The sequence below is a fragment of the Ictalurus furcatus genome, chromosome 5 (genome assembly GCF_023375685.1).
Source record: "Ictalurus furcatus strain D&B chromosome 5, Billie_1.0, whole genome shotgun sequence".
Lineage (NCBI taxonomy): Eukaryota > Metazoa > Chordata > Actinopteri > Siluriformes > Ictaluridae > Ictalurus > Ictalurus furcatus.
Genome location: NC_071259.1, coordinates 20,704,933 through 20,777,021, shown reverse-complemented (window position 1 = coordinate 20,777,021; position 72,089 = coordinate 20,704,933). Strand labels below are relative to the sequence as shown.

At 39.2% G+C, this 72,089-nt stretch overlaps 2 protein-coding genes across 6 annotated transcripts; one reads left to right on the top strand and one right to left on the bottom strand.

Annotated features, from left to right (window-relative positions):
- The first annotated feature begins 26,697 nt into the window (after positions 1–26,697).
- On the top strand, positions 26,698–34,176 carry LOC128607887 (LHFPL tetraspan subfamily member 5 protein-like). Its single transcript, XM_053625133.1, has 2 exons — positions 26,698–27,109; positions 33,926–34,176. The coding sequence occupies exons 1-2, from the start codon at positions 26,698–26,700 to the stop codon at positions 34,174–34,176; spliced, it is 663 nt and encodes a 220-aa protein (XP_053481108.1).
- Positions 34,177–34,590: 414 nt separating this feature from the next.
- On the bottom strand, positions 34,591–55,915 carry LOC128607889 (SRSF protein kinase 1-like). 5 transcript variants are annotated; one of them, XM_053625138.1, is made up of 6 exons: positions 46,687–47,159; positions 45,385–45,550; positions 44,968–45,128; positions 41,998–42,067; positions 38,353–38,445; positions 34,591–35,778 (listed from the first exon to the last, which is right to left on the bottom strand). In XM_053625138.1, the coding sequence occupies exons 3-6, from the start codon at positions 45,028–45,030 to the stop codon at positions 35,594–35,596; spliced, it is 411 nt and encodes a 136-aa protein (XP_053481113.1). In that variant the 5' UTR covers positions 45,031–45,128; positions 45,385–45,550; positions 46,687–47,159; the 3' UTR covers positions 34,591–35,593. The 5 variants fall into 5 exon arrangements, with proteins under 5 accessions (XP_053481113.1, XP_053481115.1, XP_053481112.1 ...); XM_053625140.1 differs by lacking the exons at positions 45,385–45,550; positions 46,687–47,159 and adding an exon at positions 55,826–55,915; XM_053625137.1 differs by having other exon boundaries at positions 45,385–47,159.
- Positions 55,916–72,089: the final 16,174 nt, after the last annotated feature.

Sequence of the window (72,089 nt, the reverse complement as noted above, 5' to 3'; positions counted from 1 at the left end):
TAGAACAGAGGTAGATGAAGAACTAATTGATGTTTTGAAAAAATATGGTTCCATTGCTAGACAAATTATTATTAGTAAACCTGGTTCACCGTTTCACCGAGAAGAAATACTCGAGTTTCAAAGTGGATCAGCCCTAAAATCTCTTGAGCCCGAATTACCTTACATTCATCACTTGTCAAGTGATCCTAATGTAACTTATCATGTAAAATCACTGTCGAGCGTCTACTTAAAGCAGGTAGGACGCAGCGCCACCCAGAGTTACATTGCCGAATTGAAGGAAGTTGCAAAACTTAGTGGTAAAGACTTTGAAGTAGTGTTCAAGGAGATGCTCACTCAGATGAGTGAGGCTGTCACTCCTACTGAGTCCGAAGATAATGCTGGTTTACCTGAGGTGTTGTCGGGGCCATCATCAGTGGTTACATCCATGACACCTGCATCAGCTCCTAGAACATCTTATGTTGAGACCCAACTACCACAAACATCTTCAAATGTGAACGAAACCACTGTACTCACCACACATGTACTTACCCCGCCTGAAGTCCAAAAGGTGGTAGTAGAACATATAGTGAGAAGTGGAGAAACTCCTCAGTTAAGTGCAGCTATGAGGCTCAGAGCATTTTCAGGAAAATGTCCTCGATCAAGTAGTGAAGCAGACTATGACACATGGCGGTCTAACGTTGAACTGATTCTAAAAGACCCAGCAGTGTCCGACCTACACAGATCTAGAAGGATACTTGATAGCCTCCTGCCACCAGCAGCCGATGTAATCAAGCATTTAAGTCCTGAAACTCCACCTTCAACATACATTCAGCTGTTAGATTCACATTTTGGCACCGTTGAGGACGGAGACAAACTGTTTGCCAAGTTCATGAGTACCTTACAAGACTCAGGTGAGAAACCATCTGCCTACTTGCACAGACTACAAGTAGCTTTGAGCATGACAATAAAACGAGGTGGTATTAATCCTGAGAAAGCAGACCAACACCTTCTCAAGTAATTTTGCAGAGGTTGTTGGGATAATAACCTGATTGCAGATCTACAGTTAGAACAAAAAAATCAATCCTCCATCCTTTGCTGAGCTACTGCTACTCCTTCGTACTGAAGAAGACAAGTACAATGCGAAAGCTACCCGCATGAAGCAACATTTAGGTGCTTCCAAACGTGTGCTCTCACACACACAAAGGGTGTGGATGGTCAGTGAAAGGGAATCAGATGTAGTGTCTCTTACCACTGAAACACAAAAGCTGAAGAAGCAGATCGGCGAGCTTCAGAGTCAACTGACAACTCTGACTGCTAAGCGGCAGAAGTCAAAGAGAGAATTCCAGAAGGAAACAAATGAAACCACACCAGTACAAGAGAAAGGAAAGCCAAGCAATGTTGTTTCTCAACCTCGAACAACCACCAGCAAAACACAAACAGGCAAACCTAAGCCTTGGTATTGTTTTACTTGCGGTGAGGATGGTCACATTGCATCCACTTGTGATAATGAACCAAACTCTGTACTCATTGCCACCAAGCGCAAGCAGTTAAAAGATAAACAACGCCTGTGGGAAACCCAAAATAGACACTCATCTGCAGCTTTAAACTAGAACCAGTTCCCGTCATGGGACAGCCGGGGACTGAAGCGAATTTGAAATGTCCCAAACTAAGACATGTCGCATTAAAGTGTCAAAAAGCTACAAAACGAACAAGACTACCTAAAGGGTTAATAGGTACAAAATGTACTGCACAAGTCAATATAGCAGGTAAACCATGTAGTTGCTTATTAGACACTGGTTCACAGGTCACTACAGTTTCCCGGTCTTTTTATGAGCAACACTTATCAGAACAGCCTTGATGATTTACTAGAAGTCGAAGGTGCAAACGGTCAATCTGTGCCTTACGAGGGCTACACTGAAATCAATGTTACCTTCCCAGAAGAGTTTTTTGAGAACGATATTGAAGTGCCAACTCTTGCACTGGTTGTGCCAGATGTTAAGGTACACACAGAATCCCTAGTTTTAATAGGAACAAATACTCTTGATGTGCTCTATGAGCAGTACTCAAAGTCTAAATCCTCTAACCATCAGCCTTCTCCTTTTGGTTACAGGGCAGTTTTAAAAACCTTAGAACTAAGACAAAAACAAACCACTGATGGTCATCTTGGGTTGGTGAGATCTCAAAGCAAAGAACATGCGGTTATTCCTGCAGGGCAATCAGTAGTGTTAGAAGGGTCAGTTACCTCACATGGGCTTCATTCAGATAAATGGGTTGTAGTGCAGCATCCAGCTATGTCATACTTACCTGGTGGGATAGTAGTTAAAAGCTGTCTATTTACCTTACCAACACATCAGCCCTGCCATCTACCAGTTGTGCTTACAAATACCACCCAAATGTGTAATTGCTGAATTACATGCTGTACAGAGCGTAGATTCAAAAGAACAAAGTGCATCAAGTTCTGGTTCAACAATAAGTGAGCACTTACCTGATCGAGAGTCAAATCCTGTTTTCAACTTTAGTGATTCTCCACTACCCCAAGTGTGGAAGGAACGCATCACAGAAAAGCTTGAGAGCATGCCAGAGGTCTTTGCTCAACATGAATTACAGTATATGTATTGTACATGTTTAATTTCACTCACTCTAAATTGTATATAAATCATTCTATATTTACCTTATCAGTTGTTCTTTCACTGTTATTGTTTCAATCCACTACCTCCTACGTACCCTTTAGTCTTCTGAAATCTGGTCTACATATCATCTATATAGTACATATTTAATATATGCTACAACTGCCTATTGGACACACAGTGTAGTACATAGCGTGTACAAGTCATTATTTCATACCAGATTCAACCTTCCATCATATCACTTTCTGACTGAGCAGCCGCTCTGGGATAAGGAGTTTTTATAATAAGTCACACCTTTAAAAACTGAAGCCATCTTACTTTTACAATATTTGTATTTTCATTTATTCAATATCTTGTGTCAAAATGATCATTTCTTACAGGCCATCTATCGTGTTGTGAAAAATGTAAAGTAATTAATTAAAACTTTAGCTACAGCCACAGGAACCTGAACATGGTGATGACTTATACTATATTAATTTCTTTCATCCATGGAATGACGCATAAAGACATATAGTGGTTGGTGGTGTTGCCATAGCTATGTCTAATCTTCATGCTATTGTGGCATGTACATACTCAGGAGCTTTTATGAATTATACTTGATGACAAAGTCAAAATTACAATCATTATCCCCATTATCACTTCCTCTCGTTATCATTAGATACATAGTATCCAACAATATTATTTCCCATCTGTTACTATGGTCAATTTGTCAGCACTCTTCTACCCCATTCATCACTGGAAATGGACCACTGACCAGATATCCATCCATCCTGTAGGTGTACAGTTACAGAATATAGGTCATTTCCAGGCATAATTAGTGTTAATGATTCTCGAGCCCTTTGTCACTGTGAGTTTCTGGTGTTTTGCTGGATTTATCAACCCAGCAGTGACAGTTGTTTAGCAGTGGCAGGTGTTTAAAAATCCCAGCAGCACAGATACACTCTGTAACACCCACTAAAATAAAAATACAATGGAGGAAAGGTAAAGGGGGCTAAGAGACAATGCAACACATTGCAACCCAGGTTTGACCATGAACTCAGGTCTATTTGGAATTTTGCATGATTTCCTATGTGTTCTCCAGTTTCCTCTCACTGTCTAAAAACATGACACTAGGTGAACTGTCTACTCTAAAACTACCCTAGGTGTGAATTAGTATGTGAATGTGTATGTGCTTGATGGACATTCCTTCTAGGGTGTATTCCTATCTCACACCCAATGTTACCAATAGACTCCAAACCCTGAAGAAGATAAAGCAGGTGCTGAAAATTAATGAACATCTGTATGATAGCCATGATATCCAGTAAAAAATATCTACTAGGTAACTTCCTGTCATCTACACTTAATCATTTTTAATGTAATTAAGCTGCATGCAAAATCTCTTGTCATTTAAATGGCCATCAGTTGATTGCGCATAGTATTTGAGGCCATCCTGAAACCAGGGAAGAAATGCTTTAAAAGACAGAAGGAATGAGACATTGTTTACTAGTTGGTTCTGACAGAGAATGCGAAAGACATACTACAACCATGTAACCTCTCACTATTACTCCTCAGCTTCATTAACATGGCTTGTGCGGCTTGAAAAGCAAGATAGCATTAGAACAACATGGAATCATTTTTCATAATGCAACTGAATATCATTTATATTGTTTTCTGGATTTTTAACTCCTTTAAAAGGAATATAGATGGAACTGTCAGCCAAAATGTTATTGGAGGCCATTTGTTTTGATTAATCAAAGAGCAGTTTAGCTTCAACACTGCTTAGAAATTCAGCAGGGGGAAGCTCAATATCCAAGGAATGGAGGTAGTCTCATTTCTCATTTTTAGTGACAGCGATATTGTGATAAATGCTTGAGAGCACGGGGGATTCAATTATGAGTCTGAAGAAGGCTGATTGGCAAGGAATTATTCATGGAACAGCAGTGGTGTCTCCTTCCATACTGTGCCGATTCAATTCTATTTTATTTAAAGTCTATAGGTGACCTGAAGGAGATGGCATAAATTACAAAGCAAAACATGGTGGGAAAGGTCTTTGAAAGCTGTGTAATAGGGCCAGAGTTTCTTCTAATTAACAAAGACAGTACTAAACTCTGTCAAGAGGTAGAAATCCCTTGAATAGACTTTTTTTTTAATTCTGCTCTTTTCCCAGGTTTTGAGAAATGTGATTATTGTGCATGCCACTAAATCAATGACTTTGAATTTCCAGCCCAGTTAGGCTAGTTAGTCTGTGACATTAGGGGCCTGAGAAGCATAGCTTCTAAGAGAGATAGAAGAAATGGACCAGGTAGCACTAAATCGAATCTATACAGCAAAGGTGTAAACCACACATAGTATCTGTTACACATAGCATATTCAGGAAAAGTATAGGAATAACCTTCCACTAGGTAATCTGGTGAAGTATTTCAGAATGCCTTTATGAAGCATCTATGAAAAAATGCAAAAGAACTTGGTTATTGTGTTATATGGCTAAAAGTTTGTGGACACCTGACTATCACCCCCATATGAGCTATTTGAACATCCCATTGCAGACTTAGCCCCCTTGGCTCTTCTAGGAAGGTATTCCATTATATTTTGTAGCGTGGCTGTGGGAATTTGTCCATTCAAAAAAAAAAAACAAAAAAAAAAACAATGGTGAGGTCAGGCACTGATATTGGGTTAGGAGGCCTGGGATGCAGTCAGAATTCCAATTCATCCCAAAGGTGTTCAGTGGGGTTGAGGTCAGGGTTCTGTGCAGGCCAAATTTGGGGTCTTCCACTCCAACCTTGGCAAACAATGTCTTCATGGAGCTTGTTTATGTACAGGGGCATTGTCATGCTGGAACAGCTTTGGGCCTCTTAATTCTAGTGAAGGGCAATTGTAATGCTACAGCATACAAAGACATCCTAGAAAATAGTGCACTGGCAGCAGTGTTGGGGAGGGTAGCATTTGGGTGTCATGCTCAGGTATATTTTTGGCCATTTATTGTACTGTATATCAAAGAATGAATTGATCACTTTATTCCATGTTAACAGTGCATTCCTCAATGATACCATGTAAATTCAGAGTTGCACCACATGGACCACAACAATTTTCTAAAATATCCAGGATGTACAAACAGTATGTGGACATGCAGTGACTGATTAACAGGCATGCAGTGACTAATTAAGCACTTTCCCTTCTGGGATCTATAGAAACAAGAAATAAGTAAGTTTAGTCTCATTTAGTGCCTTAGGGAAGACAAAATAAAATCCTCCATTAGTAATTCACACAGATACAGATTTAACACATAAGAGCAACATTAACAGGGAACCCCTGTTAGCAATTGCTTTTTTCTTTTTCAGATTACCAACCCCAGTCCTTGGCCCAGAAGAGGTTAAAGGCAACAGATTTCTTCATCCATTTCTTTATCTAGACAGCAAATTTAAGGCTCAGTGGGAATTCAACCATTAGGTAATAGACATGTTCAATACATCTACAGAGAGATGGTCTTCATTAACAACAAAGACACCCCATTCACCTGCAACAACTACAGATTATTGGCACCCTCCTAAACGTGTTAACATTACATGGATTTTAACTGGGTCTCTCAACAAAACAATGGCATGATGATTAGGTTAAACATCCATCCAAATCAACATTAAAATACTTCCTGGACACAAACTCAAATTTTCACCATCCCCTGATTTAAACCCTATTGAAAATCTGTCTGAATTTAAAAAGTGCAAACCGAAAAATAGGAAAGGGATTCAAATGTTCTGCATGGTGTTTCAAACTCCATCTACAAGTATCTCCAATCTTGTTAACCATTACAAAAAGTCACTCAGTGCTGTTTTTCTCTCCAGGAGTGGCCTCCATCATGACCAGTATGAAGTTGTTACTGAAGATAAATGAATCAATGAATGACATTTTTTATTGCTCATTCTTATCAGGTCCAGACTGGCCATCGGGAGCACCAGGAGAATTCCCATTGGCCTGATGACCCACTTGGCCCGCTGCCCTGCTGTTTTTATTTATTTATTTACTTACATACTTACTTACTTAATTGTTATAATTTTATATTATTGCATGTCCACTGTACTCAAGTGATCCTTTCTGAATTCTGCATTCGATAATAAATCAATAATAAATCGGGAATCTGTTCATCTTGACTTGCAATGCTACCATTTTCCCCAGCTCTGGCTCTGGTTTGGAGTCATCACTGCACAGAGGATGGAGAGGAAGTGGCCTGGTGGAGCAGAGAGGGAAAGGGCACGCAAGAGGAAAGCCCTCTAAAAAGAAGCAGCGAAATGTAGCAAAAATACTGACCTGTTCAGTTCTTCAAGTGCAGGTCAGTCTCATCTATAAATACTGTAGCTCTGTGTTCGCTAATCAAGTATTAACCACAGTTTCACTACTAGGAATCTTTAGCACTTGATGTTGAAATTACTTGAGCACAAATGTTGAAATTACAAATACAGCCAGGGTAAACAACAACAACAACAAACACTTTTCCGAGCAATACTAGAATTTTTCTAAATAGATATTGTCATGATGTAGTTAGTATCGTACTAACAGATATTTAGGCAATTTAGAAAATTTTGTCTGCCCATATGTGAGGTTGAGAAAAAACTTTTTTGTCCTATTTGTCACAATACGATGGAGAGAGTCAGCCTGGCACTAGCTCTGGTGCAGTAGTCACACTTCAGGATCAACCTGAGATGACAGGTGGAGGTCAAATAAGAGAAATTAAATATAATTTTTAAAAAATATATTTGTATGAAATATAGTATGGTTAAATCGCAGGTATTTCAAGTATTGTTAAGTCTAAAAAAACACCCTAATGCACACAAATTAGGGAAAAATTTGTTGCTTTCCAACAATGTGAAGACAGTTCTGTTCATAGCAGTAGACCTGGTAAAGAAGTGACAGGTACATGAAAAATGCCAAAAATAAAGTGTCTTTTGTCCACCTCTATTCTGCATTTAATGTACTTTTGTGAGTGAAAAGAAGAGAGTTACTGGCAGCTTTGCACTTCTGTTGTTTGTTAAATGCTTGGCAGACCCAAGCAAGCTGATAGAAATTAGGACTGCTTCACTACCTCTGGTTGCTTGTTTATGTTTTCATGAGATGACCATACTGTGTGTAATAAATTGAATTTAGGAAAGAAAAAATACGTTGTCAGTGGTTTCAAAATTTGTTCTGGGTGTATGGGGTGGCCTGGATGAGTGTGAGACTCCCGGCCTGAAATTATGTCCCAGTCCGGCCCTGATTCTTATTAAGGGTGCTAATGTTTTTGAATACATTAGAATACATTCATTTACATTAGAATAGAATGTATTCCTATTATATCATTCATATTTTAAAACGAAAATCGGATGACAATTTTTTATTCTAGCTGAAGATAGACACCAAAATGACTTAGTTATGTGAATTAATTCTGCTCTTTCTTTTTGTGGCAGTGAATATTTTCAGATTGACCTAATTTTAAGCACAAATGCATACTTATGCATTTTTGAAACAAATTATTAATTAACATGAGTGAAGAACCATTTCAAAACATTTTAAATTAGTCAACAAGCCTGGTGTGCTGTGTGCTGTCCTGCTGCTTCATTAACTATTGCATTTGGTAAGGTTAATTAATATCACATTTTAGAGTACATGTGAACTGCTCTAGTATGTTTGTGCTTTGTGGAACAAATAAGGATCAAAGTTCCATAAAATGGAAAATGGATATTATTGAATAAGCATATTTTAAGTAGGAAAAATGTATGATGGCCCAGAAGTGCAAAACAAATTAACAAACCCAACACACAGCAGCAAAACCAAAACCACAAAAAACAATTCAGAAACACAACAGCATTAATTGAAAACCAAAAACTTAAGTCCTTATTGGGCATCGCAGCTGATTAGACTTGTTGCTTGACTCTGACTATGAAAATTGTATTGTTTCAGTCTGATATCTACTTTACTTATGCAAAATTACTTGTGCTAAATTTGAGGAGGTAATTATTTTTTCTGAATAGTCCAGCTTCCTTTAGGCAAGTGTTTAGTGTTCTCATACTCATATTAATGCATTGTTGACAGCATATCTATAATAACATCAGATGAATGACCCTGATAAAAAAAATATATATATCATGAATAAAAACATCATCAGATTCATTTGAGCTCATATTTCCTTACTGTAAAAATCCACCAGCTGTCTGTTTTCTTAAGACTCTCAGACTGGTGTATGCCATATGAGCAAAGAGCATGTGATGTTCAAAACCCTACCCTACCTTTCTGTTGTGAATTAATACTGATGTGTTTCTGAATTTTCTGTTGTGTTTTTTTGGTTTTGTTATTGTGTTTTCTGATTTGCTGTTGTATTTTGTGCTTTGTGAATATGTTTTGCACATATGGGCCACCATAAAACCGAGTCACTGCATGTGTTCATTCATTTCACAAACAGAATTCAGCCAAAATGGTAGCAATAAAATAATAAAGGCCAAGAGCTGGGGTCAAGAGCAAGTTGGGGTCTTTAAGATGATCTGTTCTTTCAGAGGTTTCTCAAGAGCTACTACATGTCAAAATAATGTCAGACATATCAGGTGTGGACTTGTGCCTTAAAAAAACAAGTCAAATATGAAATACAAAACAGTTATACTGAAAGTTTTTTTTTACTCAAACTGTCACTAATATTATAAGTATTACCCTTTTAATCAGCAGCCTATTTATATGGAATAACTTAAACTCAAGTACAACACCATGACATTTTTAATATATTTATATTAAAAATGTCATAGTGTTGTACTTACGTTTGTAGAAAAATATCAAGTTATTCCATATGACAAAATACATTAAAATATTCACACAAAAAAAAGAAAGAAAAAAAACAACAACAGTTAAGTCACAATGGTGTAATATCCACTGTTAACATTCCACTGTGACTAAGGAGTAAGCATGAAACTGGATAGATTATTGGATTCTAATCCTGTTACCGATGTATGCTGACCAATGCTAATAAGGTTTGGAGTGTATACAGGAGAGGCTTCTCTTCACAGATTAAATTAAAAGAATTTGTCAGAAGAATGAAAAAAGACCACATTTGTGCTGGTTTATTTACATATACGTGATGAATTATTCATGAAAAAGTTCTGAGGAGAAGGTATTGAAAAAATCCAGCAATAATCTACTTTATTCGATTGGGAATTGATAAGCTTCAACTAAATAGTCCAAAAGGTCGGTGAAAACTGCGTTATCCCAAGTAAATAGTACTAGACCTGAAAAAATATTGTAAGAAAGAGACTAGACTGAGAAAGATGCCACAATCCCATGAGATGATTACGCAAGAACACGGTGTGCTGCAGGCTGTAAGTGAGGAATCAATTTTATTAGAGGTGAACAGAAAGAAAAGAGATAGATTTTTCAAAAGCATGGTGAGCATTTGCAGACAATAACACAATAAAATAATATATACAGTGCCCTCCACTAATATTGGCACCCTTAGTAAATATGAGCAAAAAAGGCTGTGAAAAATTGCCTTTATTGTTTAACCTTTTCATCTTTTGCTAAAAAAAAGTTCACAAAAATACTCTGCTCTCATGGATATCAAAACAACTGCAAACATAAGACAGGTTTATCAAAAAAAAAAAAAATTCTTATGCAACAGTTATTGGCACCTCTATGAATTCATATGAGAAAAATATATTTGAAGTATATTCCTATTGATATTTTACATTTTCTTTGTACACCTGGGTGACTAAGAACAGGAAATTGTTCAGCCATGACTTCCTGTTTCACAGGGGTATAAATATAAGGTAACAAATAAGCCAAATTCCCTTAGTCATTCATAACAATGGGTAAGACTAAGGAATATAGCAGTGATGTGTGGAAAAACTTTGATGTGCTTCACAAAATGGGAAGTGGCTATAAGAAAATAGCACAAGCATTGAAAATGCCCATTTCCACCATCAGGGTGGAATTAAGAAGTTCCAGACAACTGGAAATGTTATGAAGCAACCTGGAATGAGACATGTGTCTATATTGTCTCAACACACTGTGAAGAGGATGGTTTGAGTGGCGAAAAAAAATCACAAACATCCAAGGATCACAGCTGGAGAATTACAGAATTTAGTTGCATCTTGGGGTCAGAAAGTCTCCAAAACTACAATCCAAAGTCACCTACATCACCACAAGTTGTTTGGAAGGTTTTCAAGAAAAAAGCCTCTACGCTCATCCCTGAGATTTAAATTGTTTAACACATCTAGATGAGGAATCAAGGAAATAAATATGAGGAAATGAAAGCTGAAATTCTGATCTAATGTCTCAATCTTTTGTTCTCAAAAGATGTATTACATATATATGTATATGTAATACATATATATATATATATATATATATATATATATATATATCCATCCATCCATCCATCTTTTATACCGCTTATCCTTCCTTCAGGGTCACAGGGAAACCTGGCACCTATCCCAGGGAGCATCGGGCACAAGGCGGGGTACACCCTGGACAGGGTGCTAATCCATTGCAGGGCACAATCACATACACATTCACACACCCATTCATACACTAGGGACACTTTGGCCATGCCAATCAGCCTACCATGCATGTCTTTGGACTGGGGGAGGAAACCGGAGTACCCGGAGGAAACCCCAGCAGCACAGGGAGAACATGCAAACTCCGCACACACAGGGCCACGGTGGGAATCGAACCCCCGACCCTGGAGGTGTGAGGTGAACGTGCTAACATATTTACATATATATGTGTGTGTGTGTGTGTGTGTGTGTGTGTGTGTGTGTGTGTGTGTGTATGTATGTATGTATGTATGTATGTATGTATGTATGTATAACAGACATCAAACCCAATGTCTAGCAAAACAATAAAATGGTCTTTGCTGTTCCAATACTTTTGGAGAGGACTGTAGTTCATTTCAAAGCCAGATTCAAGTGCTTCCATGCTGTCCCCATCTACTGGCTACATTATACACACATTGGCTACCCCATTCAAGCCCTATAATTCAACCAATAAAGTGAGAAAGGTTCATAAATTTGGCCTCTGATTTTTATGTATACATATAAATTCACAGAGTAATACACATATACACACAGAGAAACAACTAACCTTAACCCAGATAATCACATGGTATTATCATTGAACCCACTAGCAAACCATCTGCTCTTAAATACAACAGTCCCTGCAGGTGTTGTCAAAACCTAGCCAGACAGTATGGATGAAGTGGGCATATTCTACAGTTTAAGCAACTACATGTGTGCCTCCAGGCAGCGCAGATTATACATACAACATCAGAGACTCAGAACACAATAATCCACACAATATTTCATCATATGAGGAAAAACAGAAGTGTTTTGCCATGAGTACCTCTTCATTTTAGACATAGAAATTTGTTGGGCAAGGTTGAGCGGTTGGCTTCCTGAAGCAGTGTTGATTCGTGATCATTGGTATAATGGGAAAATAACAAACCCAGGTCTTTTCAGCACATGGCATGGATCTATTCAGCCTGATAGATGAATCTGGAAAGGAACCAACAGTAAAGGTTTTTTAAATCACAAGAACTATTATTTTTTTATTGTCTCCATCCTCAACTAAATTGATTCTCTTATAGCTATTGCTCACTACCAGGACCAATCAACTGTAGCACTGCAGTGAAAGAACAAAACCTTAATGAGCCTTCCATGTGGAATTTTCTACACATGATGATTATTTCATCTCAGCTAACAGTAACTGTTACATTATGAGCATTATGGTCCTAGGTTCAACCTATGTTCTGAGAACATTTTTATATAACATTTTTATTTAACATTTATTCAGCATTGTTCCTATAACACTGAGACAACATGTTTAGTTGTAGGAATGTTAATGCTAATATTTTCGTAATGTTAGTTACGAATCTGGAAACATTTGTTTGAGAAACATTCTAATGAAGCAAAGCATTATTAGAGCAGATCTTTTTTGAACATTTGTAATGTTGCAGCCTAAACGTGTTGGAATCATTTAAATACTTTCTGAACATTTTAATAATGTTCTCTGTTAACTGGGATAGTACTTGATGTAAATCTTTTCTGTATGATCGAAATGCTTCAGCTTCACCAGAAGTAAGATGCTTGAAGAATTAGGAGACCAAAAGCCAGGGTATAGTCAAAGAGATGGTTTATTATGCACGCAAAGATACCCTGGGCACTACGTCATTTCGTAGTCTTAGTCTTAGTCTAAACATAAATTGGATAGAGTTGGCTTTTTTACTCATATGTACGTGCAAGCAACATACCCAAGGCTAGTAAGGAAAAACATAAAAGAAAAAAATGAGAGAAAAACATCAGGCAAAAAACAAAACACCTTGACAAAAACATAATCAAGGCCAGAAACCCAAAAACATGAGACCATTAGTAAACAAAAATCGCACTGAACTGATCTTAAATGACTGAAGCATAATCATGGAAAATAAGGAAAATATTTCACATACTGATGCATTGATTATTCAAGAGTTTGATGTGTGGTATGGAAAAAGTTCACACTTGCCATCATTGCTGTTGACTATTAATTTGCCAGAGCCACTTTACATAAACAACCTTGTGTGAAAAGTAACACTCTTGAATTCTTAATTGTTGGAAAGTGTTGGTTAATTTTCTATAACAGCAGCTCTGACAGTAGTTCCATCTGCAATTCATATCACAATATGTAATTATTTCTATGGTAACAGATAATTCCCAGGGATTTGTATGGCAGATTTCAAATGGAGTTTAAAAATGCATTGGTATTTAACAAAGAAATATGTACAACTGCATATAGGAGCATCCCCACCATTTATATCAGCCATTCAACCATTCAAATGTCATAAAGTCATAAAGTCCTCATTGACAACTTCCTTCATTTTAAACTCCACTGACATACTAAGTGACTTCTGAGTGACCAATAATTTAACAAATGTAGTTATTTGACAGATAAGCAGAATATGTATTGATTTACTCACATTTCTAGATCTTGCAGAATCGTGGGGCACTGTGCCACTCACACACTTAGTTTCTATAGAGATATTATTTCACTTAGTGGTCAAAAATGGGAACTGCAACAAGAACTATTAGTCATCCATAGGGCCAAGACTTGCACTCCCCCATGCTCGCTCTATGAACATTTTCAGTACAGTAGGAGTGGACAGACAGTTAATGACAGGGTTGCTAGATTGGGCCCACTTATAATGATTAATAATGGCAGCCAGTATCTTTTTCATAACAAATAACTTGAATTAAATCAAATAAATTTAGTCAAATAAATTTAGTCATGGCAGCATGTGTAAAAATATCCCTACTACCCTACTACACAGTAGGCGTAAAGCAGTATGCAAAAGGAGTAGTATGTCAGAATTCTCAGTATTCATCAAACAGTAGGCAAGAAATATCCGGATGACCTACTGCTTCCGCTGAGATTCTGCTGTATGGAATGACTGAACTCAGGCAACAGGTCTGGCATGGAAGACCTGTCAGAATCCATGCTGTATAGTACGTCCGGATTGTATTAATGCTTACCACTTATACTGATCAATACATACTGTATCAGTGGCCGAGCATTAGGTACTGAATCGAATGCAGTAGGTATTGTCATAGTATGCGATTTCGGACGCACAGAGTGTGTCTATGATATAGTGAACAATTTCTCTTATAAGATACATTGCAAAGATTGGGAGAGAGGTAGGAGTAGATAATGTCCACATATTAGAAGTATGCGTAAAATACTTTTTTCCTCATGCAAAGGCTGAGAAAAATAAGAAACATGTCCCCCTTTTCCAATGCCCAAATGTTTTGGGTTAGTTTTAGGTCTTTTTGTAGTTTTTGAGATTTAGATTTTTTAAAATTTTGCTGAAACTTTTCAACCCTGGTTAATTCGCTCAAACATAGAAGAAGTTACATTTTAGATTTCTCATTTTTACCTTTATCTGATGTATGCTGGATGATTGTATGCCGTCAACTCTCACCTGCCTATTATATGGTTACTGTAAAATTTCACTATTTATTAGTTTTAGGCTTATGCTTTAGGTTGAGGTTATTAATGTCGGCCTGCCCCACCAGATTCTATGGTCATGAGCCACTGCTGTAATATTGTAAAGTTTTCTGTAAGGAGACATAAATTTCACATTTTTGGATGGTATCTCTGGTGTCTTTGTAACAGTCAAAGGTATATCTATTTCTTAAAATTTTCTGCCATGGGAGAATCTTCAGGATAGACGACTTTGTGGTTTGGGTTTCTCAGAAACAAGCTGCATTTTTTTGTCCTATTAACTTCAAGAGAGAGAGAGAAAAAAAGAGAAGCTGGTGAGGGAATAATTGTTTACTATATGTGCTATAATGTAAGTGATAACAAGTTAGAATATATAAAGTACTGTGCAAAAGTTTTAGGCACCCTATTTTTTTAGTATAAGCATTATTATAGATTTTTTTTTTTTTTTTTTACATTATCAAGTCAGAACAAAAAAAACATTTTGGATTCCAAACATTAGGTTTTCTAGCACAAAATGAAATGTTACAGAAAAAAATCTTTGTATGTCATTAAAGAAAGCAGCATATAATGTAAGAGATCACTTTTCAGACAAAAAACATAATGAAGGCTGCTGAGTTTTGCTGCAAAAATAAGAAGCAAGTGTGACAGTCAGGCAAGTCTCCAGAAGAACCGTGGTTGGTTCTGCAAGATGCTTAATAAAACTTACAACTAATTCCCTTATGAAACTGCACAAATTGTACCTGAGATTACTATTTTTTTTATTTATTTTTTTGTCGCACCTAATATTGAGTTTTCAATATTTAGAAAAGTCATATTGTTTAATTTACTACTGTTTGCTGCTCTTTACATTATTTAAATGTAGAAACAGTTCATTTAATTCATTTGAAGGCATCTTTGCTCTACAGCATTTCTCTGCATGCCCCGAAAATATTTTATAGCAATTTGCTGTGGAATAATTTTAGCCTTCCACTTCGAGTTGAGCTACACATCACTTCTTTGTCGATTATTTTCCTATAAGCGCACACACCATCGTGTTTCATTTCTTACATACTGTTATTCAACAGCATGATAGTAAATACTGTTCTGTCTTCGTTCCTGATAATATTAACCATTGTGCCTTCAATGACATTGAAACAGCAAGTATCCAGACAAGAGTAAAATGTAATGGCAGCATTAAATTCTCCTCTCTAGGCTTCTGTGGATGTTTGCTAAATAGTAGGCTGCAAGGCAGCTTGAGAGTGTGAATAACAACAATGTTTCCCTGCACTTCAATCATATAAAATTGTTATCCAGTCATTGTTAGCAGTCACCCATAAACAAAATCACTGGCTGAGATTTTGCTGTCATTAGATGTAACAGATGACCACATGAAGAGTTTGGGTATTGAGCCCAGCCTATCCATCTTCACACAGCACAGACAGACGTGAGCCATTATATCATGGCTGTCCAGTAATACTAGATGTTGAGTTGCTACTTATACTGTTGACTGTGCCAATATTGTGGTACGTCAGTGAACATCATCAGAGTTTTCTCTCATCTCTTTTTTCCCTACAAAATTAAACAGTGGCCTCTTATGGCCCATGACTGGCAGAGTACTTATTCACCTAACTAGGGTCAGGCCTCATTTTCTTCACACTAAAATGGCATGAACTTTTCTTTTATTTCTGGTCATCTCCTATTCTCAGCTTATTAACGATTTCCATCCAGAATCACAATTCATTACACTGAATAAATGATTTTTATCATTACCTTAAATTATTCTCCTCAGACCACAGATCAAAGAGAAAACTGAAATGAATCTTGAGGCTGAGAGACTCAGAAATCCACTGAACGGCAGCGAGTACCATCAAGCATACCCAAGAGGTGAAAGAAAATTGGTCCCAGGCCGTTATCGAAGCCGCAATGCTGTAATTAGACTGCAGAAACCTGTATGGAGGTCAAAAGCGCAAGCAAGAATAGCCCATTGATCTGAGAAAAAAGTCTTCACACACACAACTGAACACAGCAGGAACTTGATTCTGCTATACACAGCACTATTGCTAATTATCCTCAAGAATATGAAAAATACTACACACATAAATACAGTATATAGTTTAGGAGTGTTTGAAGCTGGAAGACAAAAAAAAAAGTCGATTGTCTGGAGGTGAGTGACTCTTAAGCTCACATAAAATATTAAAATAAATACAATTAAAATATATTACAAAAAGAGCAGATTTTTTTGTGAACAGTCAGAAGCAATCCAGTATTTACTGACAGTAACAATGTTTACAATGTGTCAGATGTAGCTGTCAACAATGGTCCAAAAGCAATTTCTCATTTCTGTGCATACTCTAAAGTCATTAGTGTCAAATGAAATAAGGTGCAGTGGAGATCAAATCTGGTCATGAACGCAATTACCAGTGTTTTCAAAATGGCTCCAGGGTTTTCAAGTTAGCTCTGTTGTTTTGAAACATTAGACATGATAATGCATCTGTTTAAGGTTAGCTTGAGGGGTGCATAGCGCACAGTCTGGTGCATAGCCCAGTATTTTCAAAACAAATAGATGGAAAATTAATATACAGTCATGTGAAAAAATAAGTACTCCCCATGGAAATTGTTGGCTTTTTTGACATATTTGGACAAGCAAATATTTGATCATTGTTACGCCACGGCGAACTCGCGGCCGCAATACTCAGATGGCGGTGCCGCTTACAAACATGGCGGACAAGCACTACACTTCCCAGCCATGCCCGCGCTCAAGTTCACCTGAGTATTGATCACCAGCACCTGTGCGGCTGAGAAGTTATAAAAGGCCTTGTTAACCTTCGCGCCCTCACAAAGTAAACGCTCAGTTCTTGTGACTTAGTGATATTTCCCTGGTACTTGGACTTTCCTGCCTGTTATTCACGTTTACAATTCCTTGCCTTATCCCAGTTGGACTGTTCGCCTGTATTAGTCTGTTTTCTGCTAATCCTCTCACGTCGCGTCTGCTGGATTTTTGACCACTCTTCCATGCAATATTTTTTCAGTTGCAAGATGTTTGAGGGTTTTCTTGCATGTACTGCCTGTTTCAAATACTCCCACAACATTTCAATGGGATTCAAATCCAGACTTTGACCAGGCCATTCCATAACCCTCCATTTCTTCTTTTTGAGCCATTCCTCTGTGGATTTGCTAGTGTGCTTAGGATCATTATCCTGTTCAAAGGTCCACTTTCGGTTCAAATTCAACTTTTGGACAGATGGCCTTACATTATCTTCAAGCACTCTTTGATATGATGCAGAATTAATTAGTGTCCAGACCCTAAGGCAGCGAAGAAACCCCAAACCATAACATTTCCACCACTGTGCTTCACTGTTGGTATGAAGTGCTTTTCCTGAAAAGCTGTCTTTGGTCTGCACCAAGCATGTCTGCTGTTACTGTGGCCAAACAACTCTATTTTTGATTTGTCTGTCCAGAGTACATTATTTCAAAATGCCTGGTCTATGCATATATGCTCACTGGCAAACTGTAGTCTTGCAAAGGATTTTTCCTGGCACGCCTCCCATACAGGTCAAATTTGTGCAGTCTCTTTCTGATTGTAGAAGCATGCACTTTGACACCAACAGCTGCAAGACTTACTAGCAGATCCTGTGATGAAATTTTGGAGTTCTTGGAGACTTCTTTTTTGCATCAGACGGACTGCTCATGGTCTGAATTTGCTGGGACGGCCAGTCCTGGACAAATTGGCAGTCGTTTGAAATCTGTGTCATCTGTAAATGATTTTCCTTACAGTGGAATTGTGGTTTTCAAATAATTTGGAGATCTTTTTAAATCCCTTGCCAGACTCACAGTTATCCTTGTTTTCTGAAGGCCTTACAGAACTTTTTAGATCTTGACATGATGACACCACACACCTCAATAGCAAGGGAACACCAGACACTAGATATAAGAGGGGTATAAATAAGACAGGTTCCGCCTGCACTCCCTAAGCAGGTTCTAATCACTGGCACCCAATCTTGAACACCTGATTCAAATTTTATGGATTTTTTTTTTTTGGCAATTGTGAAACTACTAGTAATTGTGAAATTACTACAATTGTTTTTCCACAAATGTTTAGTGAAAATTACTACCACATGTTTTCACATATTGGAGGAGACCTAACGTCCCCCTAATGATAGGAAATCCTGGGAGGTTTGTGAAGACATTTGACTGATCCCCACAAGGAAAAGTGCATTTTAATGGTTAAAGTTAGGTGTAGGCAGAGTATAATTATAATTATATTAGTGGAAGATCCTCACAAGGATAATAAGATAAATTTGTGTGTGTGTGTGCGTGTGCGCGCATGTACTTGATTGGGAGCTTTTTTTAGACTTTAAGGAGAATTTTAATGGAAAAAAAACATCTAAAAAGCATTTCAAGAAGGACTAAAACAATTTGTTCTTTTTTTTCAATATCTGTTTTATTTCCTGCTTTCATATGTGCTGTCTCTGTTCTTCCCTGTTATTTCTCTTTTTCTCACACATAGCCTGGTTGTATACTAAGCTTTGTATTCTGAAAATTTAAGTTTTGTCCTGTCTCACCACTGCTATTGTCAGCTATCATGTTATCATAAATTATAAAAGGCTGACTGAACATTTCAGAGGAGTTAAGATAAGTAATTTGCTTTTGAATCACTTATTAGTTGAAACAAGATATAATATGTTAAATAAGGAATAAAATACAATGAGGTGTGCTGTTATAGGAAAATAATCAGTGACGGGGTGGTGTGATATTACCACCATAACAGCATGTCCCAGAGAGTTTTATTTGGCTTATACCCCAGCAATATTTTTTTAATTAAGGAATGTCATCATTCATTTTATCTGCTTATAGTTACATTTAATGTTCTGCAAAACACGTTAGTTAATAAGACATCAAATTTAGCTTGTCATGAAACTGGAAAGAACAGTTTGCAGTTCGCAGACACTTCTTTAAATGTTCAATAAACATCTCCTTTCAGAAAGCTTCACCATGCCAACGATTATATATTTTTCTTTGCTAAATAAAGTTTTGTTAATCTGTGTATTATTAGTCTTAGATTATGTGCAGGATCCACAATTGAAGTCCGTGTAAATGGGTTGTTCTTGTGCTATAATAAGTAATAATGGTCACAGATTATATAAACGGGACAAAATATTTGGACACAATTTAGAAACACATGTTACCATAAGTTTAAGTCACCTCATATCCAACAAACTATTGATAGAAATTATATTATCCTTTGCTTCAGAAATTATATTCTGTCTTTCAAAACAAATAGTTCTTTTAGGCAGTATAAACAACTCTATTTTGTTCTAAACAATGTTCTTATTAAATTTATTTTCCCCTGTGGTGGACTGCTGTTCTATCCAGGGTGTGTCTGTGCCAAAAACCCAAGCTAGGCTGCAGATCTGCTGCAATTCTAACCAGAATAAACCAGCTACTGAAGAGGAAAAAATTAACAAATTAACTTATTTTAAAACGAAAATGATGTATTCAATCCTAACAAAAATTATGTATCCAATTATGTAAACGATGTTTTCAACTATGTGTTAAAAAATGCATTCTTTTTTAAAGGTTTGCTTAATGCTAAATGTAAAGCTAAGTAGCTAGCACAAGCTGCTTTTACTGTTTGTTTACAACTTTAGCATATAAGGCTGATGAGAATGGAGCATGTATGAATTCATTCAAGGTTATATAAGCTTGACTGTTTTTTTTTTAATTCATCAAATGTGATGAGCAGCAATCTAGTCATCATACAGTAAATTCAATAAATTAGTGACACAATACAGACATCCTAAGGTTTTCCTATTTAAGCTAATAATGGGTCTATTTGTGAATTAAAGCAGTTATCTGAATTAACATTGATATATTGTAACACAAGTTATAACATATTTGCATGTAACGGAGGCACTAATGTGGAATTAAGAATTCAGTGGCTACTCAGATGCGGATGGTGCTCAGTCGCTTGCCAGACATCTGTTATTACATTAAACAGTTGAAGTAAAGCAAAGCATTCATTAGATGACAGCTTCATTTACCATTTTGCAACCTCTGCAGACAGGTGGGCTTTTTATTCTTGCTGCGAAGAAGTCTAATCACATCAATTAGTGCAATAAACATGCAATGATCGATTGAAGCAAATTAAGAAGCACACTAAACATATTAGTCATGAAGCAGATGCATTGTATCTCAAGGTCCAAGCATCCCAACTTGTCCAGCATTTTTCATAATCGCTTAGAATATTTTAGAACACGGAGACACAAGTTCATACTTTGCACTTTCAATTTCATACTTTGTGCTAATTAGTGTTAGTTATACCTGTTTGACTGTGTTTTTACTTAAGATTAGAAACTACTGAGCAACACACTGAAGTGCACCTTGAATGCAATACAGGCCATCTTGTTTTTGATTCCTAACCATAACAGGTTCCAAAAAAACATGTGAGGATAACTTTTAAATAGAGTGTAATATTATTGTAAACTGCGATGTAAGTTTAGTCAGTTATCATTAACATTCAATGTCAACACATTCCTAAAGAGACAGACATATAATACAGTTCACTCTACATTGTCCCAAAACTCTCCATGGTATACATAGTCTAGATTTGCAGTGGCCTCTGTTGACTGCAAGACAAACTGCAATTGCAATAAAAACACTTGGAAAGCTTTCCCTTTTAACAGAGCCTGAGAGGCCACAAAAATAATCTTTAGTTTGTGGGTCAGATGTATAAAATTGTTCACATAGTTAAGTTTAATGTGACCAACATGATACTCAGTTGAAGCTCTTTAGAGGAAAGCACAAATGAACCAAAAGGTTGGCACAATTGTTTTAATTTGAGAACTCAAAAAAGTGAATAGAGAGCATAACGTAAGCATAAACAATTTCTTTTCAACAATTTTTTTTTCTCTCATGGCCACATTATACTCAATTGTTGCTCATAATTTAATATATCCTTAAAAAAAAAAAAAAAAAGATCTCTATAACTTTCCTGCAACCCAACTAACTTCAGGGATTTTATTTTGAGAAAAAGAGTCAGAGTTAATTGCCTGGCCACAAAAATAAAACCTAAACAAAAACTAAAACATCTACTAAAAATCTACTGCAATATTTCAACACCTATAGCTGAATAACTATGAACACCTGCTGAGAAAGTTTATATGCTAACTAGGACAATAAATGTGAAGCATGTATACTACTGTAATCGCTACTGAATAACACCAAATTGATCATACCAAAAGTATCTTATTTTACAGAAAAACACTTTACACAAATCATTGTGTTCATTTGAAAAATATAATTAGTAGCTAAATCAGTCTTTCTAGCTACCACAATGGTATTAGCCCTGTGTTACTGCCATTCCAGACTACACAGTATCTGAGCATTCTCAAATGAACTGGATTCCTGCTTGAATTGTTTCTTAAACTCTGAAAATTAATGTTTTACCAAGTGAAACATGAAGTACTAAACATTCAAAGAGTTTCTTTCACAAATGTGTCTTACACAATAACAGGTGCTGTTTTGCTAAGCAGTATGCTGTACAATAACATAACATAAAACACATCATAGCAGTCTAAAATTAAATAGCATAGGTGCGAGAAGATGAATAAGATGAGCATGGTTACTGGAAAATTTAAGGCAAGCAATGAAGCAATTATTCTGGCTTATTGTAGCAAGCTTATCACTAAATCTTGTGTGCTTGTGTTGTCATATGTAGATCTTCACATTAATTCTTAAATGCTACCAAAATCCATGATTTATACCTGGCTGTCTCTCAGAAGCAGTGTGTATGGCTATCAGATAAGGGCAAATGTTTTATCTCCGATGGACTACTCAGGATAAAATGCTATAATTCCAGTGTGTGCTGGAGTATGGAGAAAAAATGACAACTTGATCTTGGTGAGTAAATCAACTTATTCCAGTACAGCCTGGCAGCAGCCTTGGGTTTTATTGAAAGTGAAGGCATCATTAAATTTGGGCTGCTTGAGCTGTATATGGGCAAGCTTACAACAAATATGTAGTGACTCTATTCTTAGACAATAGCCTCTACATGTATGATTTCTACTTCATTTTAATGTAAAAATGTGGGTAGACATGTAGATATAGAAGCAGATCTCCTTGCTTTGATCACTTTCCCTGATCTCATTCAAACCTGGTCCAGGAACATTGATTTTGGACAGGTTTCCAGACCAATTTTGTGCAAAGGTTTGTATACCCTTAGGACATCAAATCTCAAACCTCAAAATACATGCTGCTACTCTGTAGTGTTTGATCAGTCTTACATGGAGGAAGCCATTGCATCATTGCACTAATTGCTGTTTTCCTATTTTATTTTATTTTTTTAACTTGTATTGGTATTCCACCTTTCATGCACCACTCTGATGTACGGGCGAATGACCATCTACATGTTCAGATATTGACAGCTTGGTACCCTGATACAGACTACATATGAAAATGGATATGTTTAGCTGGGACACAGTAATTTGACTCTTGAGATTTTTGTGATATATGTTTATTGATTGTAGGGTTTCAAAATATAATTCTATGACAGAATGGCATCATGGATCAGTTTATGCTAGCATGAGCAAAAATGCCCCTTTCAGTCTGAGATTCTGAATGACATCAGTGTTTACCTTGACCTTTCTATTTTTGATACAATGGGGCATTAGTCATAATGTACTTTGAATATGTTGTTATGTTGTGTTATAAATTGAGATATGGCTAAAATGTACTATAATCTTTTTTCCCAAAATTCCACAAAAAATCTAAGCTTTTCACTGATATATTGACTGATGTAGTGTGGCATTTACTCTTTCTGACTTGGCCTTAAAGTAATTAATAATTTCTCATATCTTTGCATTTGAATATTTCCTTGTATATTTAATGCATTGCCTATCTGAAATTTGGGTTTTAAGGTTTTTCCATTCTGTGCTGTGTAGAGAGCATTAGTTGTGAGGATCCACGCAGGTTCCAAAGTTGGTGTTGACGATGGAGCCTCCAATGGACCGGTCACCTTCACATTTAAGTCCGTCCTCACAAGTGCAGTAGCAATATGTACCGCTCCAGTTCTGTGTTGCAGAGAAAACAATTAATTAAGTATCAAAACTTCTGTGTAACTTCTGCAATATCCAACTTATAGTAAACTGCACACTAACAGACCACTATAAAAAAGACAGATACAGTAACTAGACAGTCAATCATTTTTAGGAATCTTAAGAAGAGTAACACAATATGTGCTTTTCTTTTCTCTAATGTGAGGATAGTCCGCTGCAAATAGTCAGCTAATATAAACTTATGGAAAAGGCCAGCAGGCCCTCCTTCATTATCTTCAAACTTCAGGTCATGCTATGCATTGACTGGAACACCTGAACCTTCTCAAACCCAGCTGTAGGCTCTACCGCTGCACTACATACAAGTGCTTTTACAAAGTGCTTCCATCATTGTCACTGTGAAGGCAGTGAACAGGAGAAACACTCTGCATTAAAACCCCAGTTAAGCATTTATGCAAGAATGCCACTGTTTACTGATAGATAGAATGGAAAATGTGCAGCAAATATGATAAGTGATATTGTAAGGTTTCATGTTTTGGCAGGACCAAATTCTGAACTGCTTTTTTCAATCAGTCCTAATTAGTCAAGGATATCTTACATTTAATAAAATAAATGAAAGCATTTAAAAGGACTAAATGTTTACATTTTCTGTGCAATTAATTTTCACTCATTTGTTAAACTGACAAAATTAAATTAACAATTAAATGTCAATTAAGGTTTAATAGACTGTTTCTAGAACAGGTGGGTACTGCAAGAGTCCATCTTTGTTGAGCCGACGGCATTACCCATGGAGGAAGTGTTTTGTCCTTTGCTTTTACAGCATTGTTAGAGTTTTATGCTTAACTCTCCTTCCTTTGTGCCAATAGGCAAGTACAAGTTCAGCAACAGTGCGAAAACTCAGTGGTTGTTTGTTTGTTTTTTCCCCCTTTGAAAATGCTGCTATTAAAAATTCAGTTATTTTAAATACGTGAAGAAATTGATCATGTACTTTTAGTTGACCTGAAATGAACACTTACCATCCACTTTATTAAGAACACCTGTATACCTGCAAATTCATGCAGTAATCTAATCAGCCATTCATGTGGCAGCAGTGCAACGCAAAAAATCAAGAGACAGATTCCTGTTCTTGGCTGAGACTATCATGGGCACAGACTCACCGAAACTGGACAGTTAAAGAGCAGGGGGGGAAACACCTGGTCTTTTTTTTTTTTCGAGTCTTGAACTGTCCAGTTTGGGTGAGTCTGTGCACATGATAGCCTCAGATTCTTGTTCTTGTCTGACAAGGGTGGAACCTGATATTTGACACCAACAGTTGCAAGACTTACTAGCAGATCCTGTGATGAAATTGTGGGGTTCTTGGAGACTTCTTTTTTGCATCAGACGGTGGTCTGATAAAAAATTACCATCAAACATCACTGTGAAAGACTGTGGAAAACAATTTCATGAAATTGCAATTTCACCAATTCAAGTAGTTTCCTACAAAAAAAAGCACGTAAACTCTGCAAGTTGCATTACAAGTTTTGAAAATCAACACAGCAAAATCGAGCATTCTTGGCCGCAACAATCACAACAAAAACTCTGTGAAATCCTGTACAAACTTTTTAAAGGGTTAGGTTCTAGATCTATCACGACCCTGACCAGGATAAAGCGGTTACTTAAAATGAATGAATTAAAATTATAAACGTGTTGAGTATTTGTTTATGTTGAAAAAGAGTATTTATATGAATTTTACTAACAATGTATTAGTGTTCAGAAATTTTGGCCTTGTAAAATAAGCCTGATTAGATTAATAGCAAAACACACCACACACCTAGGACACCTAACAGCAAAACAAATCAAGCACTTGGGGCACCTAATAGCAAAACATAACAAAGACCTAGGGTTTGGTTAAGCCTTCGTTAAGAGAAGGAGGGAGAGAAGGAGAAGGAGAGAGAGAGAGAGAGAGAGAGAGAGAGAGAGAAGCTGAATACTTTATTCTTTTTTTCCAAGCTCTGTTTGTTTTTCTGCAGTGTTTGAGCACTGTTTGTTTGTCAGCCTTGTTTGAGCCAACATAAAAATAGCTCACTCAACACTGAAATCTCTGATAAACCCTCACTTGATATCTCTGGTATCCCACCACTCTCTGAAAAAGAAGAGGTTTTCATTGATCACACACATAAACACACACAAACCTTTATTTCTACACAGCTCCATCTGCTGGTTCACGTTCGACACTTGGCCACGCCCTCACTGCCACACTTGTTTTGAATGGAATTCAAATCTCTTTATGTGCAGTGTTTCCTCCAGGTGTGATGCAGAGATGGTGGAGTAATGTTTGTGCTCGGGTGGGGAGGTTTAGAAGGTGTTTGTGTTAGATCTAATATGGTTTTTATACACAACTTAAAGTTACTAGCTAGCAACTCGTACCATCAAACACCATTTATTTCAAGTATGTATAAAAAATGTTCAAGCATGTATAAAATTACGCTGGATTGTGAAGGTATTGAATTAATTATTTGTCTGGATTTACAGAAACATTTCAAACCGTTTAAATGTTCAGTTATGGTACTACTATCTATCACAGACATCAACATATCTCCGATCTTCTCAAAGTCACACACACAAAGCAGAGTACTTGCAAAATACAAAATATAGAAACTGACGTTAAAACCAGTTTCAAACAAAGCACCCAACGCTGACTCAGTCCTCTTTATGACATTCAGGAAGTAGCTGTACACTTACACCAAGGCTTGTTCTATATCTGATTACTCTGGTCAACGGTTCAAACACCTTATTCTGCTCACATTACCATTTAAAATTTATACCCCATGACACCTCTGTTGGCTAGGACACAAAAGAACAAGTGTTGGTGTCACATCAGTCACTTTTTGAAGATACCTCTCTGTACCAGTGAACTTTACCAATTACAGAGAATACATAGGTCTCCTGAGAATGTAACAGTAGGCATTAAGAAAGTAAATGACAAAAGAATCAACCTGGTATCTGTGGTAGTGGGTTTTTGAAGAGTAGCTTTGGCAAGATAAGGGTTTTGCTGAAGTTTTGTTAGCTAGTTACAGGTGTTCTGGTGTTCACATGTTATTGGACAAGTCTAAATCATTATCAACATGGAGAAAATGCTTCCTGCCACAGAGGCGGTCAAAATCTACCAGACAAACTATGTGAGAAATGCCAGAGCTATTGGTGTCTTGTGGGCAATTTTCACCATCTGCTTTGCCATCATCACAGTGGTGGTGTTCATTCAGCCCTACTGGATCGGTGACAGTGTCAACACCCCACAGTCTGGCTACTTCGGGCTCTTCTACTACTGCATAGGCAACCCCATCACCTCAAAACTTGTCTGCAAGGGCAGTGTGCTCGACTTTAACTCCATTCCGTCTGGGGCATTTAAGACTGCCATGTTCTTCGTGGGAACCTCAATGCTGCTTAATGTGGCCACCATGGTCTCATTCGGTCTTTTCTTCTTCTGCAGTGCAGCGAGTGTGTACAAGATTTGTGCATGGGTGCAGATCTCTTCAGGTAAAACTTAATAGTGTGATTCAAAGTTGAAGTTTGGGTCTCTTGTTTGAAAGTTAAATGCAGTAACTTGTGATTTCTCCAATAAAGCAGGCTCATTTTTATTTTTTAAGCTAATAGTGAATATTAAGCATTCCTGGTTTGTGAACAATCTTAAAGGAATCAGTTCTAAATAGTTGAATTTCTCTCAAAGTAGTGTCACATTTTTGCATCCAGATAACTAACGTCAAAATGACAGTTTTTGTTAAACTGCATTGATCATAAAGTGTAAATATTAAATGTTGCCCAGTGCACTTAACAAAAAGTGATAAGCCAATCTCTACAGTGTTTGCATCCATAATAACCTTGCAAAACATAACAGTTTTGCTGTTATAGAAGACAGCATATAAACATCTTACCAATTAGACTCAAGAATTCAACCGCACTGTTGTATGAAATAGTATCTGGCTATTCTAATCCTGCCATATAGCCATGTTGAGCTGCTACAATCTACATGGAGGAATATTTCACCACAATGCATACAGTGAATGTATACAGAATGTACATTAAGACAAGGTGTAAACGGGCCTTTGTTGGCTTAGCATAGTATGAGTGTTCTACAGCAGTACAGGTAATTTTCTTAGTTAATCTATGCAGTGGTGTTTATTTTAAAAAATAATAAATGAACTTTTAGGACCCCCACCAAACATCCTCTACTTACCCTCTTCTCCATCTACTGGCAAATCACTATTCCATTATCACACTATCCCTACACAGTTTTATTACCATTTTACAATATTTTGTCTATAATAGTCATCCTTCTTATGTTTAAAAGTTATCACAGGTTGTTGAACTTCATTTTATTTTCAAAAACATGTTAAACTTGCTATCTAGGGTGGTTTCAGGTACTGTAACCACTGTCAAAGTAATAGAAAGAGATAGTAGTCTGAAAAGAGTATAAATGCAGCACCTGTGTTGTCCACAATCATTAGAGTTCACCCTAAAACAGTTTTACCCCTTTATTGTGTAGGTCCAAATTTTGCCTATTACCTGAAGACACTTAACATAAAAACAGATACTCACATATTCAATTGGAGAAAGAAAAATAAGACACCAGCCGTGAGTGAGAAGAAGCAAGGGTCCAGGTTTATTCGTTCCGTTCCACCACACGAGATCCACACAGTTTGAGACGTCCCAAAATGCGATCTAAAAGAAACCAGAGCTGAAGCTCTTCTATTTATACAGTTTTCTTAGGGTCAGGATGACCCAGACATCAATATGTTTTAGAAAGAGCCTTCCCAAAATACCATTATGTTTTAGAAAGAGCCTTCCCCAAACACCATTAGGTTTTCGAAAGAGCCTTCCCATAATACCAATAGGTACGAGACTCAACATTTCGGAGAGACCTTGGTCTCACGGTGTCCGCTGTTCCCATCGACGGTTATCTTGCAGCCCTAGCCATTCCCATCGATGGTTATCTCGCGACCCTAGCCGTTCCCATCGACGGTTATCTCACAGGTGCAACTTGGCTCAACTACCCTTATAAACGGCCAATCTTGGCTATCTCTTAAAAATTAAGAACTTTGTTTGTGTTACTCCTGACTTTTTCTCGTGAGAAAAGAATCCTCCACACCTTCAAGTGCATTATGAGTAAGTTTCTTTCACATTTTTCTGTATTTCTGTTTTATAATGCTTTTTTCTTTTCATATTTGCTCTACATTGCTGTTTTATATCTGGTTATACTGCTTGCAAGTATTTTACCCCCTTTTCTGTACTCCATACTTCACAATATCATTATAATATCCTTACAATCCTTATATTATCCTTATAATATCCTAATACTCCTTTGATTATTCTTATAATGTTCTGTTTTCCTTCTGTATGTGTGTGTGTGGCGGCATAGGCCTCTGTGTGTGTGTGTGTGTGTGTCTCTTAGTTGACCGTCCACCTACGCTCTGAGGCCTGCCGCACTAATCAAATACATGTATGGTTTGCGCCTTGCTTATCTGTGTGTGTTGTGTCTTAGGTGAACGTCAGCCCAGTGAATTTTCAATAAAATTACATACTACTCATACTAGGTCTCCCTCGTGTTTATTTCATGTATATTTTATATACAACATTTCCCCCTCTGAGACTATAAAGCCTCACAAACTACACGTATATATTGTTTTGAACCCTGATTCCTTTGATTACATGTTGATTAACTGTGTACCCCCTAAATAGTGTTAGTATGAGTGGCTAATACGAATATGGGATCTACATGTCCCTATTTTTCTCAACTGGGCCTATCAGCCCTCAGTTTTGTATTTGTCAGGACCGCGCAGTGTGTTGATTCTCCCCAAAAATCAAATCTCGCACTCAGGGGTGGGTGAAAAACCTCTACGGAGGAAAAATTCCCACCCTGCCAGCACCATGTGCTCGACAGCACCATTATACTTTTCTCGTGCCTGATTGCATCACACTTTGTTGCACATCACATGTCATATCATAAACATTTTATAACAATCCAAATTGACAGTCTCTGTTGGCAGTATCTCTCTGTATGTTGGTTGTCTTGGGCCCAGGCACTTTACGTACCCTTGGGCCACCCTTGGGGAGAGGTTAGGCTAGCACTTACACCCAGGGCATGGGTCATCACATCGTCTTCTCATCCTGGTCTGCCATTGAATTGAGAGTTCTGCGATAATGTCTCTTGAGGGCAGACCCCCTGTTGACAGCTTCGTACAGGACCTTCACGTGTTCCTCGCCACCTCGTCATCGGAGGATCCTCGAGCATCCTCGGGGATCAGGGGTCGCATGTTCTTGTAGTCAGCTGCTGCTTCAGCCATTCTCTCGCTGCTCCTGGTCTCCCATCTCTGGGTGAATACCACCCCTTGTTGAGGCGGTAACGCCTCACCCATAACAATGCGCCCAGCTCTGTTCCTGTGACTAGATAGCTTCATACATAACAGTTAGTTATCTCATATATGCTCTTGGTTCCATCTGCAATTACTCCAGTGGCAGTCCTTCATAAGGAACAGACACAGACATGGGTCGACCCGTAAGCATTTCATGCGTTGTTAGATACATATTTCTGTGAGTCTGCATGCGATAGGTCATTAGTGCAAGAGGTAGAGTATCTACCAAGATATGTTTAGTGTCAGCGCAAATTTTGTTAAACTTGAGATGGTATGCCAGATCTAGGGACTACCTCTCTGGTCAAAGAAAAAATTTAATCACTGTTCCAGCAGTCTTCTGATGGCACTGCCTCCCTCCATCTGCTAAACCTGTCTATCACCAAGCGCTTAAACAGCCTTTCTGGCATTGATATGTGCCCTCTTGATACTGATTTTCCCTTTCTGACATTGTTTTGAGCACAGATATCACACTCAGATTATCATCCACCGTTGCCTGTAAGTACAGAGATCATTCCTCTAGCTGTTTTATCTTTCCCCTACCTTCCCCCTTGCACACTGGTTAAAACCATGGGCATCTGAAATACATACAGTGCGAAGTGCAGTAGGTACAATCAGAATTCAATTAACTATTTGCTCGGTATGTTAAAGTGGCGTTCCAACGTTTTATTCTAAAACCTCACTGCATTCAAACAACTCCAAACAGATGACACAATCCATGGGCATAAGCAGAGTCAGTATTTATCTATATATATATTAGCAATTCTACCCTTAACCAGTTTGCACTCTGTAGTGATGGCTTTTAATTCAGCCACTTGGGCAGAGCAGGGTGCTCATAATGTTTGTGAAATTTCAGACACAAAATCTTCCAGATGGAACGTCTAAAAATTTCAAATTTAAGCTCGAGGAAATATGGATTTTGGCTAGGCAATCGTGAGTGTTCTCAGTGACTGGCTCCACAGAATTAATTAGGCAATACAACACTACAGTTGGTGTATTAGACACACTAATAGGTTTAAGAGTTACATTTTGGGTGGCACATCAAATAACCTCATATCCTGTTCTTTCAAAATAGAAATGACCTGGTGTGATAAGTGTAAGATCAATGTGTGAGAGAGCAATTTTCCCAGTGATCTGCACTTCGAGAGCAGCTCCAGCTATGGCACGCAAACAGGCTGGCAATCCTTGTGCCACCAAATCCAAAGTTTTCAATAAATAAACTAAAGACCTGCAAGTGCCCCACAAATGGACTTTCTCCTCCACATTTCGAGTGTCTGACTCACTCATTTCTCAACAATGGCTTCTGGGGCCTGAAAATGCACACTTTTTTTCCACCTTCAGTCTTCCTTTTTCCCTGGATCACACAATTTGGGAATATGTTTTTATATATTACAGGTCTAGAAGTTCTGATTTACACAACGGGCAATCAGGCAGATGTCTAAAATATTTACAATGTTCTTGACTGCTCCCCAATTTTTAAAACATTCATACAGCAGTTATTGATACCAAAGTAATTATAATACAAACAGTCCCACCCGACTCACACAAAGTCTGTACCAAATTCAAAACATTCAATGAAAAAGCAGAAATATCTCACAAAGTTCTGTGTTACCCATCTCAATCTGAAGAGCACACACACACAGTGTTGTTGTTTTTTTGTTTTTTTTTCCTTTCACACAGAAGCAGGCCTGCATGTGCAGATAAGAACACACACATACACACACACTGAGGGAGGCCTTTACTCACACTTGTCTCCAAAACTAAATTTTTAGAACTTATCACACACACATGCCTTCTTTTTATCACCAACGCACGCAAGCTCACATACACATGTTATATTCACACACTGTTACACATATTTATATTATTACACACACACAATTGTGGTTACACATTCATACAGCGGGCATGCTTCTCTTGACGGGTCCTTTCCCTGAGCGTGACCCGGACCAGGGCCCAGGATTTACACCCCTCTCTATCCAGCCCTGGAATCTTTCACCAGCGGTATTAGGGGTCCCCCACCAAAGCAGCCGCCACCTCAAGTGGCCGGTATCTGGGGTTTGAGGCTTCATTTCCACCTGCCTCTATTGCAGCCCTGGAATCTTTCACCAGCGGTATTGCAGGACTTTCACTCACACAACACATACAATTTCATTAAACAACCTTATACATCTTATACATAACCCTTATACAATCACATATCGGTTCACACTTCTCTTACCTATTCTCACTCACTCAAGGTTCTTTTGGAGACCAACTTAGTCTTTCTTCCCACCCCGGGGCTTCCCACTCGTGACAACAGATCACTAAGACAGAGCTTTGAAATAACAGGCATCTGCAGTGCCTGTTTCCTACATGGCCTATCTGTTGCCTTAGAGAGTGAAGTTCCACGGGAGAAATTACAGACGTACGGGTCTTAGCCCAGTCCCATCTGGGGTGCCAAATGTAGGTCCAAATTTTGCCTATTACCTGAAGACACTTAACATAGAAACAGATACTCACATATTCAATTGGAGAAAGAAAAATAAGACACCAGCCATGAGTGAGAAGAAGCAAGGGTCCAGGTTTATTCGTTCCGTTCCACCCCACGAGATCCACACAGTTTGAGATGTCCCAAAATGCGATCTAAAAAAAACCAGAGCTGAAGCTCTTCTATTTATACAGTTTTCTTAGGGTCAGGATGACCCAGACATCAATATGTTTTAGAAAGAGCCTTCCCACAATACCATTATGTTTTAGAAAGAGCCTTCCCCGAACACCATTAGGTTTTCGAAAGAGCCTTCCCATAATACCAATAGGTACGAGACTCAACATTTCGGAGAGACCTTGGTCTCACGGGGTCCGTTGTTCCCATCGACGGTAATCTTGCGGCTCTAGCCATTCCCATCAACGGTTATCTCGCGGCCCTAGCCATTCCCATCGATGGTTATCTCATAGGTGCAACTTGGCTCAACTACCCTTATAAACGGCCCGTCTTGGCTCTCTCTTAAAAATTAAGAACTTTGTCTGTGTTACTCCTGACTTTTTCTCGTGAGAAAAGAATCCTCCATACCTTCAAGTGCATTATGAGTAAGTTTCTTTCACATTTTTCTGTATTTCTGTTTTATAATGCTTTTTTCTTTTCATATTTGCTCTACATTTCTGTTTTATATCTGGTTATACTGCTTGCAAGTATTTTACCCCCTTTTCTGTACTCCATACTTCACAATATCATTATAATATCCTTATAATCCTTATATTATCCTTATAATATCCTAATACTCCTTTTATTATTCTTATAATGTTCTGTTTTCCTTCTGTATGTGTGTGCGTGGCGGCATAGGCCTCTGTGTGTGTGTGTGTGTGTGTGTGTGTGTCTCTTAGTTGACCGTCCACCTACGCTCTGAGGCCTGCCGCACTAATCAAATCCATGTATGGTTTGCGCCTTGCTTATCTGTGTGTGTTGTGTCTTAGGTGAACGTCAGCCCAGTATTTTTCTTCCCATGCTCCGTGAATATTTTCACTGGAGGAAGAGGACAGGACATGATTAGTGACAGGGTTGCCAGATTGGATTAAAAACTCTGCATTCCCCAATATCTTGTTGTGTACGTGCAGACAGTGCATCTAGGATGTACAGACATATTACAAAGACCGGGAGAGGAAAAGGGGGATTATGGAGTGAATAATGTCATTATCTAGAAATGTGTGAAATACTTGTTTGGACTCAAAGGCTGAGAAAAAGAAGAAAGGAAAGGTGTTCCATTCCAGGGTGTTACTGCCTCATGCCCAGTGTTCCCAGGATGGGTTCTGGATCCACTGTGAATAAAAGCTCAGTGTTCTATTCCTACCAACAGATAAAATGTGTACTGGCCAAGAAACCATTAAAAATAACCAAGGAATTCACAAAAAATAATGTTGCCATACTTGGTGAATGCATGTTTTGCTCAATGTGTTCTCCATCCTGTAGCTGTGCTGTTGGTGATGGGCTGTATGATTTACCCGGATGGATGGGACTCTCCTGAGGTAAAGCGGATGTGCGGCGAGCGGACGAGCAAGTACGAAATGGGGACCTGCCCAGTGCGCTGGGCCTACATTTTGGCACTCATCTGCATCCTGGATGCACTCATTCTCGCACTTGTGGCCTTCACACTGGGAAACCGACAGGACAAACTGCTGCCTCATGAATTTGAACTGGAGACAGGAGGTAAGAAGAAGTAAACAATTATTTTGAAAAACTATTGGTGAGCTTGGACACTTGATTTAAAGTGTGTCTCGCTGCTAAATTCAGCCTAGACTATAAAATTCATAAAGCTAGAGGTTTCCAGTTTAAGTGTTTGGATTATATAATAAGCACTGCTTAAATTCAGTATTTAAATGCAATATTTTGATGAAGCTAGGTATAATAGTTCAAAGAAACGTCACAAAATATATAAAACCTATAGATCGGTTTAGTTTTATAGTTTTGGCTTCAAATATATAATGACAACATAATGCTTTGTCACTACAGGAAAAAGCTGAATTCAGAAGCTGTTCTGACAACTGCAAAGAATCACAATAGGCATCCTAAAGCCACCGAGTATATAACCACTGAGGCAGACCGGTGAATACTAAAACTGGTAAAAATCCAATAAAGACATTACAAGCTTTAATTTTATTCAGTCTTTGAGACACTTTGCAGTATATGTGGGTTTCACCAATTTTAAATCATTTTGCCATTAGGACAAACACTGTAGACTACACAAAACTGAACCTACTTACAAATAAAGAAATCAAATTTCACCCATCTTCCAAATATTTTATTAAAACATTACTGTCCAGCTAAATAATCTTAGTTGTCAATAGTACGATTTCTTTAAAAACTGTACATGGCTGTAATATACAGATCAAGGCAAACTCTTTGGTACACATATATACACTGATAAGACACACACACACACCACACACACACACACACACATACACACACACACACACACACACAAACACACACTCTTACTTTTCACAACTATCTTCTGGGTGGTGTTTAACAGCTACTCATTTTCTGGAAGCAGAGAAAGCAACCCTCCAAGTGTACTCAGATTTGATAAAAAAAAATGATGCGTACAAAAACTGACACTTTTTGAGACAAAATTACACAGTGGTATGGCATTTGCTAAAATAAACTACAAATCACTTAAATGCATTTTCTACAGTCATGACATAAACCTAATGGTTAATTGTCTCTCTCTGGTGTGCGTACTCCCTAAACTAGGAAACATGTAACAAAGTGACCCACAATATGTGCCCTTACATCAACCCCATGTTCAGTTAAATCTTAGCAAAATAAAGAAAACTGACCTTTTAGCATGTAACGCACTGCTTGAATAATACAAGAACTGTTCCCTAAAACTGTTGTGCAAATTTAGAGGGAAAAGTAGAGTTTGAGGACAAACGCCGCCTCAGGAAATAAGTCTCAAGACATAAAACCACCAGGAAAACACAGTATTTCTCAGGTGAAACATACAAAAAAAAACCACACACACAAACAAATAAGTATAAGTACTATTCAGGTAAGCACTCAAACTGGAACGTGATATGTTGTAGGCTCTTAGGTGGAAGTGGAGGGAAACGGGGCTGCAGTGGTTTATGAGAGCCACTAGAGGGCGAGCCAGGGATGGCGCAGGCATTCAGCTGCCGTAGCTTGTTTCTCAGGGGTGAGTTCAAGCATGGGGAGCAGGAAGTCTGCAAAGGTCTCTGCGTCCTCACGGGACCACTCATACTTATCCAACAGAACCTCCAACAGACCCCACGGCTTCAACTTTGTGATGTGCTTCAGGTCACCTGCACAGAGCACACATTTAGAACCTCCATAATACCCTCTCTACACACTCACACCAGCACACAATATGGGTTACCTGGTAAAGCATGCATACATGATAAGGGGCTCTATGGTTTCGACAAAAATGATAAATGATTATTTTAAATAAACAAACAAACAAACAAACAAACAAACAAACAAATAAATAAATAAATAACAAATCATTGACTAATATTTTTACTAAATACCAAATACAAATTTGCTATAATTGTTACGCTGCATGAAACATGCTTAGCGCTACAACAAATATTTGATGAACTCAACAAATTTGTTAATGAATTTGTGAAATGATTCAAATTATCTACACTTTTCCAACTAAGCCTTTAATTTCCACAGATTTACCCAACTGATTGAACTACTTTTTAAACATTTATCATTCTATCATTTACATGCAAGGTTGTCACAGCAAAAGGGTGAAAGTTAGAAATATTCTTTGATAAGGCAGTGAAAAACATTCACCATTTGATAAGCATCTATGACATTTTTGCTATCTCATCTCAAGCATTTTTGTCTGCCTCATTTCACATTTGCCGAAGGTAATTTATTCAGTTTTATGCTGTAAACAAGTTCATTGTTTGAACATGTACACATTTTAAGTTCTTTATTTAGATGTAATGGGGTGATGCCCCACAAGAGAGTCTTAATATGATTTGTATTCCGTTGCTGGTTTTCTTTTATTAAATCAATCATTCAAATTAAATAATCATAGCAATAGCAACAAGAACCACTTGTTCTAAGCTGTTAGGCAATAATTTCCTTCATTTGAGCTAAATGAATGCATCTGCTATATGGCTCTCCATGTATCCTGTGGTTGTTCCACACATTGGTCATGTGTGTGCGCGCACAATTCAAACTAACCCTTCGCAAGACGTAATATCAATGCAAACACAAGGTGACGTGACAGCAGTAGCAGCAAACTGGTAACTGTAGGTGTGTCTCCAATCACATACACATGTACTATCTAGACTATTTGAAAAAGTCTTTACATCACATGGAAGTTAACATGATTTTCTTACAAAATGATTAGTGTTTGAATTGACCAAACCTAAAAGTAGGTCTATGTATTACTCTGCTAGATCGGTACACACTAAATATATTTAAATATGCCTTTGTATGACAGCCAATTGAGGGAAACTACGGGTACATTTACATGACAACGATGTACTACAGACAGAAAAGGTTTTCCCTTTGCCTTTTTGAAAAGATTCACATACAGATGACAACGTTGTCAAAACGATCCCCGTTCACACGGATTCGCAAAATTAACAAAAAACGCTGTATTATGCATGCGAGGCCAGTAGTTGGTGATGTCACTTTGTAAAGAAACACTACGCATATGCGCACATAAGCGCTCACGTCAACGGGTCTGCTATGTTGATCCAGGCAAGACTGCCTTACAAGGGAGCTGTGTTTTTTCTGGATAAAAAGCACAATAACGTTTACATTTCTCAGATGACTTCAATGGTTCATGATCTACGTGGAGTACAAAAAAAATTCAACCCCATCTGCTCCAGGTCAGAATTGTTAACAAAGCTCTTTAACAAAAAACAAAAAATAGAAATGGAGACACTGGCACTCAGTCTGCTTTCTAATATTTTTTGCAATAAAAGGATACTGATATCCTCCTAAACAGACAATTACAAAGAATATAAGATTAAGTATATATATAAGAATATAAGATTTTAAATTCCCTTTGTCTGCATAGATGTCAGTTAATAATTTGGCATATGAAACAAATGCGTCGTAGTAATGATGCAGTAAATCTACACTTTGCTGGAGAAGCGTCAAACTCAAAATCTGTAGTTTTGAACATCTCGCTCGCATGCCTATAGACTGAACACGTAATACGCGGTGCACACGACGTCATCATTTTCACAGATAATCGTTTTTGTACGTTTACACTTAGACGATAACGGCATCATTTTCAAAAACTTGCATTTTGAAACCCGTTTTCAGAAATTTGCGTTTTCATGCCCCAAAATGCCATTGTCGTGTAAACGAACAGCCAAAACGTATAAAAAGCTTTCCATTTTTAGTTGAGAACGTTGTCATGTAAACAGCCCCTAATAGTGCTGGTATTTGTACGTCTCCACACCGGTAACATACGTCCTAGAACAACTGCTGTAAAATCATTATTTACAAGTCTATACAAAACATCCAGGGATGTTTTGAAGCCATGTGAACACATGTACAAATCATTGTATACAACACCATGCTTTCAGTATAAAATCAGCCTTAATGAGCAGCCATTATTCAGTGTAATGCTTTTATCCTTTTTTCCCCCCTTCACCCATTTCATATTCCACTTTATATAATGTTCGGTCATCACGCTATGGAGCTCAACAGAACTACAACCACTTACTGTACAAAGACAAGCTAATCCTTACAGACATTTAAGTGCTATTCATAGAAATATTCACAGAACTTATCACCACCATCCACACAGTATATAGTCTGTATGTGAAATCATTAGGATTTTTCAAGCTTTCTTTCTACTTGAAATAGATCATATAAAATAATTCGCAAAACAGTATTACCTTTCTTGGTGAAAAAGTCCTTGGAGTAGTTTCCCGCAATTATGAGTTTGTGTGGGACCATCCCCAGCAGCTCAATGATCAAAGCAATGTGGTCTGCCATTTTGCATGGCAACAAAAAAGAGGGTTGTTGTGATGGTTGGGGGTGGGGTGGGGTGGGGTGGGGGTGCAGGGGTTGGAGGAGACAAAACAAACCACATATTGATCAAACATGGTTACTTGTCATTTATCCACTCTGGGAGTAGGGTGGTGCAGAGAGGAAGCATACAGCTTAAATCTGACAGCACAGAGATAAAAGTCAGCAGTCTGACTGGTTGCATTATTCCATTTTCTATCTAGCTCTGAAGCTCTTAAGATCAGCCAGTAAGATAATTTAAGTACAGTTTCTGTGATGGCTGTTAATGAGAGCCCTGAATGTCCATATTCATATAGAAAGCATTCACTGGCCATTAATGTACTAGTGGAGTGCAGAAAACCTCACTTCCAGAGTTATATGAATTAACTACTGGTGTTTTGTTTTTGTTTGTTTTTTGTCCTGGAAGCATCACTCGGAATACTTTTAGTTCATCAACTAAAAAAGGAACTTGTAGCTGAAGATTTTAGGATTCCACTGACACTTCATGCCTTTAACTGTGATGTCTGAGAAATGCTAGCTGAAATTAAATTGCAAAATGCACTGTCAAAAGAAGCTGCAAAAAAACACCCTCACGCTTGGCCTTGAGGCCCAGAGTGGAATTCTTACTACCATGACATGCGTACCTCTCCGGCTAAAGTATTCCTGTGAGACTTTCCGACACAGAGCATAGTGTCTGGGAATTCTACCCAACAGTTCAATGATCAGAGCAAGGTGGTCTGGAGGAAAGTCAAGAGTAGTGCAGGAGAGAGAGAGAGAGAGAGAGAGAGAGAAAGAATGACAGTAGCAAGGACAAAAGCAAGATGAACGGTAATAGGCATGACCTATGAGAGTTTTAAGCGGTATAAAGGTACAAAAAGAATGTTACGTGCATATCAAGACAAATGTTACTATAGATGGAAAGTGAATGCTGTCTAGGATTAGTAAGGATTAAGCAAGAATGTATGTAGAACATTGAGTCTAGATCAGGGATACCAGAACACAAGTCAAAGCACTGAATCTGGTTCCAGTCAGACAGCAGGGTAAAAACTGCACTATGCAATTATCTGGGACTTGATAACTGAACGCTTTCTCCATCCATCGCAAAATATCAATGTGTGTTTTTTGGGGTTGGGAGCACAGTCACTTTGTTGGGTATTAAGAATGTACTGTGCCAATAGTCATCATATATGAAGTATAAAAGTTCATTAACAACAAGCAAATGACTTATTTCAGAATAACTTCAATTCAAGGGGCAGAGGAAGTTTATACTTTTTATACTGAAGAAAAAAAAAATCACAAGCACTCGTACAGCAGACGAAACCGGCATTCTTCTAGTATAAATGCTGTAAAATATCAAGCAGACAGATGAGAGACAAATGTTTAGGAAGACTATTATTACTGTGACAAATAAAACGTCTGCACTCTAACATTTAGCACTTACAAAAAAAATCCAGGCAATTTCCAATAGAATTTCCTGTCTTCTAGAAATTTATTCCTAAGTACGTTTAAACAGATGACGTTTATATTCCACAATCATGGATTCACTATTTGGGGGTAAAAACAAAAAGGACAGGTGCTTTTACTACTGACATGGCAATAAAACTACAGTAGCATTTGTGAAGGAACAAAAGTATCTTTTGTACTTTGGATCTCCCTGGACGCATGCAGAAACAGCATGATGTGGAATGTAATAAGCATCACAAAAGCATGGGGAGGACCCATAAATTTTGAGAATTTTTAAAACATCCCTGGGAATAAGGCTCGAATTAGAACATCTTCTGCAAGCTATTATAGCATGTAATTTAAAAAGGCAGCAGGTAAAGCAGTCCAACCAAAATGTAGGGGGATGACAGAAAAGGAGGAGAGAATAGAGTGAGAAGGGAAACACAAGTAGAGAAAGTGAAGACATTCGTTCAGATTTTATTGTAGCTCTGTTAGAAGGGAAAGAGACACAGGAATACAGACAGTTGCATTATATTTTGAAGTGATAAGTCTCAGTGTTGTGCTGGAAACAAAAAAAAAAAAAAAAAAGAGCCAAATACTCAATATCTTTAGCTTGGATCACAGATACAGACTATGTGATGTGATCACAATTCATTAGTATACTGCCTATTGTAAGATATTATTAAGCAAGTTATTAATTATTCTTAATCTTCATTGATTAGTCATTTCAGGAGAGGTACTGCTGAATTGAAGAACTTACAGTAGGCATACAGGTGCATCTAAAAAATAAATAAATAAAAGTGAATGTTCATTTTTTCTATAATTTAATTCAAAAAGAGGAACTTTCATATAATATATAATCATTAAACATAAAGTGAAATATTTCAAGAGTTTTCTTGTTTTAATCTTGATCATTACAGCTTACATCTCATGGAAATCAAAAATACAGTATCTCAAAATATTGGTTACAAGACAGAAATGTTGACCTGAGAAAAGCTCTAATCAGATAATTAACTCAAAACACCTGCAAAGGTTTCCTGAGCCTTTAATCTCTCAGTCTGGTTCAGTACACAACCACAGTCATGGGGAAGATGAAAGTAAATTTTGCATTTCATTTGGAAATCAAGGTCCCAGAGTCTGGAGGAAGAGTGGACAGGCACAGAATCCAATTTGCTTGAAGTCCAGTGTGAAGTTTCCACAGTCAGTGATGATTTGGGGTGCTATGTCATCTGCTGGTGTTGGTCCACTGTGTTTTCTCAAGTCAAGAGTCAATGCAGCGTCTACCAGGAGATTTTAGAGAGCTTAATGCTTCAATCTGTTGACAAGTTTTATGGAGATACTGATTTCCTTTTCCAGCAGGACTTGGCACCTGTCCACAGTGCCAAAACTACTAGTAACTGACTTGCTGACCATGGTATTACTGAGCTTGATTGTCCAGCCAACTCGCCTGACCTGAACCCCATAGAGAATCTATGGGAGACACCAGACCCAACACACTGCAGACGAGCTGAAGACTGATATCAAAGCAACCTGGGCTTCCATAACACCTCAGCAGTGCCACAGGCTGATTGCCTCCATGCCACGCCACATTGATGCAGTAATTCATGAAAAAGGAGCCCCGACCAAGTATTGAGTGCATAAATTAACATACTTTTCAGAAAGTCAACATTTCTGTATTATGAATTCTTTAATCTTATATTTTGAGATACAGAATTTTTGATTTCCATGAGCTGTAAGCTCATAATCATCAAGATTAAAACAAAAAAGGCTTGACATTTCACTTTATGTGTAATGAATCTAGAATATATGAAAAGTTCCACTTTTTGAATTAAATTACTGGGAAAATTAACTTTTTCATGATATTCTAATTTTTTGAGATGCATCTATATATGCAGTGGAAATTTAATGAGATTTTGCTTAGTCTTAAACTAGACAACCATAGGACAGCTCTCTACATCAGTATATCTGCACTTCTTTGCACGGCAATGGCTAAAAATGTCTAGCATCAGCACAGTGGACTAAGCATCATGGTTTGTTTGGAAAAGTAAGTCAAAAGCAAACAAATTAGTGACAAGAAGAAACTGCTTTACCTTCATCTCTGGAGTACTCTTCACCAGAGTGGGGTTCAAACAAGTAGTACAAAGTGGCCAGTTCAAATGCCTGCAATGAGAGGAATGAGACATATAGGAAGAGAGATTCTATTTTGACAAAGAAATCTCAAGAAAGAGTCACAAAACTGCTGCAACTTTACTTCAATGTTTAAAGATAGTCAAATACTCATTAAAAATATATCTAAGTTAAGTAGTGGATAGCTATTTTTTTTTACAAACCAACTAATGTCTATTGTGAAATAATGGCACTGGACACTGTGTTTAAATCTGGCACTGTGTTTAAATCGTGGTCAGTGATATTCATTAAACTTCAGACACTCTATACAATTCCTGGACACAAGACTGATCCAGACTAATGTAATCAAAGATCTCTCTTAATAAAGAAGTACTTCCTCTAATAATAATTTCTTTTTTTTTTTCCTTTTTTTTCTTTTTTTTTTTTAAAGTTTAATAGCGTGCTGCAGGGATGATGTATTTTTGTTGGCCAGGCCAGAAGTTAGCATCACCCTGGTTCTCTTGACAAAAATCTAATAGGATTTTTCCACTGGCTTTGGGAATACAGCAGAAAATAAGCTCTGTGACCAACAAAAGTTTATGATTCTTACACTTTGTTTTTTATCAAGATGATCTTCACAAATGAGCAACTATTATGAATTTTGAAGCCTAAATACAATCACTAGAAGAAAAAGCTAAAGTTAGGCTTTAAACAAACTATACCACGGTTGCATGAGTTCAGTCACCACCACTAAACTTCTGACAACTCTTTCAATCTTTTTTTTTAAACCACTACAATTGGAAAATACTACAAATTGAAAAATCTACAAACTGGAAAGTATGAGTTGGAATATTTGGAAAGAGCGTGAGTATAAAAGCAGTTTTCCTGTTCAGTGTGATGGTGTTTAATGTCCCAGACAACCTCTGTAGTCCCATTTAGCCATTTGTTAGCAATCGCCTTTTTCAAGACATGTAAAGGCTTTTTTTTTTTTTAAATCATGAGTGGGCTATTACTGATGTATTTTATGTAGTGGAATAAACCGTGCAAATATCTTGAGCCTGTGTTAACCGCAGACCTTATTTTCAGACATTTAACCAAAAACCCATTCAAAAACCCCATTGAATTTGGGACGATGGAACCGGAAGTGTTAAAACGGTAACCCATTACCAGGTTTTAGGGCTCATTCCTGCACCACTTTATTTAGTGTAGTAACCGCAAATATGTAAGAGTAAAATTTGCTGATAGACCTTTAAAAAATATATTTGTGTAATAAATAAAGGTAGTGATGTTTTGCCATTTTGTATCTATGTTTTCAACTCTAATACAGAGGACAGCAAATTGCATGTGGTTCTTCACTAGAAGGCAGTTGTTATAAGTGGTGTGAGGCAGCTGAAAGTGATCCAAGTACTGTCACATGTTAATTCAAATTACCAATATTTTGCTGCTCGAAAATGTTTCACACGACTACACTGCAGCAATATTTTCTTCAGTTTAAGGTTTCCTAAACATGTTTACCTTCAAAATCAATTGGAAAATATTTAACAATATTAAAATGCACTGGAACATCCAATTAATATACAGTATCTCACAAAAGTGAGTACACCCCTCACATTTTTATAAATATTTGATTATATCTTTTCATGTGACAACACTGAAGAAATGACACTTTGCTACAATGTAAAGTAGTGAGTGTACAGCTTGTATAACAGTGTAAATTTGCTGTCCCCTCAAAATAACTCAACACATAGCCATTAACGTCTAAACCGCTGGCAACAAAAGTGAGTACACCCCTAAGTGAAAATGTCCAAATTGGGCCCAATTAGCCATTTCCCCTCCCCGGTGTCATGTGACTTGTTAGTGTTACAAGGTCTCAGGTGTAAATGGGGAGCAGGTGTGTTAAATTTGGTGTCAAATTTTGGTTAAAGATGATTTTCTTTTGATTTTTTTTTTCATACATCGGCCAACAGATGCCCATGAATACTTACATGGTACATCAACTGCTTTTGTGTAGTGCTTGTACTCTTCCAATCTCATAGATTACTAAATAAGATGCTGCAGTGCTTCCTTTTATTATGTTCGATATTATTTGTGACATAACTACTCATTTACAAAAAAAAATTCATATTGATTCATGAAGGGCTTCAATTAGAATCATTATTGTTTTAGATTTATTCATAAATCATTAGTCTTAAAAGTAAACTTTAGTTAGTCTAGTTTGGTTTAAATGACAGTTGGGCAGTAACGAATCTAAATCAAAACTGTATGCCGAGTGCCTGAAATGTCTTGCCTTGACCTCTGACAGTCTTTGCCACATGAGGTGTTTAGAGTTTCTGATGTTTAAAGCTACATGTCAAATTCTCAGTAAGATCTCCATTAGGAGCAGATAAATGAGCTGTGCTCAGAATCATTCTGGTGTAAGGGATATGAAAACTTCTTGCCATGGATCAGCTGTCCATTTTTAGAAATCATTTGTGTATAGTATATAAGAATCCAACATAGCATGCCAGATGAGCAGGTGTATGGATTAGTATGTACACAAAGACACACATAAATGGGATGGAAAGCCAAGTAGGGATCATGAGGCAGGTGTCTCTGACAGTATCGGACAACACACAGCTGCCAGAGTGTCTGTCGGGTTTACCTGAATCACAAACCCGAAAAAAACACATTCTGGGTCTTTTTTTTTAACCCCTTTCCAATGTGTCTCTCAGATATAATGGCAGATGCAGCTGATGCATTTAGTGAGAGATACATCAAGAGCAGGACTGTTATTTGTAACTATCAATCAAAAAAGACCATCTTTTCTCTGCAGGAAGCCACATAATATCCCCCCCCTTTACACTCTTGGATACAATAACACTCCCAAATCATTACTGCCTGGGGCACAGGCATTTGAGGATCATCATACTGCCACAGGCATTTGAGGATCATCATACTGCCGAAATTATACATACCAGGCTATTGTTGGTAGGAAATAATCCTGCTGTTGAGTGGCACTGTGTGTGCATACCTATCATAGTCTCCGTTGCAGAGGGCTCTCACAGGGATGCTGAAAGGTTTCCACACAGGGTTGAGTGTGTTTTTCATCACCTCTGTCTTATGACAGATAGTAAACCTGAATACAGAATAAAAACAAAGATGAGTTAACCTCTCCTGTTAATGGGCTAGTTATACATAACATATAAATATCAGGATGTATATCCATTTATATTAATGAAACCAGACATAGTATAAAAACAGGTTTTTCCCCATGCTGTGATACTATGCAGAGATGAACTGGACTGAAAATTTAGTCTTAGTACATTTTAGGAAGTATCATCTGTACACTGTAAGAGATCTCTGATGTGAATAACATATTCAAAAACACTCACTTAGTTCTTCAACATACTGACGTGTGTTAGAACTCAGAGTGAACATGAACTGACTAACTCATGTTCCGTCCTCATTACTCCGGTAGAACACCATGAAAGGGTCTGAGCGACCAAATAAGTCTTTCTTGTCCAGCTTATTGAAACAGAATTGCATAGTGACACAGTCCTGGGGTAAATTGAGAAAGCAAGAGGTTGTAAATCCAATAGGATTATAGTTACAGCTTGCATTGCTACAGAGAATAGCTTGTGTAGACAGAAACAAGATTATCACATTAAAACCAGACCTTGTGCATGAAAATTTCCATCTTCGTTTCACATAAAATAATATTTAGGGTTTCCAGCTACAGCATAAGGACACAGGATAATATATATTTTTTTTATCTTTGCCTAACTTATGTTTATGTGCAGAAGGCCAAACAAAAACAAAACAATGTGTCTTAATATCAACGGGAATGGGTGTGATTATATATATATACGTCTGTGTGTATATGTATGTCCACTGGGGGATACTTTTTGCAATAATCCTTACAGCAATAATGATGCATTAGCACAGTGTTACGGAGATTACTACAGTTTATAAGGCTTTTCCATGTTTCATTCTCATCACTGGCACAATGAAAATGCTATGAGTCTATTAAAGCATATGATTAGATTGAGGTCTGGAGTGGAAAAATGGAGAAGGATAAGGAGGGGAGAGATAGAAGGATAGAGGGAAATCAATGAATGAGAAGAAGCAGTAAAAAAAAAGGGAGAGATGAGATAAAAGAAAAGGGGGGATAGAGCAGCCTGCCAAAGGTCTGAGCTAAATGACAGTTTCACGCATGTTAAAGAGACCTTTATAATCCAGCACACTTCACTAGGCAAGATAACTAGCATTCTTGCAGATGCTACTCTTTTAACAGAGTGTAGCTGCCATATAATTCCTTTGAGATTACCAGAGGTTTGAAGCTGCACTTGGGAGTGACAATAAAATAGGGATAAAGTTTCACTTGTTAAAATATGGACTGCATCAAATGTAATTTCAACAAAGAATGGGTGTTCATAACATGTATATGGGAGCGGGGGAAGGTGATGCAGTAAAATTAATTTAATTTTGGTATGCAAAAACAATTACACAATCAAAGTGTAATATTTGAACATTGCAATTACACTTAGTGTTAGAACCGTTGTGCAGTGTCACCGCAGCTGAGCTCTGTACCACACACAAATCTAGAAACAAAACTGTAACACTACAAGCATTCAAATACCATTTTCTCTATTATGCACAAAGATGAACTTTGCTCTGCCACACTAAATTAATACCTGCACACTTCTGCCATCTGTACTTCCTCTGGCTCTAGGAATACAATTAGCAATGCAAAGGTCATCATCATTTGTTATAATAGTGAAGACTCCAATGAACACTGGCAAGAATTGCCTGAATATGTGCATTATACCCCAGAGAGACAATGCTTAATGTTAAATCTTTACGACTGGGTTGAAAGAGATTTGTTCTGACACTGTGAAATGAATAATGCCTTAAACCAGTGAGACCAAGCATTCTAATGCAAACTTGTCTGCATTATCTATGTCAGCTTTCACTAAACACAGCACACATTCCGTCTAGGAGGAAACAGGAATATATTTGGGCACACAGAGTACAAAAAACTCTGCATAATAAAACCATCTTTTTTGTCTTAACACCCATATGGTCTAAGCAGAGAGACTACAAAAGTCTTTGTGTCATTGAGTGCTCTGAATCTGTGTCTTACTGATCCCTGGTGGACTATAATGTTCTCTTAGCTGCAGAGTTTTATTGAATGTCATAACACTGGTGTGGCGGTAAATTTAATGAGACAACAGGGAGAAATTGAACTTATATTTATTGAACTTATTATATCTAGAACATTCTAAGTGAGAAAATTTTTCTTCTTATTATTTGGTCAGAGACAATCTAGGTTCCCTTTCAAAGGGAACTTCGACGTTACGTTTAGCATAACACTATGGGGAGCGCATCTCGGGCGCAACCGGCATCTGAAGATTGTGTAAAATCATGCCTATTTATAGGCCTGCCATGATCAGGTGACTTGGCGATTAAGTGCGTCACGTGATATAAATATGGCACCTGTGAACCGTGCCATCAGCCTTTATTATCTTCAGTGAAAAACTTCATGTGAGTTGTTTGTGTAAAGAAACAAAAAGGCGCTTCATTTTCTCGCTATCTTTTCTCAAAATCTCAGAACTTTTCTATCCCTTTAAAAAAAAGAGAAGAAAAAAAAGGAATGAGCGAGAGAGAAAAATATGAGTGAGAGAATTCAGGAAGTTTCATCACGGGGAATAGTGCACACTTTCTGGGTGAAGTGTCTAGGGTATAGCATGCGATGGCAACCTCGAGAGACTGTGCATGATAATGCCTACATTAAGCAGCTCGGCTCATGACTCGCGCTCTTCTCGGAAGCCGAAGCGAGTTGGGTTTCAGAGCCTCGCTGATCTGGGCCGGCCGCTGCCGAGGCAGCTAGCCGTCTCAGGTTAGGGGGATCTCTTATGGATCCGGAAGAGGAGCCGGAGATGAGCGGATTATTCGGCCATTGTGGGGAATGACCGGCATGGCTATTTAGCTATGCTGAAGGTGGAGGAGGCGCTTGCGAGCTACCTCTCTCCATCGATGGCAGGTAATTAAGGGGGCCGGCTTTGCTATCCAAGCCACCATGTAAGGCCACCGTGGCATTGGTGGGCAAGGCCTATGCAGTAGTGGTCTTGATTGTGGGTCACTGCAAACAATGACAGTGTTGCAGGCCTACCACGCAGACCTGCTGAGTGAGCTCGACATATGGCGGCATTCAGCCAGTTCCTTCCCTGTTGTGTCGGGTTCATCCAAGCATCCATGTGTGGAGCCCGGGCCAGCACAATTGCGAGGGAGACACAGAAAGCGAGTATGGCAGCCCGCCAACCCCCGAAGACAGCCAGGGGAACCAGGTGGCCACAGTCTCGGCCTGCTACTAGGCCTGATCTGTGAATGGTCATAAAGGCCAAGCAGGCAAAGAAGAGCAGTCCTGAGGGGCCGTGGAGGGACGTATCAGGGGACATGAGGTTGCTAGGGCAGTTAGCCCGCAGTGTTACTGTAGGGCCTCCCCTAGTCAAGGCGTTCCCAAGTTTTCAGTGTTCTCTGGTCAGCAAGCTGTCATAGGGCAAGGGAAATCTGATGCTTTTCCTCCAATAGAATGTGGAATAGTTAACTTCACTAAAAGACTGTCTGGCAGCATGGAAACTACTGCCAAATGTGTCTCCGTGGGTTCTGTCTACCGTAGAAAAGGGTTACCGTGTCCAGTTTATAGCTCGACCCCCCCGGTTCAGAGGTGTGCTCAGCACAGTAGTCAGCACAGACCAGAGCCCGACAGCGCAGGAAGTAAGATCCCTCTTGGACAAAGGCGCCATAGAACATGCATCCCGTTCCCTGAGGGAGGAGGTTTTTACAGCTGTTATTGCATACTTTCGAGTATGCAGCCAATTTTAGATCTGCGTCATCTGAACTGTTTGTGACGATAGATCTAAAAGGTACATATTTCCACATAGAAATATCGCTAGCTTTATCCCCTCGCGCCTTCACAAAGTGCATGGATGTCACTCTGGCTCCATTGTGACTCCAGGGCATCCATGTACTAAAACAGTGGTTTTCAAAGTGGGGGCCGCGGCCCCTATATATATATATATATATATATATATATATATATATATATATATATATATATATATATATATACAGTATCTCACAAAAGTGAGTACACCCCTCACATTTTTGTAAATATTTGATTATATCTTTTCATGTGACAACACTGAAGAAATGACACTTTGCTACAATGTATAGTAGTAAGTGTACCGCTTGTATAACAGTGTAAATTTGCTGTCCCCTCAAAATAACTCAACACACAGCCATTAATATCTAAACCACTGGTAACAAAAGTGAGTACACCCCTAAGTGAACATGTGCAAATTGGGCCCAAAGTGTCAATATTTTGTGTGGCCACCATTACTTTCCAGCACTGCCTTAACCCTCTTGGGCATGGAGTTCACCAGAGCTTCACAGGTTGCTACTGGAGTCCTCTTCCACTCCTCCATGATGAGATCATGGAGCTGGTGGATGTTAGAGACCTTGTGCTCCTCCACCTTCCATTTGAGGATGCCCCACAGATGCTCAATAGGGTTTAGGTCTGGAGACATGCTTGGCCAGTCCATCACCTTCACCCTCAGCTTCTTTAGCAAGGCAGTGGTCGTCTTGGAGGTGTGCTTGGGGTTGTTATCATGCTGGAATACTGCATACTGATCATGCTTTGCTTTAGTATGTCACAGTACATGTTGGCATTCATGGTTCCCTCAATGAACTGTAGCTCCCCAGTGCCGGCAGCACTCATGCAGCCCCAGACCATAAAACTCCCACCACCATGCTTGACTGTAGGCAAGACACACTTGTCTTTGTACCCCTCACCTGGTTGCCGCCACACACGCTTGACACCATCTGAACCAAATAAGTTTATCTTGGTCTCATCAGACCACACGACATGGTTCCAGTTATCCATGTCCTTAGTCTGCTTGTCTTCAGCAAACTGTTTGCGGCTTTCTCGTGCATCATCTTTAGAAGAGGCTTCCTTCTGGGATGACAGCCATGCAGACCAATTTGATGCAGTGTGCGGCATATGGTCTAAGCACTGACAGGCTGACCCCCCACCCCTTCATCCTCTGCAGCAATGCTGGCAGCACTCATAAGTCTATTTCCCAAAGACAACCTCTGGATATGACGCTGAGCATGTGCAATCAACTTCTTTGGTCGACCATGGTGAGGCCTGTTCTGAGTGGAACCTGTCCTGTAAAACCGCTGTATGGTCTTGGCCACCTTGCTGCAGCTCAGTGTCAGGGTCTTGGCAATCTTCTTATAGCCTAGGCCATCTTTATGTAGAGCAACAATTCTTTTTTTCAGATCCTCAGAGAGTTCTTTGCCATGAGGTGCCATGTTGAACTTCCAGTGACCAGTATGAGGGAGTGTGAGAGCAATGACACCAAATTTAACACACCTGCTCCCCATTCACACCTGAGACCTTGTAACACTAACAAGTCACATGACACCGGGGAGGGAAAATGGCTAATTGGGCCCAATTTGGACATTTTCACTTTGGGGTGTACTCACTTTTGTTGCCAGCGGTTTAGACATTAATGGCTGTGTGTTGAGTTATTTTGAGGGGACAGCAAATTTACACTGTTGCACAAGCTGTACACTCACTACTCTACATTGTAGCAGTTATTTCTTCAGTGTTGTCACATGAAAAGATATAATCAAATATTTATAAAAATGTGAGGGGTGTACTCACTTTTGTGAGATACTGTATATTAATTGGATGTTCCAGTGCATTTTAATATTGTTAAATATTTTCCAATTGATTTTGAAGGTAAACATGTTTAGGAAACCTTAAACTGAAGAAAATATTGCTGCAGTGTACACTGCAGCAATATTTTGTGCAGTGTACACTGCAGTGTGTGTGTGTGTGTACACACACACACACACTACCAGCAACTGCTACCTCAAAAGAAATGGATAAGTTTTTAAAAAGAAAAAGCCCTGACGACAAGACCAACAGCCCAGCTGACCCAAGCTCAGCTACACAAAAAACGAAGACCTCATGGCCAAATAAAACTCGCAAGTATGAGGCTGCATACATAAAGTATGGATTTACTGTAGCACATAAGAATGGCAATGAGTGCCCGAAATGTGTTCTCTGCCTGGAGATTCTCTACAACGAATGTTTAAAGCCTTCTCAGTGTCATTTGAAACAAAAGCACCCAACAGAGGTCGAAAACACAGTAGACTTTTTCAAATGAAAAGAAGAGAATATGGCTAGACAGTCGACCATATTCGTGCAGCAAGCTACTGTCCCCGAAACGGCATTGAAGGCATCGTTTTTGGCGTCATACCACATAGCTCATGCCAAGAAGCCACACACAATTGGAGAAGATCTGATTTTACCAGCTACCAAAGACATTGTAAGAGAACTGCTTTGTGATGATGCTGCTCGGAAAATCGATGCAGTACCACTTTCTGATAATTCCGTAAGCCGGATTGGTGAAATGCTGAAGATGTGTCCGCTCAACTTTTGGAGCAGGTGAGAACCAGCGAATATTTCGCTCTTCAGCTGGATGAGAGCATGGATGTATCTAATGCTGCTCAAATGCTTGTGTACATCAGGTTCATTTCCCAGGAATGTTTTGTTGAAGAAATACTATTTTGCAAAGCCACTGAAAATAGAACCATTGGGAGAGATATTTTTCAAGTTTTGGATGAGTACATAGAATCTAATGGACTTGACTGGTCTTGTTGTGTGGAGTGGAGTGACCGCTCGTATCAAACTTAAAGCCCCGAATGTAGTTGCCACACACTGTATGCTACACCATGAGGCTCTCGTCACAAAGAGGATTGACAACGAGCTTAACCAGGTATTATAAAACGTTATACAAGTTGTGAATTACATCAGAGCCCGCCCCATGAAACACAGACCGTTCACTCTGCTTTGCAACGAGATGGGCACCTGTTTTGATGCATTGCTGCTTCATTCCAACATGCGTTGGTTATCACGGGGGGCGCGTATATGAACTTAGGGGGGAAATTGCGGAGTTCCTCTCATGTGAAAAGCATCAGCTGGCAGACTGTTTTACAAATGCAGCCTGGACTCGTAAACTTGCATACATGTCAGATATTTTCCACCATCTAAATGTACTGAATCAAAGCATGCAAGGGCATGACACCTACATATTGCATGTGCAAGACAAAGTGCGTGCTTTTTCGAAGAAGATAGTGCTATGGTCAAACAAGCTCCAAGAGGGAATTACAGAACTGTTTCTATTACTTCACCAAGAGCTCCTATCATCTGGTGAGTTGGGCACCATCTCTCCACTGATCCAGTCCCACGTTCAGCACCTACAGGGATATTTCAGAGACTATTTCCCTGACCTTGAAAACACACATCTAAACTGGGTTAGGAACCCCTTTGCTTCTGGTGTCGGTGCAAGTCTCAATTTAAAGGCACAGGAGGAACTGATTGACATGACAAATTCATGTGATTTAAAAATGAAATTTGAGTCTGTTTCCCTTTCTAACTACTGGCTACATGTAAGAAAAGACTATCCTGCCCTGGCTGAGAGGGCTCTGAAATGCCTTCTCCCTTTTGCAACAACTTACTTGTGTGAGTCTGGCTTTTCCACTTTAAAAATACTTAAAACAAAACACAGAGCACATCTACATGTGGACAATGACATGCGTATGGCACTGACAGAAATAAAGCCTAAGCTTGACAAACTGTGTTGGAGCCACCAAGCCCATCCCTCCCACTAGTATGTTTTCTCTTTCTCACTCTCAGACAACCACATACACAGAGAGTCAATTCCTAATGTAATGTAAATATGTAATTATTAATAAAAAAAAAAAGGGGGATATAATCACAAGTCTGTATTTTTAATGTGTTTTAAAGACATCTTGCAAAAAGGGGTGCCTCAGTCAAATGTTAATGCCATTTTGGGGGCCTTGCCCTGGAAAAGTTTGGGAACCACTGTACTAAACTACCTGGATGACTGGTCAATTCTAGCACGATCCAGGGAACTGGTGGTTCAACATCGAGATGTTCTCGCCCACATGAAGAGCTTGGGGCTCAGGTTGAACCTCAGAAAAGTTTGCTTTCCCCAGTGCAGTAGACAACTTTTCTAGGGGTTATAAGGATTCTACTACGATGAGGGCGTTTCTATCCCCAACATGCGTAGGGTCAATCCTATCAACACTGAGCAAGATAAAGCTGGATCTTGGGAGACTATTGGCGCTTATGGGCCTATTGCACAGGAGACCATTCAGTGGTGGCTGAGAAGTTGGGGGTTTCATCCAAACATCTGAGAATAATCAGTGTCACACGGCGATGCCTACGCATCTCTGAGAATTTGAGTGTCCCTGGTTTCTAGCCTTGGGTCACACTCTAGGGGTGTCTCCTTAATGCAAGACGGTAATGACAGACACCTCCCTCATGGGCTGGAGCACGGTCTAAGACAGCTGTCCAGCTCACAGTCTCTGATGCGGCCCTCATCTGGAGTGGCATATAAATTGCCTAGTAATGTGGGCCATATTTCTAGCACTGAAATTCCTTCTTCCTCAACTGAGAGGTCACCATGTGTTTACAGACAACACACCAGTGGTCTCTTATATTGACCACCAGGGAGGATTATGTTCATGCCCCATGTGAGGCAGGCGCAAGTAATTCTTCTCTGGGCAGAAGGAAAGTTTGTCAGTGAGTGCAATGCACATTCTGGAATATGGGGGCAGACATCCTGTTGAGGCAGGGGCTGAGGCCCAGGAATTGGTGGCTCCATCCACAAGTGGTGGAGTCCATATGGTGAGGTTTGGCCAAGCGGGACTGCATGTGTTCGTCTCCGAAGAGACAACACACGGCCCGCTGTGGTTCGCCCTCACTCCTCCCGCACAATTAGGGCTGGACACCATGGTGCACATGTGGCCGAGGTCACATCTTTTCCCCCATCACTCTGCTCCCGCAAGTTCTAGCCAGAGTTTGCCAAGACAGTCTATGTCTGCTGCTAGTAACACCTTATTGGCCAGCTCGAATATGGTTCTCAGAGATAATATCCCTGCTAGATGGCACTCCTTGGGAGATTCCCATCTGCAGGGATCCACTGTAGACCCAGTGAACTGCGCAATAGCTACAGTTCTGGAGTTCTTACAAGAACTGTTCTCAGCGGGGTGGGCTCCTTCTACAATCAGGGTCTACATGGCCGCCATTTCGGCCAGCCACACCCCTGTTGATGGAGCCTTTGTGGGGCAACATCCTCTAACTTCGAGGTTTATGCATGGTGTCAGGCAGCTGAGGCCCATCTGCAGGCCGCACATACTTTCCTGGGACCTATCTGTGGTCCTGGAAGGTCTGTCAGGTGGCCCATTTGAGCCCTTAGAGTGGATCTACTGTCCCAAGCCAGAGGGCTTATTTACCACTCTCGGCCAGAACTATGGAAACTGTGGGTCTGGCCCCTGAGGGGCACCAGCTCATAGACTCTGGTCTCACAAGTGAGGTTGTAGAGACCATGTTAAATGTTAACGCACCATCCACAAGGAAATTGTATGCACTCAAGTGGCAGCTTTTTGTCTTGTGGTATGAGGAACGTCAACTAGACCCAGTGAACTGCGCAATAGCTACAGTCCTGGAGTTCTTACAAGAACGTTTCTCAGTGGGGTGGGCTCCTTCTACAATCAGGGTTTACGTGGCCACCATTTCGGCCAGCCATGCCTTTGTTGATGGAGCCTCTGTGGGGCAACATCCTCTAACTTCGAGGTTCATGCGTGGTGTCAGGCGGCTGAGGCCTATCTGCAGGCCACGCATACCTTCTGGGACCTTTCTGTGGTCCCAGAAGGTCTGTCAGGGGCCCCATTGGAGCCCTTAGAGTCAACCTCTGAGAAGCTTCTGACTCTAAAGGTAGCTCTTCTGCTGGCCCTGACATCTCTCAAGCGAGTAGGAGAGCTACAAGCTCTCTCTGTTGCCCCTTCCGGCCTTGACTTTGCCCCTGGATTAGCCAAGGCCTTCCTGTATCCTATGCCGGAACAAGAGAGAATGCACCTGCTGTGTCCAGTAAGGGCTCTCTGTACTTACGTCCACCGCTCTGGCCAGTGGCGTAAGTTGGAGCAGCTGCTGGTCTGCTTTGGCGGTGACAGTAGAGGTGATGCTGTGTCAAAGCAGTGCATCTCTAATTGGATAGTGGAAGCAATCTCTATTGCTTATGAGGTGCGCGGTCTTGCTATGCCTCTGGGCATAAGGACTCATTCCACTAGGGCGGTCGCCTCCGCAAAGGCTTAGTCCAAAGGGGTATCGTTGTCCAAAGGGGTGTGTGCTGCTGCAGGGTGGTCTATGCCACACACATTCATTTGTTATTACAGCCTGGATATTCATTCCACCCCGGGCTCGAGTGTCTTGCAGTGACCCTTGGGCTTGGGTCTTTTTGAACAGGCCGTACCCTAGGTATGACGGAGTGGGTATTCTCGTTCCCATAGTGTTATGCTAAACACAACGTCAAAGTTCCCTTTGAAAGGGAACGTCTGGGTTACGCATGTAACCCTGTTTCCTGAGAAGGGAACGAGACGTTGCATTTAGCATAACACTATGGGGAGTGCCTCTTTTTCAGTGTGATAACAGACTATTTGGATTTGCTGGATTGCTATGGACATGACTTGAAGACACAGCCTAGTCCTTACCTAAATTACTGGAGACAAATTAACATGTCCTCAATAATCTTATCTTGATCTTTGTCATGTCTCGTGTCTGTTTTTGTTTTGAAACATTTCCCCAAATATAATTCCCCGAATCCTCAGCAAAGTAGCACAAACATTTCCCAGAATTCTCAGCCAGCCCATGTGCTCCAAGCCACATCACCTCACCAGTCACAAGTGCCCTCTAAGCACATCTCCCTGTTTATCAGTAAGTATCCCAAGCTCCCTTTAGTCCATGGGCACAAGCACAACCACAAAGTCCATGTCTGTTATCAGAATTAGAATCAGAATGTTTTTATTCTCCAAGTACAGAGTGTACTAGAATTTCATTTATTTATTTATTTTGGTGCAGTGTCACAAATAGAGGACAGCACAATCACCAAAGACTACAATATGATATATTACAATACAATACAATATGATACAATATAATACAATATATCTGTACAGGAAGACTGTACAAATATTTAATGTGATATGTGGATAAAGCAGATTGTTGGGGTGTAATATAATTATTACTAAGACTATAATTAGTGTTATTGTGCAGTTACTGCAGGTGTTAGTGTAATTACAACTGAATTTTATTGGTCTATTAAAGGGACTTGTGTTGCATGACAGAGGGGAGAGATGTAGGGAGAGTGTTTATTTAGAAGAATTGTAGCCTGGGGTAAGAAATTGTGCAGGTGTTGACTGGTATTGGGATATCAGAGCTCTTCTTCTGGGTTTGTGTTGTGAAGGAAAATGCTGAAAAAGAAAGTAAGAGTCTGCCATGATTTTCCCCACTCTTTTCCTCACCTTGGATGAGGTCAGTAAGGGTGGGGAGCTGACAGCCAATAGTTTCTTTCTGCACTTCTGATGATGCTCTGTAGCTTGAGTTAGGAGTGTGAATTTGCAGAGCTGAACCAGGCAGTTCACATTGGAGAATGTGACTATTGATTCTGTTGTAGCTCTATGGAATAGGACCAGTAGCTTCTGTGACAGCTTAAATTTATTTAGCTGTTGCAGAAAATGCAGGCATTGCAGGGCCTTCTTGGTGATTGTGTTGGAAACTGTATCATTTGAGGTCCTGCTTGATGATGGTACCCTGGAATTTGTGTGACTCTGCTCTGCTGACTGCTGAGCCATTTATTTCTAAAGGAAGGTGTTGGGAAATTTTCTATTATTTATTCCCTCAGATATGTATAAGTATGTTTAGGTTATAGTTTGATTTCTGTCTCATGAACTTTCTAGAACCTGTCTGTTGTGTGTGTGCCAGTTTAACATGTCACCATAGGTACTTCCTCTTTTCTGTTAAACAAACCACACCATATATGTTCAACAACTGCTGTACATTCTTGTATTGCCTAAGATGTTTTTCACGTACGTGGCCAGACAGTCCAACTGCCATATTATTTCCACACAGCAGTGCGCTTATGCACGGCTATTTGTACCTATATAAACCTCTGTGAATCTGCAATAAATTGGAGAAGTCTCTCTGAGCTACGCTGTGTGTCAGTGTGTTCAATCAGACTCTCCCCGGGCCCGTATGCGCTCTGAGGCAAACCACATCCGCGTGGTAGCATAGAGAAGAGAAACACTCTACTCTTAAACACAGAAAGGCTGAGAAAGGCTGATGGAGGAAGAAGGGATATCGAAGCTGTTATTTGCTTTATCCTTACAGAAGGTGTGGTGAATGCTTCCTACTGAAACCGATAATCATCTCCACAGTTTATGCATGTTCAACTCTAAGTTGCACACCTGCCATCAGATTGGACTTCTGTCCAATATGTGAACTCATCTTTGTTTGATATGAGTCGCACAAGGGTGGTGTCATCTGCAAACTTGATGAGCTTGATGGAGTCACTTTCAGAAGTACAGTCCTTGGTGTACAGTGAGTAGGCATCACCAACCCACACCTCATACTTTCCATTATCATGGAGGTTGATACCAGCAACAGGGACCTTTAAGACCCTTAAAACTCCATCCAGTGACCTTGTTTTTGTTGGCTCAAATTTAGCCTATTACCCAAAAACATCTAAAATTCAACTTAGAAGCCAATACTCACATCTACCTCTGAGCCCAGTTGGAGATAGAAAAAAATACACCAGCCGTGAGTGAGAAGAAGCAAGGGTCCAGCTTTATTGTTCCGTTCCACCACACGAGATCCACACCGATGAGAATTCTCAGAGGTGGTCCCAATACCCTGAGCTTAAGCTCCAGTATTTATACTGTATTTACACACTAAATAACCCAGATGTTTCAAGAAGACTATGATCTCACTACCAATAGGGTTAAAAAAGAGCTCATTTACCTTACTATTATGTTCCAGATAAGGGCTATTTCACTTACACATAGAATTGAAACCAGGGGTTTTAATTTACACATAAAATCAGAACCCAAGCATTTCTAATAACCCAGAAAATAAAAACCCAGCGTTTCTAGTTACTCAGAGGATCAGAAACTTCATTTTTCAGTTACCCAGAGGATCAGAAACTTCATTTTTCAGCTACCTTAGGGCATCAGAAACCAGAATTTTCAGTTACCTTAGGGCATCAGAAACTTCACTTTTCAATTACCTAAGGGAAATTAGATGACGTAGACAAGACTAAACAACCGGGAGGGACCTCGGTCTTATCGTTATCTCGAGGGGGGGGGGGGGGGGCAGTTTGCTTATAACTGGCTCTCTTCATGGTTCTCTTAAAATTGAGGCCTTCCATGCGAGACGAGAATCCCCACCATCGGAATCATGACTAAGTGATATTTTTCCTGTATTTCTAGTTTATAATTTATTTTCATATTTGCACTATATTTCTTATTTTATATATATTTATACTACTTGAAAAGCGGTTTACTGTACTTCCAACTTCTTAATATCATTACAGTTCTACTGTCCTGCATATCCTACTATTCTGTTTTTTATAGAGTTTCTCTATTACTATAAGATATTATTAAAGTTATTCATGTGTGTGTATGAGAAAGAGAGAGTGTGTGTGTATGTTGTGTCTACTTGCCCGCCCTTGACTGTACGAGAGTGTGTGGGTATGTGTGTGTGTGTGTGTGTGTGCGTGTGGTAGCACTCCTCAGCTCGTATACTTAGTGTATTATTCATTACTCTTAAAGATCTTTAAATGTTTTTCCAATTTATCCACATCTGACTAATACCGCTTCTGTATGTCTAGGTGCCCGTCGTCGGTCCCTCCTCTCCCCGTTACTGGACCTGGATCTGGAACTCGATCTGGACACTCATTACCAGCTTGTGCATCTCAATGCTGATATCATGGTGCTACTCAACTACCTTCGCAGCACCCCCCCAGGAATGGAAATGTGGGGTTCCCCCCTCCCCTTCGATACAGAATCTATTCTCGCTCTCCTCCAGACTACGCACCCACCCGTCCTGTGAATTACCAATAAAATTACTTTTTATTCACACTAAGTCTCCCTCATGTTTATTTCATGTCATTTTTATCCACAACATTTTCCAAAAGCATTTCCAGCACCATTTTTATAGCCAGAAGCTCCTGTACCTAAAGACATAATTGCACTCAGCTGGAAATGCTTTTGGAGTGTCACCAATATCAGAGCAACCCTTTGTCTAAAGTAGCTGAAGACAGCTAAGTGGTTGAACCCATGACAAGGGTGATTACTCTTTTACTCAAATTTTAATTTCATGTTTTTTTTTCTCAACCTGGTTCCAAGGAAACTAACATGGACACATTCTAAAGTCTTTATCCCACTCCTCCCTGAGATGAGACCGCAAAACCTATACAGAACCTATAATTTGTGAGTCCCACTTTGTTGGTGTCCTAAGCTGGGACATTGAACAAGAAATAGCTCAAACACATAATAAGCAACCAGACCTTTCATCATGCCCTGCCACCACCTCTAATCCAAATTGACCTTATCAATACTGTAGACCACCTTTGGTGCCCTCCACTAATATCGGCACCCTTGGTAAATATGAGCAAAGAAGGCTGTGAAAATGTGTCATTATTGTTTAACATTTTGATCTTTTGTTCAAAAAATTCACGTGGCTTTTGTGTTTTAATTTTTTGCTTTCTCCTTCTCAGAGGTGTCCAGGACATGAGAGGATATCTAGCTCTAAAAGCTCCTCCGTCAGCACCGGCCTTTCAAGTCATTTTCTATGTCTGTCAAGTCCATTTGGTTTTCTAAATCACACTTCCAATTCCTCCGGGTCAAAGAAGGTAAACAGCACACAATGCCTGCTCTGAAATGCCATTCGATCCTGGTTTTGACCTGTGTGCTGTAGCTGGTATGTTTGGTATGTTTTTTTTCTTTTTTTTTCTTTTTTTTTTAATCCTGCATTTCCTCTGTGCAGTGTGGCAGTCGGTCCATGCGGGAAGGGAAAAGGGGGGGTTGTCTGTGGTGCTGGGGTGGCCCAGCCATCATTCAAGGTTCCACGGGCTTTCAGGGTCCAATGGGCTCTCGGGGGCTGAAGGATTCACAGAGAACCAGAGGCACATAGAGACAGAAGAGAGGAGAAACAGATGGGCAGATGGACGATGCAGGAGACAAGAAAAAGAGATAGATAGTGATTTGATTGACTGATTGATTCATTGATTGATTGATTGTAGAGGGAAATGATGTCTCTTATTATTTAAAAGTGCAGGCACAATGACAGAGAAGGAAAGGAAGGATTAGATGGAGGATGATGAGTGCAGAAGCAGAAAAAAACCAACATATCGAAGCCACAGAAGCTGCTTGTCCCCTTTTCAACTCAGACAAATACACCGTGCAGAGGATCAGATTGCAAAAAGAGAGCTCGAACACCAGCAGTGAGCAGGATCAACAGGACAGAGCGACCCTGAAGAAGGAGTAAGCGGTAGAAGATGGATGGATGGATTATTAACCTTCACTGTAGCTAAACTGTAAGTGAAGGAAATGTCTCAGTAGTTGAACAATGAGCTTCTGTGATACTGCATTAATTCACAGAATATGCACCATTTCCTTCTGATGGGACACCAAAATCTTGGATGATGAAACCACTCAATTTAATATAAAACCCGTCCAATTTCCTTTTACAACCTCCACCAGTGAATTGGGTTTTTTATTATTGATGTGGCTTTTACTGCTCTCTGCTCCCAATGCTCCCCAGCACAGCCAAACAGAATCAATCATGTTCACACATCCCGTGTCCTATTTCCAATTGATTTGCATGTGATCAGACATCAGAACTCCCACTGGCCTTGCAAGTGTTGTGTAAAATGCTAAATAAATCATACCATCTTTAAGAAAGTGTTGGTTTTTTTTTTATGTTTATGTAGTAGGGCACACATGCAAATCAAACTAGTTAATGCTGTGTATAGTTTCAAATTGCAACTTGAAGACCAGAGTTTCCTGTCTGTCTGTGGACAAACATGAGTTGGTCAAGCTCAGTGAAGTTGTCGTTCATGAGGAAACTCAATAACAGTGAGTCAGGAAGTACTAGAAATAACAACAGTGCAGTGCAATACTGGAACAGTTACTGTATGTCATAACTAAATTAGTGATTTGTAATTGGAAGATCATGTCATCTATGGAGGACCAAACCTGCAGAAAAATAAGAATTTTCAGCTGACTGGAACTTCTTAATTATTATTTTGTGAAGCTCAACACTGTTTTGCTGCACATCACAGCTATATTCCTTGGTCTTACCCATTGTTATGAATGATTATTGGCCTATGTGTTACTTCATATTTATACCCCTGTGAAACAGGAAGTCATGGTTAAACAATTTCCTGTTCCTTGTCACCCAGGTGGACTAAAAGTTTTTTTTTTAAATATCAGTGGGAATATACTTCAAATATATTTTAATCATATGAATTCATAGGGGTACCAATAATTGTTGCACACCTATATTTAACAAAGATTTTTTTTTGATAAACCTGTGTTGTGTTTGCAATTCTTTGATATCCATGAAAGCAGAGTATTTTTGTGAACTTTTTTAACAAAAGATCAAAAGGTTAAACAATAAAGACAATTTTTCACAGCCTTCTTCGCTCATATTTACCAAGGGTGCCAATATTAGTGGAGAGTATTATGTTCAACTGTACAAAAGAAACGCTGATCAAACAAGGTTTTAACAAAGCCTGCTAACCAAGCCAGAGTCATAATGCACAGGGTAGAATATTTTTACATACTAATCACACATGAAAGTGAGGAGAGCCAGTCCAAAGATGTGATTCAGTGGTATGCTTGTTATTAACCACCACTATTTACAGAGGTTTTTTTTTTTCCTTTTGTGCCAGCCATGCTTTAGCATCTAATTTTGTATGGGCAGGCCTGATTGTAGATGAGGATGTGATTTATGACAACACTTCTGAGCCTAAGTTGCACTCTGTGTGGCAAATTTTGCATTCTATATCAGGAATCATTTAAATTCTGGCAGAGCTTTGGGCAGATCCTGGGATTGCAATTTGGTTTCTGCTCAGGCATGTCCTACAATAGGACACAACATTAAGTTCCAGGCAATAAAAAACGTTCCAATTACAGTGAGGGAAAAAAGTATTTGATCCCCTGCTGATTTTGTACGTTTGCCCACTGACAAAGAAATGATCAGTCTATAATTTTAATGGTAGTTGTATTTGAACAGTGAGAGACAGAATAACAACAAAAAAATCCAGAAAAACGCATGTCAAAAATTTTATAAATTAATTTGCATTTTAATGAGGGAAAAAAGTATTTGACCCCCTCTCAATCAGAAAGATTTCTGGCTCCCAGGTGTCTTTTATACAGGTAACGAGCTGAGATTAGGAGCACACTCTTAAAGGGAGTGCTCCTAATATCAGTTTGTTACCTGTATAAAAGACACCTGTCCACAGAAGCAATCAATCAGTCATATTCCAAACTCTCCACCATGGCCAAGAACAAAGAGCTCTCCAAGGATGTCAGGGACAAGACTGTAGACCTACACAAGTCTGGAATGGGCTACAAGACCATTGCAAAGCAGCTTGGTGAGAAGGGGACAACAGTTGGTGCGATTATTCGCAAATGGAAGAAGCACAAAAGAACTGTCAATCTCCCTCGGCCTGGGGTTCCATGCAAGATCTCACCTCGTGGAGTTGCATTGATCATGAGAACAGTGAGGAATCAGCCCAGAACTACACGGGACGATCTTGTCAATGATCTCAAGGCAGCTGGGACCATAGTCACCAAGAAAACAATTGGTAACACACTACGCCGTGAAGGACTGAAATCCTGCAGCGCGCGCAAGGTCCGCTGCTCAAGAAAACACATATACATGCCCGTCTGAAGTTTGCCAATGAACATCTGAATGATTCTGAGGACAACTGGGTGAAAGCATTGAGGTCAGATGAGACCAAAATGGAGCTCTTTGGCATCAACTCAACTCGCCGTGTTTGGAGGAGGAGGAATGCTGCCTATGACCCCTGGAACACCATCCCCACCGTCAAACATGGAGGTGGAAACATTATGCTTTGGGGTTTTTTTTCTGCTAAGGGGACAGGACAACTTCACCGCATCAAAGGGACGATGGACGGGGCCATGTACCGTCAAATCTTGGGTGAAAACCTCCTTCCCTCAGACAGGGCATTGAAAATGGGTCGTGGATGGATATTCCAGCATGACAATGACCCAAAACACATGGCCAAGGCAACAAAGGAGTGGCTCAAGAAGAAGCACATTAAGGTCCTGGAGTGACCTAGGCAGTCTCCAGACCTTAATCCCATAGAAAATCTGTGGAGAGAGCTGAAGGTTCGAGTTGCCAAACGTCAGCCTCGAAACCTTAATGATTTGGAGAAGATCTGCAAAGAGGAGTGGGACAAAATCCCTCCTGAGATGTGTGCAAACCTGGTGGCCAACTACAAGAAACGTCTGACCTCTGTGATTGCCAACAAGGGTTTTTAAACCAAGTACTAAGTCATGTTTTGCAGAGGGGTCAAATACTTATTTCCCTCATTAAAATGCAAATCAATTTATAACATTTTTGATGTGCGTTTTTCTGGATTTTTTTGTTGTTATTCTGTCTCTCACTGTTCAAATAAATCTACCATTAAAGTTATAGACTGATCATTTCTTTGTCAGTGGGTAAACATACAAAATCAGCAGGGGATCAAATACTTTTTTCCCTCACTGTAAATGTAGGATCAAGCAATGCTTTTTGCTGCGCATTGACATATCCCACAACGTGCAGATAATGTCCTCCTCTGTGATTTTGGAAAAAATTAAAAAAATTAAAACATAATGCAATTTAACTGGAAACAGCATTGTCATATGAAACATCAGGGAGGGGGAGGCATCTTGGGAGGTTTGCACACGCACTCATTAGGATGAAAAATGGTGCTGTTATTTAAAAAACAGTGCAAACTGTCATGTGTCAGGTGCAGCAAAATTGGTATTTGGACATACGTCTCAGGATGTGATGCAAGAAGCTCAAAGCAGACACCACTATTAAGGTCATCAATATGCCAATACCCATCAGATCTCACTAAAATACAAATGGGAAATGAGAAAAAAGAGGAAAAAAACATGTTTATAGCCAGAGTCAGGAACAACAGCAGTGGCAGAGTGATATAGAGGGACATGGAAACTCATGTGTTTTCAGGCAGGCAAAGGGTCTACCAGAATGTTCTGAAATAAACACCAATTTTTCAGTGAGATAAGCTGTGCAGTCACAGACCATTGGTCCATCAGAAACATTAAACATTCAGTTTAGACCAGAATTAAATGAAAGAGGACATTTGACTCATCATGTGAAACTAAGACAATTAAAGCTTTTAGTGAAATGTGCTGGATGACAGCTATTCTAAACACAACACATGGCTAATCACAGTGACAGCATTAAGAAAACTCTATCAGCATAGAGTCAGAACCATAATCATGTTGATTTTCAACACAGCCACTGACAGTGATTATGTATTGTAGGATATAAACTGACCTGATCTTTCATATTGATTTGTGATTTCAATGCTTGCAGAACTTGCATGTTATTTTTGATAGTTCACTTTAGGTTCTTTATGAACCATCGATAGACTATCCTGAAACAGCCTTGAAACTAATTCTCAACAACATGTCAAATTAACTTTATCTATCTTTCCACAATATACAGTGAGGGAAAAAAGTATTTGATCCCCTGCTGATTTTGTATGTTTGCCCACTGACAAAGAAATGATAAGTCTATAATTTTAATGGTAGATTTATTTGAACAGTGAGAGACAGAATAACAACAAGAAAATCCAGAAAAACGCATGTCAAAAATGTTATGAATTGATTTGCATTTTAATGAGGGAAATAAGTATTTGACCCCCTCTCAATCAGAAAGATTTCTGGCTCCCAGGTGTCTTTTATACAGGTAACGAGCTGAGATTAGGAGCACACTCTTAAAGGGAGTGCTCCTAATCTCAGCTTGTTACCTGTATAAAAGACACCTGTCCACAGAAGCAATCAATCAATCAGATTCCAAACTCTCCACCATGGCCAAGACCAAAGAGCTCTCCAAGGATGTCAGGGACAAGATTGTAGACCTACACAAGTCTGGAATGGGCTACAAGACCATTGCCAAGCAGCTTGGTGAGAAGGTGACAACAGTTGGTGCGATTATTCGCAAATGGAAGAAACACAAAAGAACTGTCAATCTCCCTCGGCCTGGGGCTCCATGCAAGATCTCACCTCGTGGAGTTGCAATGATCATGAGAACAGTGAGGAATCAGCCCAGAACTACACGAGAGGATCTTGTCAATGATCTCAAGGCAGCTGGGACCATAGTCACCAAGAAAACAATTGGTAACACACTACACCGTGAAGGACTGAAATCCTGCAGCGCCCGCAAGGTCCCCCTGCTCAAAAAAGCACACATACATGCCCGTCTGAAGTTTGCCAATGAACATCTGAATGATTCTGAGGACAACTGGGTGAAAGTGTTGTGGTCAGATGAGACCAAAATGGAGCTCTTTGGCATCAACTCAACTCGCCGTGTTTGGAGGAGGAGGAATGTTGCCTATGACCCCAAGAACACCATCCCCACCGTCAAACATGGAGGTGGAAACATTATGCTTTTGGGGGTGTTTTTCTGCTAAGGGGACAGGACAACTTCACCGCATCAAAGGGACGATGGACGGGGCCATGTACCGTCAAATCTTGGGTGAGAACCTCCTTCCCTCAGCCAGGGCATTGAAAATGGGTCGTGGATGGTTATTCCAGCATGACAATGACCCAAAACACACGGCCAAGGCAACAAAGGAGTGGCTCAAGAAGAAGCACATTAAGGTCCTGGAGTGGCCTAGCCAGTCTCCAGACCTTAATCCCATAGAAAATCTGTGGAGGGAGCTGAAGGTTCGAGTTGCCAAACGTCAGCCTCGAAACCTTAATGAATTGGAGAAGATCTGCAAAGAGGAGTGGGACAAAATCCCTCCTGAGATGTGTGCAAACCTGGTGGCCAACTAAAAGAAACGTCTGATCTCTGTGATTGCCAACAAGGGTTTTGCCACCAAGTACTAAGTCATGTTTTGCAGAGGGGTCAAATACATATTTCCCTCATTAAAATGCAAATCAATTTATAACATTTTTGACATGCGTTTTTCTGGATTTTTTTGTTGTTGTTGTTTTTCTGTCTCTCACTGTTCAAATAAATCTACCATTAAAATTATAGAATGATCATTTCTTTGTCAGTGGGCAAACGTACAAAATCAGCAGGGGATCAAATACTTTTTTCCCTCACTGTAAAATGTATCACTAAATCCCCCTGAACTGAATGCAAAATCTTGATAGGGCTAGGAACCAGCTGATATAGATCTGTCTATAGATGATCTACTCTTTATCAAGGTCTATATACTGGGCCAACCAAATAAAGTGAAGCTGATAGTCTATAGAATGTGTATAGATTTTCTACTAAACATCTACAACCAAAAAATGTTTGGGCTAGCTGATGACAGTCACCTGACAGTTTGTTATTTTGTTGACTGGTATAGTATAAATCGTGGCAGTAAGATGATGTTGGACTGGTCAGATTAAAATGTTCAGTAAATCTCCTAAATCAGCTCAATTTGTCAGAATATGTCTCAATCAGAATCAGATCCAGGTTACAGACTCTGCCTAACTGACTAGACCACAAGGACATGCAATGTCCTATCAGCTAAGTCAAAAAAATTCTCATCCTGTGTATGTAAAACAACAATATCCCTTATCTGAATCGAAAGCCCTTGATATTGATGTTATTGTTAATTCTCTGTTACAGCAAGGTGTTTTGAAGCCCTGTGTGAGCCCGTATAACACACCTGTTAAATCCTGTTCCCAAGCCTGATGTCACGTGACGAGTTACACAAGACCTCAGGCAGAAGCTGTGTTTCAATGTTGTGTTTTTCCTGTTTCTAATACATTAATAGCTTCACACCATGCGTGGTTTAGCGTGGTAGATTATGCTCTTTTGGTTTCAGTGTTCAGCCACTGTTTGCATTTACGCAAGGGGACGCCAGCTGACCTGCACACGCCTGCCAAAGGGCTACATTGACCCTGTGTTTTCTTGTGTGGTGAGACGAGCCTCTGAGACTCTTTGCAAGATTTCCATGTCACAGACGACGCCAGTCAGAAGCTTGCTGCTGAACTGCAACCTTGAGACTGCTGTAGCATCTGGCTCACAAAGGATTCAAGGTTCCAAGTGCAACATTGCACCTATGTAAAACAAAGTGAAATGTTTGTGTCTTCTCTTATCAAAAGGACAGAGAAGGCTGTCGGACGGCCGGATGGCGTTCTCAACTGCCCGCTACAAAACAGCTCAGGGCCATCGTAGAACATTCGATCCACGTTGACTCCTGGGACCCATATACATGTGACACACACACATCTGTTTCTGCATTTAAACATTTAAAAAACTGTTTCATGTTCCTCTCTCCAGCCCTGGGTCTGCCAGACTACACGGAACTTTACCATCTGCCCACTAACACTCCGGGGGTGGAACAGGAACATGATGGACTACCCGCACGTGTCTGCGTGCAGTGGCTGAGAGTGCTGCTCTTTTGGTAATAGATGCAGAATGATTGGTTCTGACACCCTTTGGTGTTGCACAGGTGAAACGGGTATTATCCAACATTGAAACACAACACATGACGGCTCAGCGCAGAAGTGGTTATGAAACTATTCTCTGTGCTACCACAAATTTGACCATTAAATTTGTCTGCTAAATTGACACCATTCCTTTACCTGAAAATCTTGATTGTTTAAAAGAAACTGTTTACCAGATGTGGTAACTGAAGCACATTCATTGCCATTTAATTCAGATCAAATTCGTGTGTGCACGATATCTGAAGGTCAAAGAATCACTATTTTTACAGACTCGCGCTATGCCTTCGATGTAAGAGCTAATCTCTTCCTGTGCTAAACCAACAGCTCTCGCGATCGTCAAAACAAAGACGGCGTTTCACATCGGTCTCTATCAGGAGTGTTGTCTAATATGACCTCCAAATTTTGTATACGTGACTTACGTCCTCAAATAAAGACGTCTCAAACTGTGGGGATCTCGTGGTGGAACGGAACGAATAAACCTGGACCCTTGCTTCTTCTCACTCACGGCTGGTGTCTTATTTTTCTTGCTCCAATTGAATATGTGAGTATCTGTTTCTATGTTAAGTGTCTTCAGGTAATAGGCAAAATTTGAGCCAGCAATGGTCAGGGTCAGGGCTGTGTGACCTCCTACGCTAGTGAATCTGACTCAACTTTTTAATATTGCGAGATATTAATGTTCATCTTGCAGGGATTCAGTGACTAATATAATGGCTTAATAAGAGGACTTTGAGAGTCTGAGTGAGTGCATTAGAATAAATCTGTAGATATCACGCTTCTCCACACTATGATTCTGTGGCTCCTATCATTAAGTTTTAATTATAAGCATATGCAGCTGTCAGGGGCCTCAGAGACCCTTGAATCTCACTCAGACTCATCTGTATGATTGACTAGCTATCCTGTCATTAGCGAGGTACAAGTAATAGCTAAAATAAGTAATACTAATGCTTAGTTCGTAAGTTATTTGATAATTTAAATATTAAATGTTTTGTTCTCCAGCAAATTGGATTATACTTCTATAATGATAAAGTGCAGAATACTAGCTTTGAATGTATTTTCTCTGAATGTGAGTTGATATTCAAACATGGGACGTGCTTTAACATGAAGGATTTTCGTATTATGATGGTTCAAACAGATCATAAAGAGTCATAATGACCATACATACTTTTAATATATATTGGACGTTTAATATTCACTCTTAACCCACAAATGGAATGTACAGGCTTCATATCTGCATATGGTGTCCTCTGTGAATCATTCAGTCAAATAGTACAGTGAAAAATCACAGTACATCAGGATGTTAGTAATCTATATTTGAAAGCGATGTTTTTAACTCCCTGATTTCAGATATGACATTGATTCCAAAAGTCCTGACCTGGCCAAGCATGTAAGTTTATGAGATACTTCTGCATGTGCATGTGCTTGTTGGCAAACATGGACTCAGAGTGCATTTAATCCCCTTTGTGCTTCAAATACTGACCACATCTATTTTAACATGCATGCATCCCATTTTAACTTTGGTTTTATGCAAATGAAACTCACTCATCAACCTGGTGAAATGTGCTTTTAAATCATAATAACACTGCTGTGTGCACAAAGATGAATGTTTTTTGGATCAGTATCTATTAACTAATGAAGTAACATCTGCTCATCACTATTAACCAACTATAATCTACTGATGGCAATTAATTTTGAATGTGTGGTTAGCATAATTTATGTGTGCCCACGATACACACATAATGTGCAAGTTCATTTCTACAGGAAATGAAATCTTCCATATTTTGATGCCCTTATCAGAGTTTTCAGAGCTTGTTTTAATAAAATGCTTTTATTTTGCTTTGCCAGACCAAAGGTGGAAAAGGATTAATTAACTATGACACTTAAGTCTGAGACTTTTCAACTCTTTATTAAAATTGGGACACTTTAATAACATTTCAGAAGTGGAAGCTTTGATAGTTTGTTATTTTTCACCCCTGGGTATTAGTTAAGGATTTATTTAACCTCTGCCACTGGTTTGCATATCAACAAAACATGTTCATTTCCATTTTTATTTCAGATTAAGATATATGATTTGGTATTCACATTAATGTGTGTAAACATCTTATCGGGGCCGGTGGTTCACCCCCACTCCTCGTTCTATCTCTTTTTCTCTCTCCTGCTTTCACTCTCTTTTCTTTCCACCATCTCTTATACCTGACTATAGCAGACTTGTTTTTTTATTTTTTTATTTTTTCTCTCATTTTTATCCTTTCTGTTACATGATGTACTCTGTTTTTGTTGCTAATGATGGTGGCTGCCTGTTCTTCCTTCTGGAAGCCCTCCGAATTGAACGTACATGGATGCCTTCCTTGGCTTTATTAGCTGTACAACCCATTTCTTGGTAAAACTCTGCTCTGACTCAGTGTGCTCTCTCTCCACTGCATTTCCTGCATTCCGGATTCGCCTCCGGTCCTGTTTTTTTTTTTTCTTTTCATGCCAACCCTCTGCAGGACTTCCTAGGTCAGACGTTCAGCAATCTGGGTGAGATAGTGGGATCTCCAGCCAGTCGACTAGAAAAGCCTCTGGGGTAAGAAACTAATGCACTAAGAACTATAGCACATGCTTGCTTGCTGCACAATGGCAGAGGTTACATCAGTTGCATTATGTACTGAAATAAAATTGTGGAACAGATGAGGTTGCCTTCTTTAATGCAGGTCTGAGTGAATCAACAACTAAAGGGAGAAGGAGACCAGATAGCAATTCATGCATTTGCCACTTTTGAAAGTCATGTAAAGTAAATCCAATGTTGGACTGGTCAGATTAAAATGTTCAGGAGTGTAATAAATCTGGTCATCTAAATTATGTTTAACTAAAATATTCCTCAGGTAAGCAATGTGGTGACATCATAAGATATGATAACATATGATCATATGCTGCAAGTTTACAAAATAACGTTTACAGTTTTCGATTCTATATTTTATACTTCACACACACACACACACACACACACACACACACACACATACTGGGACAACCTGGTCCACACGAGAGACCTTTAGCCATTGTTCCACAGACTCATTCTCATGAACAGAATTAACATGCAACACCTTATGGTAAGCCTACCAAGCTGGAGGTCCATCCTGCCATAAAATACATTGTGTCTCTCCCATTTGATATTCTGGTCATTATACATTACACAAAGAGACTCAGGGGTATAAAAATATGTAGCAGAAATGCGATCCCATCTGTATGTTATACGGCGACTCAGTCCATTGACTTTATAAGCTCTCTGTATTTTTACTTTCTGTATATTGTGTATTTGTGTTTTGGATAATAAACCCATTTATTACTGTATCCCTAAATACTGAGTAGTTCTTCTGCAAGAAAGTATCATTCATTAAGAGTGCATGATTTGCATGATTTATATGGTAAGTTTTAGTGCGTTAGACGTGCTTGAAAGCGACCTCTGACAAGCTATTATAATAGGCTAATACATGCAAGTTTAAATAAAAACCTCTAACAAGTAAGTCGGAAAGGCCTAGGCTTGCATGTTGAAAGAAACCTCTGCACTAAGAGAATAATTGAACACGGAGATATTACACTACTTGCACTAACTAAAAGATTATTCTTTAGAATCAGGTTACCTAGCAAATTGGAGTCAGATAATTAAGTTAAGAGTTATTATAAATTGTAGTCAGAGCTTTAATTAAATGTATTGTAGTCAGATATTTAAGTCATACAGTTAAAACATGCATTTAAGCTTCAGCTTCAGCAATTTCCGTCCTTGATCATAGAAGAGCAATAGACTAAGATAGCTTTTTTTTCAATACTACACTGGACAGTGCCTTGAGGTGATTTTTCAACTAAGATGTTAACAAAGTTTACTCTGCCTGTGTGAAAGGATTATCACTTATATATAACACTTACTTACTAATAATTACTTATGAATGCTACTTATGCTTAGGATGAACTATGTGAGATGGTAATAAGTCAACCACATCCAACCTCAAAAGAAACACCAACACATGTGCTACGACTCCTTGTAAAATACATTCACAAAACACATTGATGCCACTGTGCTAGTCATTCACCCCATGATCTTAATGAGTGCTCATCTAATGCATCCTGAAATACTTTACTGTTAAATGAGCCTTACGCATATTAAAATGCAGCAGCATCATTTATTGTGGGAAAATGCACTTATTAGATTTCTATTTAAATTTCACGCAGAGCTAAATTGAATCCGCTGGTACCAGATCTCAACCAAGGGACTAGAATTAATTAATGACTTAAGAGATAAAATGTAAAAGGCAATTGTAAGTCTATTTTTCATTAATGCTTCCTTTAACTGTGAAGTCCTGCATGGCAATGAAATCAGATGTTCTGGCCCCTTTGCTGCCACTGCTGCTTGGGTGTAATGATGCTTACCATGTACAGTGAGTGATAGAATTCATATCTGTAATTC

Coding starts and splice junctions, on each gene's coding strand:
- LOC128607887 (XM_053625133.1), top strand. CDS start 26,698: ATGGAGAAAATGCTTCCTGCCACAGAGGCGGTCAAAATCTACCAGACA. Junction 27,110..33,925: donor ATGGGTGCAGATCTCTTCAG/GTAAAACTTAAT, acceptor TCCATCCTGTAG/CTGTGCTGTTGGTGATGGGC.
- LOC128607889 (XM_053625135.1), bottom strand. CDS start 55,851: ATGTGCTTAGAGGGCACTTGTGACTG. Junction 45,129..55,825: donor TTAGAGGGCACTTGTGACTG/GTGAGGTGATGT, acceptor TTCTGTATTCAG/GTTTACTATCTGTCATAAGA. Junction 42,068..45,023: donor TGCAACGGAGACTATGATAG/GTATGCACACAC, acceptor CTCTCATTGCAG/GCATTTGAACTGGCCACTTT.